At 50.8% G+C, this 62,841-nt stretch overlaps 2 protein-coding genes across 2 annotated transcripts; both read right to left on the bottom strand.

Moving 5' to 3' along the window:
* Positions 1 to 10,614: 10,614 nt before the first annotated feature.
* On the bottom strand, positions 10,615 to 11,807 carry LOC102448469 (olfactory receptor 14A16-like). Its single transcript, XM_006117218.4, has one exon. It carries the CDS (start codon positions 11,650 to 11,652, stop codon positions 10,615 to 10,617), a length of 1,038 nt encoding a protein of 345 aa, XP_006117280.4. The 5' UTR covers positions 11,653 to 11,807.
* Positions 11,808 to 19,880: 8,073 nt separating this feature from the next.
* Positions 19,881 to 41,644, bottom strand: LOC142821299 (cathepsin G-like). The gene is made up of 5 exons (XM_089774398.1): positions 41,513 to 41,644; positions 22,102 to 22,250; positions 21,552 to 21,687; positions 20,859 to 21,131; positions 19,881 to 20,688 (listed from the first exon to the last, which is right to left on the bottom strand). The coding sequence occupies exons 1-5, from the start codon at positions 41,642 to 41,644 to the stop codon at positions 20,539 to 20,541; spliced, it is 840 nt and encodes a 279-aa protein (XP_089630524.1). The 3' UTR covers positions 19,881 to 20,538.
* Positions 41,645 to 62,841: the final 21,197 nt, after the last annotated feature.

Consider the following 62,841-nt stretch of genomic DNA (forward strand, 5'->3'; position numbering starts at 1 on the left):
AAGGTTGTATCTCCATGTGTAACCCCATATGAAATCCTTAGCACCCCTATAAAATCCATGCACACAATTGTCATAAAGAGTGCATAGATCAGATTGCATTTTCCGTATGCATGTCTATGCGTCGTCAGGGCTGCACTGGAACAGTTGCAATGGTACAGTCAGTCCTTCCATCAGCATCCTGTTGTGCAAACTGCCTCCCCAACCCTTGGCAAACTTAAGAACTAGCCACTATGGAACACTGCAAAGTTTACATTCTCATCTAGAGGTAGCCTTTTATATCCCGTGTGTGTCTATGTACAAAACTAACTACAGAAGCTACAGCGACATCCAAAGACACTTGACTGTGCTTTGTTAAAAAAAAGCACCGAAAAGAATGGTAAACATTTATGACACTTCCATTTTAAATATTTTCAACTTGGGCTGAATTACACCCTGAAATGTGTTCCTGAGAAGTTAGGTAAGGCACATTCAGCTAGGTCCCATACAGTTTGGCAGCGCGCAGCTTTTCCTGGATTGAAAAACCATTTTCTGAATTGAAAACTGTCATTTGGAAGAAATTTGGACCGAAAATCTCAAATAATCCCGCTTAGCCAAAGCAGCCTCTGCCTACCAGCCTACTTCTGTCTCCTCTCCCCACGACAGGCACTGCCTGCTCTGGATGGGCTGGAGCAGCCCTGCTGGTGATGGGCCAGAGTACCCTGTGGAAACAGCCTGGCTGTGTCTACACTGGCTGCCTGTTGCTGTGCAAGTAAACTGACGTTCTAATGTATGAAATCAGGGCTTCTTGCGCCAGAACTCTGACGCTTCTGCTCAGCAATATCCCTTTTGCACAATTGTTCTTGCCCAAAAGGCCAGTGTAGACAGGAACATGAATTTCTTGTGCAAGGAAGCCCGATGGGTAAAATGGCTTGGATGCTGTTGCGCGTATCTCTTGCGGAAAAGCACATGCCGGTGTAGACGCTCTCGTCTGGAAGAGTTTGTGCATGAGGACACGCCAGTGGAGACATGGCCCCTCTCTTCATGGGTTTCCCAGCCCAAGGAAACAGCCTCTGTCTGTAGTTCCCCCATGCCAAAGCAGCCTCTGCCTACCAACCTACTTCTTTCTCCCCTCCCCACTACAGGCACTGGATGGGCCGGAGGAGATCCTGCTGGTGGTGGGCCAGAGTACCCAGTGGGAGCAGCCCGGGTGTGTCTACACTGATGCGATCTTGCGCAAAAGCGGCTGCTCTTGCGCGAAAACTTGCCGTCTGTGTACACTGGCTGCGTGTTCTTGTGCAAGTAAACTTATCTTCTCATGTAAGAAATCGGGGCTCCTTGCAGCCGAGCTCTGACGCTTTCCCGCTCAGGAATAAGCCCTTTTGTGCGACTCTTAGAGTGGCCTTCTTTTGTTGTGCTTCTCACTCGTGTACAGCCCCTGACCGACTTTTCTGTGGGTCTGCTGCCCCTGAGCCAGCAAAGGTTCCTGATCCCTGAGTTTGGATCTTTAACAACACTTGCAAAACTATATCCCATGAAATGAGTAAACGTTTGTACTAGTGCGTTTCCTAAATAAAAGGGAAGTTGTAAAATGGCACATGGCTATTTGAAGATCACAATGCAGTTGATTTTGAGAGATAACAGGAAGATAGCAGGAACACGATCCACATCCTGTGCCACAGCACTGCTGGATATCAGCAAGAACAGTTTGAATACTGTAACTATTAGCCAACATGGTCAGAGATCTAACCGCACGCTGCAGGTGTCCCTAAAGCTTTGGCTATTATTAGCTGTGCCTGGCAAACAGGAAATGGATTCTGTTCTCTTCAGTCTCTCTGACTTATCTGGTACCAGGCACTGTCAGAAGACAAAGATTCTGGGCGGGATGCATGGGCATGTACAAGCATGTGAGGGCTCTGCAGAGGCACGTTAAATCCACGACTTGGGAGAAATATGGTGTAGACCCTCACTCTGACAAAGCTGTGCTAATCAAAACTACTTGGTTGTCATAGCTAGGGATTCATTGTAGCACAAAGCGATCAGTTAGGGGCCTGATACCTTCTCTGGCTGCACAGGGAGCGAGAGCCAGAGGAGTTTCCTTTTTCTCTAGGTTTGCCAACCCTCCTGGATTCGCTGGAAATCTCCCAGAATTAATTTTGGTCTCCCACAGAAACTACTGAAAACCGTCTGGAAGATTTTCGGCTACTAAAAGTCTGGTGGCGCAGCAGAGCAGGCAAGGCCTGTGTGGCATCCACAATCAAGCAGCAGCATGTCCGGTGCCTAGGCTCAGGTACGGCTCGGGAGCTTTCGGTGCGCACCCTGTCACGAGGGCTCAGACCGCAGTCCCCTTTGCCTTGTAATCACAGCCCCTGGGAGGGAGCTTTGAAGGCAGTGCCTGTGCGCAGCGGCAGCATGCAGAGCTGCCTGGCCACCCTTGAGCCTAGGACGTGGCATGGTGGCTTTTCCGGGAGCTACCTGAGGTAAGTGCTGCCTGGCTGGCACTCCCTTCTTGCTCCCCTTCCTGCACCCTAATCCTCCGCCTCGGTGCTTAGAAACGCCCCCATCTAAACTCCCTCCCAGAGCCCATACCCCACATTCCCTCGTGCACCCTAGCCCGTTACCCCAACCCTCAACTCCCTCCCAGAGCCCATACCCCACATTCCTTCGTGCACCCTAGCCCGTTACCCCAACCCTCAACTCCCTCCCAGAGCCCATACCCCACATTCCCTCGTGCACCCTAACCCGTTACCCCAACCCTCAGCGCTTTTTTCCGGAAAAGGCTTTATTTTCCGGAGAATAACGTCTAGACTTTCCCCAAGCCGGAAAAAAGCGGCAGCCATGTTAATGCAAATGCCGCGGGGGATATTTAAATCCCCCGCGGATTTGCCTATTCCAACGTGCTACATTAGCATCCCTTTTCCGAAAGGGGTGCCAACGTAGACACAGCCAAGTATATTAAACAGGAGACGAATATAACGGAGACAAATATAACAGGACAGGGTAAAACACTATTTTGAGGGTCTTCAGGCAGGAATCAGGCTGCTTCAGTCCCGGAATTTCCCCTCACCGCGAAGGGGTGCAGGCCACACAGCTGCACCAAAATTCAAACTATACCCTCCCAGCCCAGCATTCAGACCCACACAGCAGGCCTGAACTAGCAGATAGAGCCGACTGACCATGCGGTGACTGGTCTCACCCAGGGAGCGGGAGCCAACTCAGCCTGGCTGGGGAAGCCTCCCAGCAAACTCCACAAACTGGGAATCAACAGTGGAGACATAAAACCCAGCTGAGGGATCCTGCCATCAGGTCCCTAGAGGCCAGTTCTCAGGGGAACCCTGCATGCAGGCCTGGGGCTCACTAGCTCCCACCCAGCCAGCCTTCCCCTGGCCCTGCTGGCTCCAGACTCCCCTCAACAATGGCCTCTCCTTCCCCTCCTGAACGCCCTGGCAGGGGCATCTCACTCCCTATGGGTTGCCAGGCAGACTCTGGCCCTGGTAGGGAGGGGGAGCCAAGGCAAACTCAGAGCCTGTCCCTGAGCTGCTGGCAGACAAAGCCCCGGGAATCTAAGTCATCTCCTTGGGGGTTACACTCTCCCTGGGCGAAAGTTCTTGCCGTCCTCGGCAAGGGTCATTTAACCACAGCGCAAACATGCAGGGTCCTTTTCATCAGGCAATAGTATACATTGTTTAGTTGACAATAAATATTATTAGCCAATAAGTAGGTATTGCTGTGTCCACATACAATATTAATTGAAAACATTAAATTGTTATTCAATTTACATGAATAACATTCTTACTGTATTGAAATAAATGACTCTGAGACTCTGAATGTACTGGAGATAAGTTGTTTCGCTAGCTTCATCAGAGGATATCCCAAAACATAAGTCAATTGGTAGCCTTGCTTCTCTACCACACATTAAATAATAAGGCGAAAATCCAGTGGACTCGTTTTTAGTGCAGTTATAAGCATGCACAAGGTAACTGACATGCTCACTCCATCTGGGCTTTTGGGATGGATGTAGTGTTCCCAACATGTTTAGCAAAGTCCGGTTGAATCTCTCCGGTTGTGGATCTCCCCGGGGATGGTAAGGAGTGGTTCTGGACTTCCTTATTCCCAGGGTTTTGTAAGTTCATGAATTAGTCTGCTCTCAAAATCTCTTCCCTGGTCAGAATGGATTCGGGCAGGGAAACCATAATGTACAAAGAATTTGCCCCATCAAATTTTGGCCACTGTACTGGCTTTTTGGTCTTTTGTGGGATATGCTTGGGAATACCTTGTAAAATGGTCAGGAACTACAAGTATACTGGAGTGGTTCTTTCTATCAGGCTCCAAATTACAAAAAGTCAATTGCATGGGTGCATCTGTAGTGATGTTCACCATAGCCGCTGCCTTTTTTGTCAGGGTCTTCCGCTTAACACACCGAGAGCACCCTTTGCAGTGGTCTTCCACAGATGCTGTCATTTTGAGCCAATAAAACCAGTCTCTGACCAGTTCCAAAGTCTTATCTACGCCCAAGTGACCATGATCATCGTGCAGAGACTTCAACACCATCTCCTGGTATTCCTGGGGTAAGACCAGTTGTTTCCGCACATGGCTCCTTACAGTCTGGATGCTCCGGAATAACAAACCTTTGTTAATCACTAAACGATCCCACTCTTTTAAGAGAAGAATTGTGCCGGGGGAAAAGTTAGCCTTAGAGATGGGTTTTTCATCCTTTTCTACAGCTTCCAGCACAGGTCCAATATTTGAATCTTTCTGCTGAGCTCTTCTCAATTCAGTCGGAGTTAACTGGAGCAATTCAAAAGTCTTTAGCCCAACGAGGTTTGCATAAATGGTAAGTATAGCCTTCTCAGACAAGCCCAGTGTGTCAGCATATCTCTCCTCATTTACATAAGGGGACTGCACTTTTCCTATTACGGCCTTGCAGGTGGCACGAACAGCAGGCGACGGTATCTCCATCCACTCAGACTCTTCCTCGAGCGGGTTATGAGGACGATGGGACAATGCATCTGCGTCTGCATTGGTTTGACCCGAATGGTGCTGCAGCTTAAAATCATAAGCAGCCAAGGCTGCCATCCATCGCTGACCAGTAGCATCTAGTTTAGCCGTGGTCCGCACATAAGTAAGTGGGTTATTATCTGTTTTTACTACAAAGGTCGCTCCGTATAGTTAATCATGAAGTTAGCCCACAACAGCCCCTTTGAGAGCTAAAAACTCAAGTTTGTGCACGGGATCGTGTCTTTCAGAGGCAGTCAGCCCTCGACTGACAAACGCCACAGGTTTCCATTGATTCTCATAATTCTGATAGAGAACTGCTCCTAATCCATCAAGACTGGCATCTACGTGCAGCTCACAGGGCTTGGTAGGGTCTGCAAAGGTTAACACTGGTGCAGTGGTTTGTTTCTCAATAAGGGCATGGAAAGCATTGTTGCATTCCTCAGTCCAATGGTCTCCAAATGGTTCATTCACCTTGAAATGCCTCTCATTAGGACTTGCAAGCTTATCTTGGGGCGATCTCTTCCACGTTGGGGGGTATCCCCTTGTCAAATTGGTGAGAGGTCTCACAATGGCGGTAACATCCACAGAAGCCTAGGAAAGACTGTAAAGCTTTCAGGTCTTTGGGTATAGGCCAGGTGGTTAATGCCTCAATTTTCTCGGGATCAGTCGCCACAGCTTTGGATACTCTTATAACTTTCCCTAGTGATTCATCGACAGAGCTATCATGGTCAGAGGGCATCGTGGATGAGCCCAGGGTCGGTTCTCTCCATGGAGGGCAAACCACATCTGGGGTCTTCTGGCCCAAACGACCACAAAGTGTGGCCAAAGACTGGAACGTATTGCTATTGGTTCCAATCAAGATGGGAATGCCATCAGAATTTTGTGTCTCAGGACAAATCAAAGCCAGAGTATCACAATCCTGGAGACAGCCAGCCAGTTCTGCAGGAAAACGTAGAGTCACTAGTACATATCCATCGTATGGGTAATTAGCATTGCTACGGCCCCATATTGCCAATCCTTCTAGAGCAGTGGTCTCCAACCTTTTTACATCCAAGATCACTTTTTAAATCTCAGAACAGGCGAAGATCTATCGCCCCGCCCCTTCCTTGAAGCCCCGCCCTCTCTATTCTCCTCCTGTCCATCACTTGCTATCCCCAGCCCTTACTTACACACTCTGATAAACAGTTTATTTTTAAATTATGCAATACATACAATTAAAATCACGTGTTTATAGTTATGAAATAAATGGTCTGTTTCTTATTCATGCTATTTAAATCTAAAATGAAGCGTTTATAATTATACATTTTGTGGGGACAGAGTTCTGCGGCCGGGGGCAGAGGAGAGGGAACAGGGTGCTGGGAGGGCAGACGACAGAGTGCCAGTGGGGACAGAGTTCAAGGAGAGGGGACGGAAATAGGGACCGAGTTCTGTAGCTGGGGACAGGAGAGTGGGGACAGCGTTCGAGGAGAGGGGACAGGAATGGGGACCGAGTTCTGTGGCTGGGGACAGCGTTCTGTGACTCGGTAGTGGGGGCTGGGGAGTGGGGTGCCAGTGGAGGCAGGGAGTCCCCTGCATCTCCCTCCTCCCAGCATTCTCCCCCCCCCGGGAAACCAGTGCACGCCTGCCCCAGGGCTGACCCCCCCCCCCCCATGCAGGGAAGCCCTGTGCACACGCACCTGCCCAGGAAGCCGACCCTCCTACCAGCGCAGGGAAGCCACGCGCGCGCCTGCCCCGGACCCAACTCTCCCCCCTCGGCCCCCATGCAGGAAAGCCCCACGCACGTGCCTGCCCATGGGGCCGACCCCCCCAGCTCACGCAGGGAAGCCCCGCACGCGCCTGTCCCCGCGCCAACCCTCCTGTGCCGGGAAGCCCCGCACAAACACCTGCCCCGGGGCCAACCCCCAGTGTGCGCCGGAAGCCCCCTGCACGCCTCCCGCGGGGCTGACTCATCCCTGCTGTGCGGTGCAGGGGGCCAGCAGAGCAGCTAAGCACACTTCTGGCATTGCCAGAAGTGGCGCTAAGCTGCGGGACTTCTGAAGCCGACACTACTTCTTGAGGTAAGTAGTGGGGCTTCTGGGAGGTGGGAGGGAAATGGGGGCGGGGCGGACAGGACGCCTCACGAGCTACTGGTTGAGGCCTCGAGATCGACCAGTAGCTCGCGATCGACCTGTTGGTGACCACGGTTCTAGAGGATAGATCTTCACTTGAGGGAGGAATTGTCGATGGAATTCTCTAGTAATGATGGTGACCTGAGATCCACTGTCCAGCAGGGCCCTACAGGGAATCCCTTCTACCATCACATTAACTACCGCTGCTGGGCCTATCAATCCTTCTGGGAACGGGCTCCAGGAAGGCTGTTCATAACACAGCTTAGAGGAGCTCTGACTGGAATGGCTCCCAGTATGCTCCATTACTGGGATCCTTGGGAGTTTCCCTGTAGCTCCCTTTTTCGTTGCGCTACCTTCTCTTCGTTCCTAGGGTTGTCACGCTGGGTGGAAATGTGCCCATCCTCGCCACATCGGTAGCAGAATCTCTTGTTCCCTGGGAGGGTCACCAAGGTTTTCTTTACAGGGTCTCTGTTGGGGTCCCTTCTCCCTGGGTGAAAAGGAGGGTACTTCCTTTCTGTCAACGTTGGTGGAAGAATATCGCTAGGTGACCTCTGAGGCGTCTTACTTGTCATAAATTCAGTGAGCAGGGCGGTCAGGGTTTTGAGCTGTTGATGGAGGTCCTCAGTGGTAGGTAGACAAAGGTCGTCCTTCAGTTTGTTAGGACAAACGGTCCTGCTCACTGAGATCTTATTCCTCTAACTGTTCTCTTTTCATTTGCATAAAGCCGGGGGCCGCCATTTTTAAATGGACGCTAGTACGGACTAGATAGTAAGGGTTGGGGAAGGATGCAGGTTTCAGGTTGGTTTGGAGGAATCAGGGAAGACTTTGGGGAGGGCACAGCAGGGGTATGGGGCAGGTCTGGAGGAGTGAGGGCAGGAGCTGGGAGGTGTGTGTGGGGGGGTCTACAGCAGGGGTGAAGGGTGTGAGTGAGGGCAGGGGTATCAAGAGGGGATTGGAGGTTCGGGGGGCTTAGCAGGGCTGAGCATGGTGGAAGCTCCTTCTAGGGGCCACAGCTGCATGGCCTTGGTGCTGTCTCCCACCCGAGAAGTGCCGTCCCTTCCACTGTGGCCCCACAGGGGACACCTGCAGCAGGGCAGTGCAGCCCCAGCCCCAGCCCGAGAGAAGACAGAGGCAGAGGCAGAGGCAGAGGCAGAGGCTGGTCTGCACAGCCCTGCCCCTCCGCGAGGAACAGCTGCCAGAGCCACGCCAGCGTCATTGCCACAGGTGACCTTAGTAAGACCCCCAACTTCCCAGCCTGCCAGCCCCTGCCCTCAGCCCCGGCACACCTCCAGGACCCCTGCCCTTAACCCCCCCACACTCCTGTCCTGAGTTCCCCCACTCCCAGCCCACTGCCCTGAGCCTCCCGTTCCCTGCCCCCTGTGGTCATTCTCCAGTGTAACTGTCCCAGCTATCAACCCCCTCCCTTTCCCTGTTGTGGAACACACTCGGATTCCAGGCACATCCCATCCTCCTGGCACAACCAAACCATATTTGGGGTGCAGCTTCCTCTTACCCTCACTCAAAGCAAGGTCAGGGAAGGTGAGCCATGATTCCCAGCCCCTCCTTCGGCGGGGAGTGTCCCTCATGGGGACCTGGCTGGAGGGTCTCCTGGGGACAGAGGTTTTGGTGGCAGGACCAGTATGCAGGGCTTCTAGCATGACCAATGGGTGGGGTGCTTCCCAAGCCCCACCCCTTCCTGCACAGTTTGGAGCAGTGGGGCTCCAGGGGCTGGCAACGTGGAAAGCTTGATGCCCAGTTGGCCACTCTCTTGCTGGTGTGGCCAGTCCCTGTGCTCTCTCTGCAGTATCGCTGTTCCTCTGGTCACCCCCCTGCCTTTCCATGTGATGGAAAACAATCCCATTCCAGGCACTTCTCATTGCTCTTGCACAACCGCACCCCGACCTTGCTTTCAGCTAAGAGAAGAGGAAGCTGCCTACCAAATTTGATTTGTTTGTGCGAGGACAGTGGGACAGGCCTGGACTCAGATTGAAAAAACTCACAAAACAATTAATAGTCCTGCAGCACCGTAGAGACTAAAAAAAATGTCCAGGAGGCCCCCGAGATGCACCCACGCGAGTTCCGACCCCCTGCACTTACAACTATTTTTGTAAATGCGGAAGGGGCCAGACACCCCCGACTTATGTCCTCGGCCCACATTGACGGTGGCGTATGGCATCTACCATCAATGCGGGTTCAAGTTATGACACCCCCAACTTGCAACACTTCCTCAAAAACCAATCGCGTTGCAAGTTGAGACCCTCCTGCATGTGGCATCATGAGCTTTCGTGGGCACAACCCACTTCTTCAGATAATGGAGTTTAAGGCGTCCAGGTTCCAAATCAATAGCAGAGAAAGAGAGGGGATGGGGACGGAAAGGAAAGGCGAAAACATGGGAAAAGACTACTCAGTTAGATTGTCCAAGCAAAATGAAGCTGATAGAGAGGGTTCTAAGTACTCTTAAGTACCTGGTGTTTGGCTGTTTATGTCATTAGGGTGTGGTATGTAGCGGGTAATCCACTTAAGGTCTTTGTTTAAACCTCAGTTATAGGAATAAAACTTGGAAATGAAATTAAGTTCTGCAGCTTCTCTTTCATGGTGGTTTGAGATGCATTAGCGAGCACCCGGGCAAGTTAAAATGGTTCCCAACGGGTTTCTGTGTTCACGTTGATGGCACGTGTCACATTCGTGTCTGTGCCGTTGTATGAGCCTCTGATCTGGTGGTTTTTGTGATTAGGCCCTGGGATGATGTGGCTTGTGCAGATGTGTGGACAGAGCTGGCACCGAAGTTGATTACAAGGCTGCGTACCAGGATGAATAGGACAGAGGTGCTCTGTGTGGTTGCTGGAAAAAAATTTAGTTTTAAGAATGCTTGATTTTATTTTAGATTAAAGAATGCTTGGTCTAGATCCTGTAGGTGTTTGTCTCTGTCTGTACAATTGGAGCAAACCCGGTTGCATCTTAGGGCCAAGTTTCTATGTCACCTAAGAGTAACCTGTGAACCAGGCACCTCTGTACAGGACAAAATACTAACCATGCTGCCTGAGTGAACACTGACCGTCTCCCATACAACCCCACCTCGAAAACAAACGGATGGAAGCAACAAACTCACCCTCCAACCTACTCGTTCAAAAAATTTCCCACTGAAATATGAAGGAGAAGCAAAAAAACAAAATAGCTACTGCACAGATACTGCATTTATTTACTTCAAGATCCAGGCGGTCCACTAAGACCTTGTTACAGATACTGATTTTCTATCCAAGGTCCTCAGATAGCATTGGGATGCATTATAGTATCCTGAAGTAGATAGATAGATTAGATAGATGATAGATTAGATAGATGATATTAGATAGATGATAGATGATATTATTTACAGTGGTATACATTTACGGTTGCTCCTTTGACTTGACTGGTGTTTCCATTTTGCAACTGCAAATACAATTTTATGCATAGCAAGATGGCAAACCCTGCTCTCCTGCAGACATTACTCTCATCATTTCATTTATTCAAAAAGAAACACAGGATGAAATTAAAATCAGAGGCGTAAGAGGGACATTTTCTGTGCCAGGGATAATCTCCACCCAGTCAATTTCCACAGGGCAGCTTTGATCTCCTTGTTCCTCATGCTGTAGATGACGGGGTTCAGCACGGGAGGCACCACGGAATAGAAAACGTCCACCGCGAGGTCCAGGCGGGATGTGGTGCTGGAGGTGGGTTTCAGGTGAGCAAAGGCACCAGTTAAAATAAACAAGGAGACCACAGTGAGGTGGGGGAGGCAGGTGGAGAAGGCTTTGTGCCGGCCCTGCTCTGAGGGGATTCTCAGCACCGCTCTGAAGATCTGAACATACGACACAATGATGAAGACCAAGCAGCTGAAGACTAAGCAGGCACTAAAGACTATAACCCCGTTTTCACCACGGTCAGAGTCCGGGCAGGCCAGCTTGAGCAGCTGGGGGATGTCACAAAAGAATAGATTCACCACATATCCGCCACAGAAGGAGATGGCAAACGTGCTCCCAGTGTTCAGGGCAGAGTACAACAAACTAGTGATCCAGGCGCTGGCAGCCATGTGGACACAGGCTCTCCGGTTCATTGTTCGTTCATAGTGCAGTGGGTGGCAGATGGCCACGTACCGGTCGTAGGCCATGACGGTCAAGATGCCGATATCAGCTGTACCAAAGAACATGAATAGAAACACTTGGGAGACACAGGCAGGGTAGGAAATCAACCTAGTGTCCAGGAGGGAGTTGGCCATGGATTTGGGGACGGTGACGGAGATGAAGCCGAGGTCTAGGATGGACAGGTTCCCCAGGAAGAAGTACATGGGGGTGTGCAGACGGTGGTCGAGGGCTACGACTGTGATGATGAGAAGGTTCCCCACCAAGCCTATCAGATATATCACTAGAAACAGCACAAAGTGCAAAATCTGCAGCTCCCGGACGTCAGAGAAGCCCAGGAGCAGGAACTCGGTCACGGTGCTTCCGTTGGACATTTTCTTCTTGAGATCGTCCTGTGAGGGCTGCGGAGGGAAGGAGATGGGCAGAGTCAGGGTTTGAATGTCAAAGGGATCCATCCTGATTCCCGGCTCACTAAAATCTCACGTCCCAATGTGCACAAGAAGGCGTCAGCGCCACAAGCGCAGACTATCAGACTTTGGAGAGTCAAGGCGGGAGAAGTAACACCTGTTACGTAGGTGAGAGACACAAACGTTGGTGACACCAGCCAACCTCTCCTTCTGCCAGGACTTCCACCACTGCTTACATGGGGACTTCTCGGATGCATTACCACACTGGTGTGAACGGTATCACTCCCTTACACTCAGTGGGACTGTGGATAGGAAAAGAAACAATGAGCCTAAATTGCAGCAAGGGAGGTTGAGGTTGGACATTACAAAAAACTTCCCAACTATCAGAGAATATATTGCCTAGGACGGTTGAGGAATCTCCATCTCTGGAGATATTTAAAAGCAATTTAGACAGACACTTGTCGGGGATGGTCTAGATGGTCCTGCCGTGAGTGCAGGGGACTGGACTCAATGACCTTTCGAGGTCCTTTCCAATTCGAGTGTTCTGTGATGCTATCAGAGGCTCAGACACCTGCCCATCTTCTAATGATCTAGGCCATCAAGTGCCGGCAATCTCTTTCTGCCATATTGGCCGAACTGGCCCGTCTTTCCGACAAAGGAGAAATGGACAGAAATCAGATGTCAGGAACGGGAACATTTTAACTTGCCTGGTCACTCATGGATTTAAAATGAGCCAGTCTTCTACAAAGGCATGTCACCAGCCAGTTACAGAGAGGGTCTGCTGAACTGGAATTCATCTACCGATGTGACACCGTTACCCCGGGCTTGAACAAAGACATTAATTGATGAGCGCATTCCAAAGCCAGTATCCCCTGCCTGTAACAACCGCATTTCCACATCAAAAGCCATGTATGGGACACATCCAGCCACTGAATTGACCTATTTAACATGGGTCCTACAATGGACAACGACTCTTGGGTATTGTTATTTCCACTCCCAGTAACTTGAGGAAGTGGGTTTTGCCCACGAAAGCTCATGATCCCCTTTCTGTATTTTGGTTAATCTCTGAAGTGCCACGGAACTGCTGGTTGCCTGTTAGTACGTGTCTGTTCGGTGTCCCATTCACAGCATGTGTGTGTGTAGCCAGCAGCAGAGTGGAACAAAGGAGAAGAGGCTAAAGTAAGAGATGTCGATTCTAAACCCACCGATTTCCACGGTGTCTGTGGGCCGGGCTAAAAGAGATCCCATTCACTCTTCTCCTATCTATCTATCTATCTATCTGCCTTAGTCTCTCTGGTGCCACAGAAATACTCGTTGTTTTAAAACACAAAATGTGCCTTGGAAAATTCGGAACATTTTTTTCCTCAATTGAAACAACGTTCTTCAGGTTTCCACAATTAATCTGCTGTGGGATGGTTCTCCCTGAACTAAAACTGGGGAGAAGGGGGACATGGAGATGTTCCCAAATCACACAATTGCTGTAAAAAGGCCCCTTGTTCTCTGCTGGGGGCAAAAAAATGTAAAGTCCCCTGCGAAACTCTACATGGTCGAGTGAGTGCTGTGAACAGTCCCACAGCGTTCCCTTCGTAACTCGCGTCTAGTATGAAATCGACCCCAGCTAGCCGCCCCTAAGTACATTGAATTGGAGTAACACACTCACCGTGCTGGGCTTCCTAGCCTGGGATCTATTTCACCGCCAGGATTCTCAGTCACTGCCTAGCCATGGACTGGCCAGCGATGCCCCATTGTGGTCACTTTGCCCTCCAGCATGTCTTGTGAGCTGCTGCGTCCACTCCCGGCTCCTCCTCAGGCCCAGCGTTGATGGAGTAAAGAGGAGAAATCCCCTCCCTGCTCTGAAACTGCTCCCGGCCGGCTGCAAACATGGCCCCAACTTCCAGGGCTAAATAGCCGACTCGGGTTTCCAGGGTGGGGAGATCTCACCCCCGCAGCAAACCGCCCTGCCAGGCTGCTCCTGCCGCCTCTCAACCCCCGAGGGGAGCAGCCCCACGTCCTCCGCAATGGCAGCAGCCCTGGAAGGACCCTGGCTCCAAACAGAGAATCCCAAAGGGGAGGGAAGGAGATTGCCGAATGAACTCTGGGTGGGGTTCAAAAGCAACGCCCCAGGGATGCTCCAGAGGGGAATCGTTTGGCCTCTCTCCAGGCTAGAGCTGGACGGGAGAGGGAAGGAGCTGTGGGCACAGGTGGGGCTGTCGTCCATAATCCCAGTCAGGGGTAGGGTCCAGGCAGAGACTGACACAATCCGGAGGGGAATGCCTGGCTCTGTGCCCAGGAGGGATTCCTTTCCTCAGCCTGGGATGCTGCTCGAAGAAAATAAGAGCAGCCATAATGGGTCAGACCAAAGGTCCATCAGCCCAGTGTCCTGTCTGCCCACCGTGGCCAATGCCAGGTGCCCCAGAGGAAGGGAACACAACAGGGAATTCTCACGTGATCCCTCCCCTGTCATTCACCTTCAGAGAAACAGAGGCCAGGGACACCATTCCTACCCATCCTGGCTACTAGCCATTGATGGACCCAACCTCCATGACTCTATCTAGCCCTTTTTTGAGCCCTGTTAGAATCCTGGTCTTCACCACATCCTCTGGCGAGGAGTTCCACAGGTTGACTGTGCGCTACATGAAGAAAAACTTCCTTTTGTTTGTTTTAAACTTCCCTATTAATTTCATTTGGTGACCCCCTAGTTCTTATGTTATGGGAACAAGTAAATAACTTTTCCGTATTCATTTTTTCCCCACCAGTCATGATTTTACAGACCTCTCTCATATCGCCCCTTAGCGTCCTCTTTTCAAAGCTGAAATACCCAGTCTTTTTCATCTCTTTGGGACCCAAATACCCACACAAGCTGAAACGTCCCAGTCTTTTTCATCTCTTTCCATATGGGATCTGTTCCAGACCTCCAGTCATTTCTGTTGCTCTTTTCTGAATCTTTTGGTGACCTCTAGTTCTTGTACTGTGGGAATAAGTAAATCACTTTACCGTATTCACGTTTTCCACACCAGAAGAAGAAGGGCTGCTGAGCAGAAATAGGGTCCAACTATCCAGGCAGGGGACAGTATCTTTGGTACAGACTAGCTAAGCTAATGAGGCTGCCTTCAATGGAGGCCGGGAGATATTCCCACCATTTGTCTAGAACACAGAGACCTGGGTGCAGGGCCAGAATGTGGGGAGGTTTCCACATGGACAAAGAGGAGAGAAGAGGGAGCACAGAAGGGAAAAAGAAGGTTTGCTCTGAGCACTGGGTGCTGAGTGGATGTTGTCAGGTGCACCCGTCCTTCTCTTGTGGTGGTACCATGTGATTCTCCCCCTCAGACTGGATCCTGGACCACAACACTTCCCCTTCCAACCATGATGTCTCCTGCCCTGGTTTTCACCTGTGGGTCTTTCCGCGAGAGCTGTGACCAGTAGTAAGTTGAGTGATTAGCCACCATGGGCCTCCCCCAAACGGCCATTGGCAGGTGCCGTTGCCCCCTGATGCCAGGCTGAAACCGGCATTTATCACCCCTGTGGGACTCTATGAGTTCCTGGTCCTGCCTTTTAGCCTGAGCCGGCCAAGGAGGAGGCCATCAGAGACTGGCTGGTTCCCCAGACCAAGAAGACTCATAGAATCATAGAGCTGGAATAGACCTAAGGAGGTCCAGAAGAAGACCTCATGAGATCAAAAGAAGGCCCAGGTCTGCATTGGGATGGAGGGTTTTACCCCTTTACTGAGGGAGGCCCTGCTCAGAGCCCCATTGCTGGTCCACCCCGGCTTTGAGAAGCCTTTTCTGGTGTTCATGGACACTGCAGACATGGGGCTGCGAAGGGAGGCGCGACACCCCGTCGTGTACTTGAGCCAGAAATTGCTTCCTCAGGAGCAGAACTAGGCAGCCCTAGAGAAGGACGCCTGGCGCTCGTGTGGGCCCTTAGAAAGCTGACCCTAGTGGTCACTGTGAGTATCATGTCCTTCCTGTCTCTGCCCCTCCCTTTCCACATTCTGGAAACCAATCTCATTCCTGGCACTTCCCATTGGAGCGATTACAGTGCATGTCTTAGTGAGTTATTGCTGAGTAGCAGCAGTTGGAAAAGGAATTTCCTATTTTGTGAAACTTTTCATGATATTGAAATATTTTCCCATCCAGGCTCAGGGAAAATATTCAAGCAAGCAAATTTTATTTATTTATTTTTTTAACAGAGTCAATTGTGGTTGGCCACTGAGTTTGACCAAAGGAGACTCAGTCCCACCAGGGTCCAAGACCGCAAATGAGAGGAGATTGACCAGCCAGGACATGTCCAGCTGATCCTAGCAGGCCACCTGAGTTCCCCGCCGCAGAGCTAAGATGCCTTTTGATTTTGCTGTGTTCCTACGTTTTCTTTAATGGCAATTAACTGACATTTCAAAGGCACAGACAGTATTGTTTTTCAAATGAGCAATGTCAAGTGGGTATCTGTTAAGGAATTTGATCCTGCTAAAAATATCCAATCGTGATCAAAACCGACCCTGTCCCGCACACGCTCCAGGCTTCCATGGATCTGCAATTTCTGAGGGATAAAACAAAATTATGAGAAGATGTCAAGATCTGAAATGTCCTTCAGTGCTGTGATTGCAGCCTCAGCTTCTTTACAAAATGTGGACTAGCGCCGCTGAACTTAAATGGGTTAATCTAGCATTATACGTGTGTAAATAAGAGCAGAATTTACTCCTCACTCCCCTCATTCTCGATACACACCTGTCCCTCTCTCGCAAGGATTTAATAGCACAGTGGCACAACATTTTGCACAGATCACCAGCCAAAGTGAAGTCACTAGTGGTCTTTGTGAAGTCTCCGACTCTCCTTTTTTGGCATGCTAGGGGGTGGTGCCCCTGTGCTATCATTGGGGGCAAACAAGCCCAGCTCTCCTGCCAGTAACTGGGGGCTACACCAGACCCAGCATCTCAGCCCCTTGAAACCACTGGGGAGTGGAGGGCCATAGGTAACACCAGCCCCTGGGGATGCCAGCCCCGGCCTCTTGCCTTCCCCCCACAGCCACAGCCTGGACCTCTCAGTCCTCCCCCATTCTCCTCCCCAGCCTCTTGGGCGTTCCCTCTTCTTTGGCTGCAACCAGCCCTAGCTGCCCCTGGCCTCTTGGCCTCCCTCCAGTTGCTGGAGGAGGGCCAGGGATGAGGTAGAGGGTGGCAGGGGTTGCAGCAGCAGCTCCTCACGGTGCTGGGGGCCTTGACACTCCGTCCTGAACCGGGACCTGGGCTCACTGCCTGGCATTTGTGAATTGCTTGTTTGTCGGCCCACCCTGAGCGAGGGCTCCTCCCATAGCTCCTGTTAACTATTTGTGCCTTGAGCATGGCCCAGCACCCAGTGACCATTGGCCCAGCCTGATCATCGGCCTGTTAATTGTGACCCAGAAGGGGCGGAGTCTCTTTTAGATCCCTTCTGGGCTACATCTATACATTGATTCGGGCACTCAGGTGCTTATATCATTTTGTGTTCTTCTGTTTAAACGAATGAAGGAACAAACAAAGGTAGAAACACTCTGTTGGTCTGACGGTTTTGTGGATGATAAAGCTGTTGCAATATTTCCTAAGGACAAAGCGAGTTTTCTTTTTTGCAGCAAAACTCCTGCAGTCGTTTCATTGCCGGTGTTTTCTCTTCTGCGATGCCCTGGTCCCACGCTGGTCAGTAAATTGTTCCCCATTTTTTTTTTCATGGCTGGCTAGTCACTCAACTTACTACTGGTCACAGCTCCTATGGAAGGACCCATAGGTGGAAACCAGGGCAGGAGACATCACGATTGGAAGGCGAAGTGGTGTGACCCCGGACCCAGTTTGAGGGGGAGAGGTCCCACCCCAAGAGAGGGATGGGAGCACAAGACAACGTCCACTCAGAGCCCAGAGTGCTCCCTCTTCTCTCTTCTTTGTCCACGTGGCAACTTCCACCCATTCCGCCCCTTCACCTGGGTCTCTGTGTTTGGAAGAGATGGTGGGATGTTGGACCAGCCCCCCTCGAAGCCAGCTTCACAAGCTTATGAAATGAAATGAATAGGGAGCAGGTTTAAAACAAACACAAGGAAGTTTGTCTTCACTCAGTGCCCAGTCAACCTGTGGAACTCCTTGCCAGGGGATGTGGTGAAGACCAGGACTTTAAGAGGGTTCAAAAAAGAACCAGACCTTTGGTCTGACCCAGTCTGGCCGCTCTGATGTTCTTATGTTCTTGGAGCAGCATCCCCGGCTGAGGAAAGGAATCCCTCCTGGCCACAGAGCCAGGCATTCCCCTCCGGATTGTGTCAGTCTCTGCCTGGGACCCTACCCTTGACTGGGATTATGGACGACAGCCCCACCTGACCCACAGCTCCTTCCCCCTCCCGTGCAGAGCCCCCAGGCCCAAGTCCATCTCCAGCCTGGAGAGAGACCAAACGACTCCCCTCTGGAGCATCCCTGGGGCGTTGCTTTTGAACCCCACCCAGAGTTCATTCAGCAATCTCCTTCCCTCCCCTTTGGGCTTCAGCCCGGCTCTGTTTGGAGCCAGGGTCCTTCCAAGGCTGCTGCCATAGCGGGGCACATGCGTCTGTTCCCCCGGAGGTTGAGGGGCAACAGGAGCAGCCTGGCAGGTGGTTTGCTACTCATAGAATCATAGAATCATAGAATAATAGGACTGGAAGGGACCTCGAGAGGTCATCGAGTCCAGCCCCCCGCCCTCAAGGCAGGATCAAGCTCCGTCTACACCATCCCTGACAGATGTCTATCTAACCTGTTCTTAAATATCTCCAGAGAGGGAGATTCCACCACCTCCCTTGGCAATTTATTCCAATATTTGACCACCCTGACAGTTAGGAATTTTTTCCTAATGTCCAATCTAAACCTCCCCTGCTGCACTTTAAGCCCATTACTCCTTGTCCTGTCCTCAGAAACCAAGAGGAACAAATTTTCGCCTTCCTCCTTGTGACACCCTTTTAGATATTTGAAAACCGCTATCATGTCCCCCCTTAATCTTCTTTTTTCCAAACTAAACAAGCCCAGTTCATGAAGCCTGGCTTCATAGGTCATGTTCTCTAAACCTTTAATCATTCTTGTCGCTCTTCTCTGTACCCTTTCCAATTTCTCCACATCTTTCTTGAAATGTGGTGCCCAGAACTGGACACAGTACTCCAGCTGAGGCCTAACTAGTGCAGAGTAGAGCGGCAGAATGACTTCACGAGTTTTGCTTACAACACACCTGTTGATACAACCTAGAATCATATTTGCTTTTTTTGCAACAGCATCACACTGTTGACTCATATTCAACTTGTGGTCCACTATGACCCCTAGATCCCTTTCCGCCATGCTCCTTCCTAGACAGTCGCTTCCCATCTTGTATGTATGGAACTGATTGTTCCTTCCTAAGTGGAGCACTTTGCATTTCTCTTTATTAAACCTCATCCTGTTTATTAAACCTCATCCTCAACCTCAACCTCAGCCCTGGAGACCAGAGTCGGCTATTTAGCCCCAGGACAAGCTGGGCCCCTGTTTGCAGCGAGCGCCGGCCGGGAGCAGTTTCAGAGCATGGGGGGGGGATTTCTCTTCTTTACTCCCTTGCTGCTGGGCCTAAGGAGGAGCCGGGAGCAGCCCTCTGTGGGGCAGGTCCCTGCCTGCCAGGAACTGGAGAAATCCAGCAGCTCTAAGATATGCTGGAGGGGCAAGGCAAAAGCAACACACATAGGGCACCGCTGGCTGGTCCATGGCTGGGCAGTGACTGAGAATCCTGGTCCCAGGCTAGGAAGCCCAGCACGGTGAGTGTGTTACTCCAATTCAATGTACTTGGGGCGGCTAGCTGGGGGCCATTTCATACTAGATTCGAGTTACGAAGGGAACGCTGCAGGACTGGTCACATCACTCACTCCACCTTTTAGAGCTTCATGGGGGGGGGGGATTTTTCTTCCCCCAGCAGAGAACAAGGGGCCTTGAAAGAAGAATTGTGTCAAAACCAAACTTTTTATTTGGGAACATCCCCATGTCACCCTTCCACCAGTCCAGAGATACCAGCCAGTTTTAGTTCAGTGAGAACCAGCCCAGGGCAGATACATTGGAGAAATCTGAAAAATATTAATTGAACTGAGTAAAAAAATGTTTTGAGTTTTTCGAGGCACATAACGTGTTTCAAAACAATGAGTAGTCCTGTGGCACCTTAGAGAGAAACAGACAGAGGGGGTGTGTGGGGATAGAGAGACAGACAGAGGGGGTGTGTGGGGATAGAGAGACAGACAGAGGGGGTGTGTGGGGATAGAGAGACAGACAGGGGGTGTGTGTGGGGATAGAGAGACAGACAGAGGGGGTGTGTGGGGATAGACAGACAGACAGATATTATCGTGACGGAGCTAGCTTTCTAGACAGATGGAATGGACTCAGGACTGGTAATTTCGCACTTTGCTTTTCACATTTGAGCTCCCTTCATCTATTTGCGCCCCCCGACACAGAGGGAGTTAAGGCCGGGGCACCTCGGGGGGCAAAGATTCCTTGTGCCCCCACATCTGCATTGGGCTTGGAACCCCTGAGCCCAGCTGGGTCCAGCCATGACCCACCAGCCCAGCCTGACCTCGTCCGAGCGGAGCCCGTCCATCCCCGGCGGGTACCGACGCTGCTCTGGGTTTCGCCGCTCGGGTCTCTCACTCAGGACCCTCATCACCTTTGGTAACATTTTAATTCACGGCTGGGTGTGGGCCCTGCATCAGGGCAGAGGAGGTGAGACGTGGGGTGTCAGCACTGGGGGTTGACCCACAAGCAGTTGAGCGCGGTTTTCCTTGAGTTCCCTTCTTGTGGCTTTGCCGGAGCCGGGCTCCCTGCCTGGAGGCTCAGGGGTTCGCCGCTACCTGAGCACAGAGACACGGCTGGGGTGGGGGAGCCTCAGTCGCCCCATGTCTGGGCCAAGACAAAACACCGAAGTGGTGCAATCCGGCAACGTCTGGCGGGGCTCAGAGCTCCACTTTGTCTATCGTCTCCGGAATCCAGGGCCTGAAAGGGGAGACTCTCGTGTACACGGCAGGGGGGGTGCCATCCTTGGATCCCCAGGAGACGATGCCCTGGGCTTCTTTGCCGCACACCAGAGACCCCCCAGAGTCACCCTGCGACAGGGGAAAAAAGACAAATTACAGGAGTGAGCCCAGCTCCTCCTTTGCACAGCCCCAAGCGCCGAGTGACCCCACCTCTGCCCTCTCTCTGAGGCCCAACAGAAGCCTAACACCAACCACCACTTTCTCAGGGGGGTTTGAAGGCAGGGGGAGGGGGGATTTACCTGGAAAGGGGATTTGCCTTCCTCTGGGTCCCCCACACACATCATGGTGGTGGCGTTATAGTAGCGCCATGGCCCCCCACGCTTCCTCCGACAGTCAGCATCCAGCATCACCACCACGTCGGCCTCCTGCAGCGTCTCCGAGATCTGCTCCTTGGTTGCACTCGTCTGACCCCAGCCGGCCACGCTGCACCTGCTCTTTGGATCCACACGCTGCTGGGCCGGGGGCAGGGCGATCAGGCTGACATACTTGGTACGACGGCCCTTGTCCTGAAGCTGCACACAGGCAAGGACATAAGGACAAGGGAGAAGATGAGGGTCAGAGATGGAAGAGGCCAATTAGAAAGAACCGACAGAACATGTACAGACATGACCTCACTGGGGGTGGGAGGGGGGTGGTACCTGCAGCAGTGTGAGGTCACTGGGGGTGGGGGATGGGATGGGGGCGGTACCTGCAGCAGTGTGAGGTCACTGGGGGTGGGGGATGGGATGGGGGCGGTACCTGCAGCAGTGTGAGGTCACTGGGGGTGGGGGATGGGATGGGGGTGGTACCTGCAGCAGTGTGAGGTCACTGGGGGTGGGGGATGGGATGGGGGTGGTACCTGCAGCAGTGTGAGGTCACTGGGGGTGGGGGATGGGATGGGGGTGGTACCTGCAGCAGTGTGAGGTCACTGGGGGTGGGGGATGGGGTGGTACCTGCAGCAGCATGATGTCATTGTTTAAAGTCTCCCTGTTGTACTGGGGGTGGGGGATCTGCCGGCAGACTTGGATCCGTTGTCGGTGCCGTTCCCGAAGCTTGACGTTATGGGCTCCCAGAAGCACAGTGATGTTGCTGCGAAAGGCAAGAGCAACCTGTTAACGTTGGTCTGGCTCACTAATTCTTCTCTTGCTGGGACGGGGCAGCCTGGGACTCTCTGGATGTGTCTCAAGTTCCTTCCCCTTGAGTGTCTGCTCCTCCCCAGCTCCCCATCCCAGCACCCTGCAGAGCTGCCCTGGGGCTACGACCCCTCTCTGTCCTGTGCTTTAGCCTCATTGATTTGCCAAGTGCTGGGTTTCGTCCGTGGGTCACAGAGGCCCCTAGAGACTTTCCGACGCCCCCTGAGCAGGTCAGACCCTTGGGCTCTGCTCCCCCAGCCTGGCCTCCCTCTGCTCCTTCCCTGCCCCCCTCATGCTGACACCAGAGCTCCCGGATCCCCATCCTCCACTGACCCCACCCACCCCCACATCCCAGCCCAGAGGCACTTACTCTCCCTGGCAACGAGCAGCCGTCAGCACAAAGTTCTCCGCCACCAGGAACCCACCACATCTAATCCTCTCATCTCTGCGTTGTATTTCCAGATACGCCACGTAGGGCCTGGAGTGGGGCCAGGCTTCCTTTCCCCCCGATGATCTCACCTGGGGGGAGGCCAGGTCCATACAGAGAGCCCCCTCAACTCGCTGGGCTGGGATCCAACTCCCCATCCACACTGATAGCCTCAAAGGGTCTTCCCTCCCTCTCTGATCCTCCCTCAGAGCATCCGTGTCTCTGGATCTCTGCCCCCTGCCCAGCTCTGCCCCACACCGGGCCCGCATTGGCTGGAAGGGAAATCTGCAACTCTAACCTCACTGAGTGGGCAAATCGGGAGTGGGGCACTATTCACCCTGCTTCGCCTTGTGCTCACCGCACTGTGGGCCAAAGTCACCCCAGGCTGGTCCAGCCACTCCCCAGCAGGGCACGGACGGAGCTTCTCTGCATGTTTCTCCACCCAACCACAGAGATGAGGCCGACTCCACGCCCGACTCACCGAAATACCGGTGCCAGGGGAAGTGGCTTTTATTGAATGAACCCTACGCCAGGGAACTCTCTCTCCCCTCCATCCTGGGTATTTTTTTTTCTTCTGCTCCTAGTTCTTTCCTTCCAGTCCTGAGATATTTCTAAGGACAATTTTCAGGCTTTGGTGGCTGAAAAATGTTAGTGTTGGGATTGAAAAATGCCAAGTGAGAATGTCTCTGGGGAAAACAAGGATCTGCTCGGGAGATCTACTAGGAGAAGGCGCCAGGCCGGAGTGTTGGAAAATCTCCTCTATAAGAAATCACACCGATTGGCTTTATGGTGGGACCTAGACCCAGGTCAGGGACCTCTTACTGGGATAGTCACTGGGCCGACCCACAACCCCTTCCCTGAACAGCGTCGAGTTCAGAAACAGAATCATTTTCATCTTTCAATGGGGAACTGTATTCCCCGGGAGTGTATTCCTAAGGGGTTTAGGTGCCAAATCTCCACCAGCAACCCATGGTAACAAAAGCCCCAGAGACAGGTTTAATTTCCCCCCCCGAGATCTTGGGCTGAGCTGGGAAAGGATCCCAAGTTTCTCGGGTCCGAGCCCTTCCCCTTAGCTCCCTGCTCTTCCTGCCCCTCTCCACCATCTGCTCCTTGTAACTCCCCAGCTGCCCTGCCGGTGGCTCATTCAAGATGTGCACCCTACTTAGAGATGGAAAGTGGGGTCTCAGAGAAGCCCTCTGGGGGCTGATCCACCCACCCCCACAGGCTGAGATCCCCAGAGGTCCTCAGGGGAGGCTGCAGGGGTACCAATCGGCCCTTGCGCCAAGTAGTTCAGGGGAAGACCCTCACTCACCTCACAGCCCCCTACCCTGCATGGGCCCCTCTCCGCACACACCCAACCCCTTCCCCCACTCACCAGCCCAGCCCCCAGGGGGCAGGAGGAAAGTCCAGGGGAGCAGCCCTACCACCAAGGGACATCCTGGGCCGGGCACGGAGCCGCTCCCTCCGGCCTGATGCTTATATGGACCAGGCAGGAGAGGAGGGGGGGCTGAGTCTGCTAACCACAGGCCACATACACTCCAGGAACATCCATTTGAGATGTGCCATGGGTCAAGGTGACCTCCAGGTCACAGCCGCACCCACCTAGCAGGGGGTTTCCTCTGCCCCAGTCCCTAGCCTGGCACCATGGCCAACAGGGCCCCTGCCCTTCTGTCTGCCGGAGGATGTGGCTAACACGGCCACCCACTGCCTGGCCCTGGTGGAGGATGTGAGTAACAGTGCCCCTCCCCAACCACCAGAGTCAGAAACAGGGCTGTAAACATCCGCATGGAGCAATTATCTGCTGGATGAGCAATCACACCCTGTCCTCTGTGTGCCGGGGGTTCTGATCCCCTTGAGACCAGCCTCGCACCTCGGGTCTGGTGTACCTGACACCCAAAGGATCTCTTCGCCCCTCTGACACACACAGATGTCCAGTGACAGACACGTCTGCCCCATTCAGTTTAAGAGCCACATCCCCTGTCGAGGTGGTCCCTGGCTAGTGGGGGAGGTGTCATTTCCCAACAGAGCCGGGAGCATCCCTAGTCCAGCCATGTCTGTGTGGATGGTCCCAGCCCATCCCCCTGTGACCCCTACTGGAGCAAGGAGCCGTGTCCAAGTGGTGGGTGGTCCAATACTGGAAGGGTGGGAAGATGGGTCTCGAATAAAAGTATGGAGCTCTAGGTCTGTGTAGAATGGACTCTCTGATGCCCAGGGATTTGCACTGATCTCAAAACCATCTACAGGTCAATGGAGTAATCAGGAATGGAACAGCCTCCACTGGAATGAATCGAGTAAGAACTGAGATGCAGATGGTTGGGTGTTCATTGACCTCAAAAGGCTACAGAGCTCTTCCAGAGTGTCTCTTGATGGTGACAGATCTACTCCCATTGGTGTACAGAGATATACACCTATCTCACAGAGCTGGAAGGGACCTTGAGAGGTCATCAAGTCCAGTCCCCTGCCCTCATGGCAGGGCCAAGAACCATTCCTGACGGATTTGCCCCCGATACCAAAATGACCCCCTCAAGGTTTGAGCTCACAACCCTTGGTTTAGCAGGTTACTGCTCAAACCACCGAGCTCTCTCTCCTCTGTTAGACCATCACAGTCTAACAGAGGAATCCAGAAATGAAAGCCAGAGATGCCAAGACTGGGTGCACAAAGAGATGGCCACTAAAGGATGGACACCGCGTTTCTACCAGGTAGCATAGGGTCATGGAAAACCGGCCAAGTTTACCGATGTTTCTGTGCAACGTTAACCGTCATAATGGTGTCAGGGATAAGGTGAGCTATGCACGGATTCTCAGAGGGAATTTCCTTAAGTAGCATATGACATTTGAATAAAGGAATTAGCGCACTCTTTAGAAAAAAAAATGAGGATGCCCCCTCCCCCCGCTACAGACTTGGATACGGTAGAGACTAACAAATATAGATTTTTTTTCATGTATCTATGATCATGAAGTTTTGTGGGTGAAACCCACTTCATTGGTGTGTTGGAGCGGAAACAACAGACTGTATGGTAAATAGTACAGCAAAAGTTGTTTCCTGTCAATTGTAGGACCTGTGTTCATGAAGTGCCGTAACGAGTCTGAATGTGTCCCTTTCATTGCTTTTGATGTGAAAATGCAAATATCAAAGGCAGGGGAAATGAGCTTTGTAGTGCGTTAACCAGTTAATGTTTTTGTTCAAGCCCAGGGTAACGGTATCAAATCTGTCAATTTGAGATTCTACAGACTGTCTCTGCAATTGGCTAGTGAAATCCTTTTGTAGAAGAATGGCTACCTTTAAACCTATGATCGAGGGGCCAGAAAGGCTAAAATGCTCTCCTACAGGTTCATGTTCTGATTTCTGATTCATGGGAAAGCACCCAGGAGTCCTGGCTCCCATTAGCTGCCCATTAGCTGGCTCAGGAGTGGTTGTGAGATATTTCCTGGAACTCAGAGGAGGGTGCTCCTGTCTCTGGTTGATGGTGTACTTGTCTTGCCTGTCATAGAATTATAGAACCATAGAGCTGGAAGAGACCTCAGCAGGTCATCAAGTCCAGCCCCCTGCCCAAGGCAGGACCAATCCCAACTAAATCAGCCCAGCCAGGGCTTTGTTAAGCTGGGACTTAAAAATCTCTAGGGATGGAGGTTCCACCACCTCCCTAGGGAACCCATCCCAGCAGCGGCAGATTTAAGGCAGGGCAAGCGGGGTGGCTGTCCTGGGTCCCATGCTACCAAAGGCCCCACGCATGCGCCATGTCAAAGGGGGGGGGGAACCGCAAAATTGTGCTGCCCTGGGCCTCTGCATCCCAGTGCTTCACAACCCTCCTAGAAAATAGAGTTTTTCCTTATACCCAATCTAGACACCCCCCTCCACTATAACTTGAGACCATTGCTCCTTGTTCTGCCATCTGTCACTACTGAGAACAGCCTCTCTCCAGCCTCTTTGGAACCTCCCTTCAGGGAGTTGAAGGTGTGACGTAGTGGGAGGGAACTTGCTGGTTTCTATGGGTCTGTGGTAACCCCACTGGCTGCCCAGAAGGACAGGGATGGGTACCACAGCCCAGAAGGACAGGGATGCGTCATTATGCCAAGGGAGCCCTCAACCGGTCTGACCAGCTAACCCCCATGGAGAGGAATTAAGGAAGGTGAATGCTGCCCTGGCTGGGGGGGAAGGCCGGAGGAGATTGAGTTAGTTCTTGTCTGGAAAGCAAGGGAGAAGGAGCTGGGGAGGGGGGCTGGGACTCCCCCATCTCAAGGGGGGGCACTGAGGCCTCCTAGCCCCAGTTCCTGTAACCAGATTACATCTGTGCTGTGCTATATCCTGGAGAAGCAATAACCTATCTCCATTCTACTGGCTGGTGGAGTCTGTTCGTGCCATTTCGGGGTGCAGGAGACAGGGGACCCCAACGCGTCGTCACAGAAGGCTGCTACCAAATCCCCCCTCACTCTTCTCTTCTGCAGACTACACAAACCCACATCCCTCAGCCTCTCCTCGTAGGTCCTGTGCCCCAGCCCCGGAATCATTTTCGTCTCCCTCTCCAATGCGTCCACATCCTTTCTGTAGTGGGGGGCCCAGAACTGGACACAATCCTCCAGATGTGGCCTCCCCAGAGCTGAATAAAGGAGAATAATCACTGCTCTGGATCTGCTGGCCACGCTCCTCCTAATGCACCTTAATAACCATTGACCTAAATAAACAACTAAAAGGTCTAATTTCCGCTGCTCTGCAGTACAAAGGCTGAAGCAGCACAGAGGAAATGTAATTGCTGTAGAAGAATTGCTGGTTTTTGCAATTGTATTGTGCTTTTATGAAATTTACGGCCACCTACATATTTTATGGACTTTATGGACATGTCCAATTGAGGCTAATTTTGTATGGACTGTTCATACATGTACTGATGGTTGGTAAGCCCACTGAGACGGCTTCTGTTTGGTGGAGCAGTAGAGTTAAGGCAGCTTGTGCAGTGGAAGCTGCAAGAGGTGTGTTCCAGCAAAGATTGCATGGGAGCACTCCCTTCTCTGCCTTTTTCAGGGACATGTCAGCCCCGTCCAGGAGCACCACTTACCATGGGGATCACAACCCCAACCTTGGCAGGTTCCCCAAGTAGTACAAGGGCCCTACCATCAATCAAATGTTAGCTCCGCCCCCTACCCCAGCAGTCCCGTCTCCCCTGTCACCGGAAGTCTCGCCCTTGGTGGTAATACATCTGGGGACAAGAGGGACAGGTGACTGGAAATAAGGGGTGTCATGTGACCCCTCTGAGGACTCGCCCTGCCTCCCTCTACCAATCAGGAAGGGTTTCCCCCCCCCCCCCATGTGGGACCACCCCATGAGCCGCTTTGACCAATCGGGGGGCAGTTCCAGGATTGGATGACCCGCCCAGAAGTGGGTCATGTGACCCTGCTAAGAGCTTCCCATGACACCCTCATGGGCAAGAAGTTTAACGAGTCTATAAAACAAATGCCCATGGCCTTAACTTTCACACACATTAGTTTACTACCCTGAGTGATCAGTTCTAGGCACATCTTTTCCTTCAGTAGCTGTCTCACGACTAAGTACGCATCGTAACCTTTGGAATTGTGTGCTATGAATGTGTTGTCAAGGAACTCTTTGCCAATAAATGTCTTAACGAACATAGAGAGACACTCCCTACCCTTAAATTCCCAGGATTTTTCTGGTTTTACGGCCATAGCAAAAGTGTAATTGGGGGTGTGCAACCCCGTCTCCTGCGTGCATTCGAAATCATAAAAAATATACTTTCTGAGGATTCGGGCTAAGGCTGTCCAGAAAACATAAATGACTGTCAATGTTGCCAACAAGAAAGCCCTTACACTGCTTACAGCACCGTCACTTGTCCACATAAGACTGACACACATCACACAAAGTTTTAGACAGGCATTCGACTTGTTTTTTCGATGCGCACTCTGTGTGTCGGACTAAGAACTCTTTGGATCAACAAAATGGTCTACAGCTAGGACACCCACGCTGTCTGAGCACGTTCTGCTCAAGCAGAGGAAGCAAGAATACCTGCAAGAGTGGTCGTGACTGTACACTGTGTGGTAGAACTCAATTTTTCGCTCCGAACAACTTTTTCACATCCAGAACCCCATAATCATGCTCATCGTGCAACAGGATAAAATCATCTTGGGGTACACCAGGCCCCTCATTTTAAAAAAGCCCCAGCCGCCTTTCGCCGTATACAGCACCACCTGTATGTTAACTCCTAAATGCTGTTCAAACTTTGCTACGCCGCTGAGCATAACCTTTTTTGGATCTGACCACCCCAGTTTCCCAGGAAGCTCTCTCACCCCCTCTAACAATTTGGCGTCCGTAGGTTTACGATCGGACATGACGGCCAAGAGCCCGCACGCAAAACACAGACTGGTACCGGTGTAAGCCAGGTCTACTAAACATGGTCTCTTTTATGAATAATTTAAATACCAAGGATAGAGTTTTAAATTCTACGAGCACCGCCACCCGTTTTTTACAACTGTCACAAGGAGGCGCATTGTTCCATTGAGGTGCAACTCTCTATTACTCTGGAACAGCTTTGAGGTCTGGTTTAAAAAAAACCCTCAGCCGTCAGCTCGTTCCTAGACCTTCGGACCGAAAACAAAGGGTTAGTTAAATTACGGCTCTCTAAACGTAACTGAACATAATCATCAGGGCCTAACATACCATTAACGTCATCTAGAACTAACTGTATTCCCCTACGCATGGCTTCAATAACCTGTTCAGCTGAATTCATTTGCTCAAGATTGATCAAATGAAATGCCTCACAAAACACTTACCTCACAAATCTAGGTACTTCACGTTGCCAACTTCTCGCTCTCTCCATATACAACTCTGGATTTTCAGGGGCACTTGAGGGTTCCTCTACGGGCCCATCAGGGGCATCTTCTACCTCAGATGCTATTTCAGAGTCAGAGCCGTCTCTGTGAAATTCATCAGGACTAGCCAGGGACCAGTCTACAGACTCACCACCCCGCAGGTCAGATAAGCCATTTTGTGAGCCTCCAGCAGGGGGCATTTCTTTTTGGTATTTTTTCCTCATCACCTCTTTAGCCTTTTTTAAAAAATTTGCAGTGATCTTGGCCTGGCACTTATTGGAGGCCACCAGTTTATCTGCCAAATCATGTCCCCCTCTCTTTCTTTTAGGCCCCCTGAGGATACAGAGTTCACCAGTTTTCTGAATGAAGCATCAAACTCTTCCCCCATACTAGAATATGGGGGAGCTATGATGAGCTTATAGTTTTGGGAGAATGGTTTGTCAGTCCTTGGTTTTTTATTCACAACCCCTAGAGCGCGTGCTCCGGGTTTGTGAATGTGTGTGGTTTTGCGCACGTTCAGAACCCCTAGAGCGCGTGCTCCGGGTTTGTGAATGTGTGTGGTTTTGCGCACGTTCAGAACCCCTAGAGCGCCTGCTCCGGGTTTGTGAATGTGGGCAATTTTGCTCACAGTTCTCAGGACTTGGTGTGGCAGTGGCCGCTGAGGAACTGGAGTTGTGTTTGTGTGGCTGCAATACCTCGGCATTGCAGGAGTTTTCACTCCTTGGTTTTTTATTCACAACCCCTAGAGCGCGTGCTCCGGGTTTGTGAATGTGTGTGGTTTTGCGCACGTTCAGAACCCCTAGAGCGCGTGCTCCGGGTTTGTGAATGTGGGCAATTTTGCTCACAGTTCTCAAGGCTTGGTGTGGCAGTAGCCGCTGAGGAACTGGAGTTGTGTTTGTGTGGCTGCAATACCTCGGCATTATAGGAGTTTTCAGTCCTTGGTTTTTTATTCACAACCCCTAGAGCGCGTGCTCCGGGTTTGTGAATGTGTGTGGTTTTGCGCACTTTCAGAACCCCTAGAGCGCCTGCTCCGGGTTTGTGAATGTGGGCGTTTTTGCTCACAGTTTCCTCAGGGCATGGTGTGGTGGTGACCGCTGAGGAACTGGAGTTGTGGTTGCATGGTTGTTTCTTACCAGAGTCTTTCGTTTTGTCCTTGGGTTTGACGCATGTGAGGTTCGGACCGCCCGGATGCTTCATCTGCATTTGTGCTGGTTTGCGTTGTTAAGGGTCTCAAAGCAGATTCCTGGTTCTTTGGCAGTTCTGGAGGAGGTGTCCTTGTAGCTCTGACTACAGCGTTGCTCACAATTCTCAGGGCTTGGTGTGGCAGTAGGCGCTGAGGAACTGGAATTGTGTTTGTGTGGCTGCAACACCTCGGCATTGCAGGAGTTTTCAGTCCTTGGTTTTTTATTCACAACCCCTAGAGCGCGTGCTCCGGGTTTGTGAGTGTGTGTGGTTTTGCGCACGTTCAGAACCCCTAGAGCGCCTGCTCCGGGTTTGTGAATGTGGGCGGTTTTGCTCACAGTTTCTTCAGGGCTTGGTGTGGTGGTGGCCACTGAGGAACTGGAGTTGTGTTTGTTTGGCTGCAACACCTCGGCATTGCAGGAGTTTTCAGTCCTTGGTTTTTTATTCACAACCCCTAGAGCGCGTGCTCCGGGTTTGTGAATGTGTGTGGTTTTGTGCACGTTCAGAACCCCTAGAGCGCGTGCTCCGGGTTTGTGAATGTGGGCGGTTTTGCTCACAGTTTCCTCAGGGCATGGTGTGGCGGTGACCGCTGAGGAACTGGAGTTGTGGTTGCATGGTTGTTTCTTACCAGAGTCTTTTGTTTTGTCCTTGGGTTTGACGTATGAGGTTCGGACCGCCCGGATGCTTCATCTGCATTCTTGTGGTGTTTTGCGTTGTTAAGGGTCTCAAAGCAGATTCCTGGTTTTTTGGCGGTTCTGGAGAAGGTGTCTTTGTAGCTCTGACTACAGCATTGTCAGAAAAGTTGTCCATGCCTGTGAGGTGGGGGAAAAAACATTTTTTTTGTAAAAACACAACACCACCACACCTAAACTTAACATCTCTCTCACCCACACCTGTGTATTTACTTAAAACCTCATAGAGCCACCAAACCGACAAGCAAAATATATTTACTGGGCTTCATCGATCCATCGGTCACTGATGCTGGGGAATTTTCCTTTTCAGCTGTCTCTTTCCTTTTTCTTTTGAGCTCCTTTTCCCTCTGGTCGAATGACCTCTCATGTTTTGACCGTACTGTGGATCAAACATTATTATAAAACACATGAAACCCTCTTGTAAACTTTAAAATCATTAGGGGTTTTTCTATTTAAAAAGTTATAGCTTTAAAAACAAAATAATCCATTTCAGGCTGTACAACAAACACCAATTTTGAGTTTATTTCCACCACTTAAAAAAACAAACAACAAAAACCCACACAATTTTTTTAAATACATCTCATTTTGCAGAATAAAAGCCAAAACTGCTTTTAAAACCCCTTGTTAGTTTCAACAATCCAAGTACTTAAAAAAACCCTACACCTATGCCTTGCACAGCCCCTTCCCCCTCCCTCTACACACATACACTAAACAGCCGCTTTATAACACACACTAAATCAAGTTGGCAACCATATACTTTTCAAAACCCACATGCATTGAACACATCACATTTTGCACAGAAAAAGCAACCCACCAAACACACCTTACCAGCAGTTTGCCAACATCTATTTTAAAAACACACCTTTGTCTGTCACAAACTCCATCACACACACCCCTTCAAAAACTCCCCACAATGGTTTTAAAACCATTTGCAACTATATTTTTTTAAAAGCAGCGGTATGCAACAAACTGTTTGTTAAAAACCACTTATCTGTAGCATAAGCCCCTTTATCACCCACAACTTAACCCCTACTGCCAGCTTTTTAAAAATAAAATCGCCAGGTAAAAACACTCCACCTTTTTGTAACCATCCCAGATACTTTTAGCCTAATCCCACCACTTCCTCCCCCAACTCAGAATTGAACATTTATTTTGAAAACATATTTGGCACAGAAAGAACAACCCACCAACCAAGAGTTTGCCAACATATAGTTTAAAAACACCAATAAGCTCCCCCACAATTAAGTTTTGAAAAAAAACCAAATCACAATTTAAACGTTACAATTACTTAAAAGAAAAAAAATAACCCACACGCTTTAAAAATGATTATGGATAGTTACCTTCTACCACAGGGTAAAGGCATGCTGGCACAGGGCTATTCTATTTTCCCCTATGTATATTTGGGACTATGGAATAAAGAACAAGCAAAAAATGTGAGTTAAGATTACCCCCAAATGCTTCAAACCCCATTTTAAAAACACACCTAGGTCTTGCACAGACCTCATCTCTCTCTCTCACAAATCACACACACACACAAACCCTGCATAAATTTAAAAGCCAACTGCAAAAAAGTTACCTTTCACTATGGGCACATGCTTGTTCTATCAATCCCCCCCCCAATGTGTGCTTGGGCCTTAAGGTTAAAGAATAAGCACAAATATTAGTTAGTATTACCCAGGGTTTTTTTAACAGTATTAAGCACAACTACAGTTAAAAATGGTTTTTACCTTGGCCTGGTGGGGAACTGCAGATTAAAATGACTGGTTCCATGTTAAACAGATCACACTGCAATAAAGATAGCCACCATTATTTTACTGAGAGAGCATGGCCAAAGAGTGGCATTATAGAATATATATTTTCAAAGTTAAAAACAAAGAACATACCTTCTCCTGTTGCACTCCAGCAGCCATTCAAGAAAGTTTCTGTTGAAAAGGACAATCTCCAAACTACCTAGGTTTTTGATACCTTCCTAACCCATTGTTTCAAACAATTTCAATGTAGTAACTAGCAGGTGAACTTGATCACTGCAACTCTGAAATAATAGATCCTTAAAGACATAGGCACCCCTCCCTAGCATTGCCCTTTGTGATCTGAGGCTGGAAGAATTAAGCTGTCTTCACAACTGAGTTGCTTTCGGCTATATTTTTTTCCTTTTAGTTAAAATATATTTTTGTAGGGCTTTCTTACAGTATTCACAGTAAAAGCACCAATCCTTAATGTAGCTGTACCCATTTCCACGTGGACACCATTTGCAGATATCAATACATGTCTTGGGGTTTGTTTTTTTTAAACATGCTTCTTTCATGCTGAAGGCTTGGGGTTTAAATGAAATGCTTTTAAATGTTTGATTGTCTTTAGAGCAAATGCTTGTTCTAAAGTTTGGGTAAAAGTTTGAAACATTTCAGTTTGGGGTTAGACCCTTAATTTTTTGTAACTTTTAATGGCTAGAAAAAGTAGCCCCTAGCATTTAACCAGCTCTTGGGTCATATTTAAACTGTCCAATAGCATTTCTACCAATTCCTGTGTCCTTTAAACTGTCCAATAGCGCTCTACCAACCCCAGGGCTTATATTTAAACTGTCCAATAGCATCTGCAAACTCCTGATGTGTTATTTAATTAGATATTCATCAGAGCCCCCCCATCCAACCCATCAAATTTAATTACTAAACATTAACCTCAACAAGGGTAAGTGGTCACACCTAAACCTAACCACTGACTAGAGCCCCTGGCTATTCAGTGAGGTGCGGTGAAACCATTGAGTTCATGTCTAATCAATCCTAACGGGGGGGATACTTTTTTCCTTTTATTTAAAAAAAAAAACATTTTGAGGGGTTTTTCCTTCCCCCGACTTTCTACCATACATCTTTCAGGGTTTTTCAGTAAATGGGCCTCTTTATACAAAATGGATTCTCACAAACTTTATTTTTTTAAATGATTTTATTTAAAAACCATACAGGTCATGTGTTCCACTAAAACTTTTACTCATGTAAGAATCACACAAAACTTCTGAGAGAAGATAGTCACAAAAGCCCCTTTTCAATAGATATTTACAGCTACCATGTTTTATATCTCATGTGTGTCCCCTCACCATTTTCTAACTTCATCCTTTTAGACATCTTACAAATAGTCTTTTTCTTAAGCAGGGTTTTGGCATTTCACGAGGAGTAACGGTAGTTCGGACTAGGAAGCCTAGTCCGAGCTACCTAGTTCTGGCCGTGTGTAGCTGTGCGGCACAGAGTCCGCACTAGTGGACATTTAAAAATGGCGGCGCCCGGCTTTATACAAATGAAGCCCGGGAAATTCAAATCCCGGGCTTCATTTGCAACTCCGGTTGCCTACATTACCACCCTAGTTTGAACTAGGGTGGTAGTGTAGACATACCCTTGGGGAAAAGTTTTTTGAGGACTGTGAGGGTTGTGTCATAGATGCACCAGCCCAGTGGTACCATGACTGTGTGACTTGGACTCCAGAGGATATAAACTGCAAAGTCCGGGGCCTATGTGCTGAACTGTGTTTGGAAAGCTTATTAAATACTAATAGAAATGTAGCCGTGTTAGTCTGGTGTAGCTGAAGCAAAAAACAGGACTATGCAGCACTTTAAAGACTAACAAGATGGTTTATTAGGTGATGAGCTTTCGTGGGCCAGACCCACTTCCTCAGATCAAATAGTGGAAGAAAATAGTCACAACCATATATACCAAAGGATACAATTTAAAAAAATGAACACATATGAAAAGGACAAATCACATTTCAGAACAGGAGGGGAATGCAGGGGAGGGGAAGGAAGGAAGGTAAGTGTCTGTGAATTAATTATATTAGAGGTGGGGAGAATGAGATGTCTGTGAACTAATGGTATTAGAGGTGATAATTGGGGAAGCTATCTTGGTAATGGGTAAGATAGTTTGAGCCTTTGTTCATTCCTTCCCGGAGAGTGTCGAATTTTAACATGAATGACAGTTCAGAGGATTCCCTTGAAACTATTTTCTTCCACTATTTGATCTGAGGAAGTGGGTCTGGCCCACGAAAGCTCATCACCTAATAAACCATCTTGTTAGTCTTTAAAGTGCTCCATAGTCCATTATTAAATACTGTTATCGCCGTAGGTTATGCTATGCAATGTCTGTGCTTAACTCAAGAACACTTAGCACAAGGGGTGACTTTGGTAAATGCAGTGCAATTCAGTCAAGATCCTCACAGTGTTTTAAAGACCATGACCAAGCCAAAAGACGCCTGCTTAGAGGGTTATATTGAATGTCTGGTGCGTACAAAAAGTCACAGAACCCTGCTTAAGAAAAAGACTATGAAAGATGTATGGTAGAAACTCAGGGGAAGGAAAAACCCCTCAAAATGTTTTGTTTTTTTAAATAAAAGAAAAAATCCCTCCCTCCCCCCAGTTAGGATTGATTAGACAAAAACTCAATGGTTTAACCGCACCTCACTGAATAGCCAGGGGCTCTAGTCAATGGTTCGGATTAGGTGTGACCACTTACCCTTAAGTGAGGGTAATGTTCAGTAATTAAATTTGATGGGTTGGATAGGTGGGCTCTAATGAATATCTAATTAAATAACACCTCAGGAGTTTGCAAATGCTATTGGACAGTTTAAAGGACACAGGAGTTGGTAGAAAGGCTCTTGGACAGTTTAAATATGACCCAGGAGTTGGTTAAATGCTAGGGGCTACTTTTTTTTAGCCATTAAAAATTAAAAAAAATTAAGGGTTAACCCCAAACTGAAATGTTTCCAACTTTTACCCAAACTTTAAAACAAGCATTTGCTCTAAAGACAATCAAACATTTAAAAGCATTTCATTTAAACCCCAAGCCTTCAGCATGAAAGAAGCATGTTTTTAAAAAAAACAAACCCCAAGACATGTATTGATATCTGCAAAAGGTGTCCACGTGGAAATGGATACAGCTACATTAAGGATTGGTGCTTTTACTGTTAATACTGTAAGAAAGCCCTACAAAAAATATATTTTAACTAAAAGGAAAAAAATGTAGCCAAAAGCAACTCAGTTGTGGAGACAGCTTAATTCTTCCACCCTCAGATAAGAAAAGGCCATGCTAGGGAGGGGTCCCTATGTCTTTAAGGATCTATTATTTCAGAGTTGCAGTGATCAAATTCACCTGCTAGCTACTACGTTGAAGTTGTTTGAAACAATGGGTTAGGAGAGTATCAAAAACCTAGGTAGTTTGGAGACTGTCCTTTTCAACAGAAACTTTCTTGAATGGCTGCTGGAGTGCAACAGGAGAAGGTATGTTTCCTGTTTTTAACTTTGAAAGTATATATATTCTATAATGCCACTCTTTGGCCATGCTCTCTCAGTAAAATAATGGTGGCTATCTTTATTCTAGTGTGATCTGTTTAACATGGAACCAGTAATTTTAAGCTGCAGTTCACCACCAGGCCAAGGTAAAAACCATTTTTAACTGTAGTTGTGGTTAATACTGTTGAAAAAAAAACAACCCTGGGTAATACTAACTAACATTTGTGCTTATTCTTTAACCTTAAGGCCCAAGCACACATTGGGTGGGGGGGGGGGACAGAACAAGCATGTGCCTGCACCACTTTATCCCATAGTGAAAGGTAACTTGTTCGCAATTGGCTTTTAAAGTTATGTGGGGTTTGTGTGTCTGTGTGTGTGTGTGTGATTTGTGAGAGAGAGAGATGAGGTCTGTGCAAGACCTAGGTGTGTTTTTAAAATGGGGTTTGAAGCATTTGGGGGTAATCCTAACTCACATTTTTTGCTTGTTCTTTATTCCATAGCCCCAAATATACATAGGGGAAAATAGAATAGCCCTGTGCCAGCATGCCTTTACCCTGTGGTAGAAGGTAACTATCCATAATCATTTTTAAAGTGTGCGGGTTATTTTTTTTTCTTTTAAGTAATTGTAATGTTTAAATTGTGAGTTGGGTTTTTTTTTCAAAACTTAATTGTGAGGGAGCTTATTGGTGTTTTTAAACTATAGGTTGGCAAACTGCTGGTTGGTGGGTTGTTCTTTCTGTGCCAAATGTGTTTTCAAAATAAATGTTCAATTCTGAGTTGGGGGTGGAAGTGGTGGGGTTAGGCTAAAAGTATCTGGGATGGTTACAAAAAGGTGGAGTGTTTTTACCTGGGGTTTTTATTTGAAAAAAAGCTGTCTGTAGGGGTTAAGTTGTGGGTGATTCAGGGGCTTATGATACAGATAAGTGGTTTTTAAAAAACAGTTTGTTGCATCCTGCTGCTTTTAAAAATAGAGTTGCAAATGGTTTTAAAACCGTTGTGGGGAGTTTTTGAAGGTGTGTGTGTGATGGAGTTTGACACACACACAGGTGTGTTTTTAAAATAGATGTTGGTGTTAGGCCCTAGAGAATTGGGCCCAGTGCAGTTATGTTAAGACAGATCAAGGAAAGAGGTTAACAAAAGTTTCTAAGTAGTCCCTGAGCAGAACTAGAGACATAGTTCAAGCAAGGGGGCGTTCACTACATACTTGCTTGAGTTGCAGAAGTAAAGTAAGTGAAAGGCTGTGCCTGTGATGGGAACAGCTAGTTTGAGAACTGAGAAGGTAACTCCCTGTTTCTGTTCTCACCCTGATCTTAACGAACTGTCTCTGCCCTCTGTTGTTTTAACTCCCTGTCTCTTTGTTGTTTGGTACTTGCCTTCTGGGCTGATGGGAAAGCTGTTGACGTATTATGGATTGCTTAAGGCCATGAAGTATACGCATTAACACTAGAAGCTTCTAACTAATTAAGGGGAGGCTGAGATGCTTGGGCAAATGTTTTATGACGCGATGGAACTGTCTATATAATCTTACTTGTTACTGAAATCAGAGCTGGTTCACTTAGGAGACGGGCTGCTCTCTATTGTAGTGCGCACTATTCAATAAAGAGCTTGTGATTGGATCTTGCTGGTGTTGCCTGTCTCTTTGCGGTCAGACAACGAACGGAGGCCGTCCGGGTTAAAGTCCCTGACATTGGCAAACTGCTGGTATAGAGTGTTTGGTGGGTTGCTTTTTCTGTACAAAATGTGATGTGTTAAATGCATGTGGGTTTTGAAAAGTATATGGCTGCAAACTTGGTTTGGTGTGTGTTATAAAGCTGCTGTTTAGTGTATGTGTGCGGAGGGAGGGGGAAGGGGCTGTGCAAGGCATAGGTGTAGGGTTTTTTACAGTACTTGGTTTGTTGAAACTAACAAGGGGTTTTAAAAGCAGTTTTGGCTTTTATCCTGCAAAGTGAGATGTATTTAAAAAAATTTGTGGGTTTTTGTTTGTTTGCTTTTTTAAGTGGTAGAAATAAACTCAAAACTGGTGTTTGTTGTACAGCCTGAAGTGGATTATTTTGTTCTTGAAGCTATAACTTTTTAAATAGAAAAACACGCTAATGATTTTAAAGTTTACAAGAGGGTTTCATGTGTTTTATAATAATGTTGTTTGCTCCACAGTAAAGTCAAAACGTGAGAGGTCCTTAGACCAGAGGGAAAAGGAGCTCTCAAGAAAAAGGAGAGAGACAGCTGAAAAGGAAAAGTCACCGGCATCAGTGACCGATGGATCGATGAAGCCCAGTAAATATATTTTGCTTGTCGGTTTGGTTGTTCTGAGGTTTTAAGTAAATACACAGGTGTGGGTGAGAGAGATGGTAAAGTTTAGATGTGTTGTTGTTGTGTTTTTACAAAAAAAAATGTTCTTCCCCCACCTCACAGGCATGGACAACTTGTCTGACAATGCTGTAGACAGAGCTACAAGGACACCTCCTCCAGAACCGCCAAAGAACCAGGAATCTGCTTTGAGACCCTTAACAACGCAAAACAGCACAAGAATGCAGATGAAGCATCCGGGCGGTCCGAACCTCACATACGTCAAACCCAAGGACAAAGCAAAAGACTCTGGTAAGAAACAACCATGCAACCACAACTCCAGTTCCTCAGCGGTCTCCGCCACACCATGCCCTGAGGAAACTGTGAGCAAAAATGCCCACATTCACAAACCCGGAGCACGCGCTCTAGGGGTTCTGAACGTGCGCAAAACCACACACATTCACAAACCCGGAGCACGCGCTCTAGGGGTTGTGAATAAAAAACCAAGGACTGAAAACTCCTGTAATGCCGAGGCATTGCAGCCACACAAACACAACTCCAGTTCCTCAGCGGCCACTGCCACACCAAGCCCTGAGAACTGTGAGCGAAAATGCCCACATTCACAAACCCGGAGCACGTGCTCTAGGGGTTCTGAACGTGCGCAAAACCACACACATTCACAAACCCGGAGCACGCGCTCTAGGGGTTGTGAATAAAAAACCAAGGACTGAAAACTCTGTAATGCCGAGGTGTTGCAGCCACACAAACACAACTCCAGTTCCTCAGCGGCCACTGCCACACCAAGCCCTGAGAACTGTGAGCGAAAATGCCCACATTCACAAACCCGGAGCACGCGCTCTAGGGGTTCTGAACGTGCGCAAAACCACACACATTCACAAACCCGGAGCACGCGCTGTAGGGGTTGTGAATAAAAAACCAAGGACTGAAAACTCTGTAATGCCGAGGTGTTGCAGCCACACAAACACAACTCCAGTTCCTCAGCGGCCACTGCCACACCAAGCCCTGAGAACTGTGAGCAAAATTGCCCACATTCACAAACCCGGAGCAGGCGCTCTAGGGGTTCTGAACGTGCGCAAAACCACACACATTCACAAACCCGGAGCACGCGCTCTAGGGGTTCTGAACGTGCGCAAAACCACACACATTCACAAACCCGGAGCACGCGCTCTAGGGGTTGTGAATAAAAAACCAAGGACTGAAAACTCCTGTAAGGCCGAGGCATTGCAGCCACACAAACACAACTCCAGTTCCTCAGCGACTACTGCCACACCAAGCCCTGAGATCTGTGAGCAATGCTGTAGTCAGAGCTACAAGGACACCTCCTCCAGAACCGCCAAAGATCCAGGAATCTGCTTTGAGACCCTTAACAACGCAAAACAGCACAAGATGCAGATGAAGCATCCGGGCGGTCCGAACCTCACATACGTCAAACCCAAGGACAAAGCAGAAGACTCTGGTAAGAAACAACCATGCAACCACAACTCCAGTTCCTCAGCGGTCACCGCCACACCATGCCCGGAGGAAACTGTGAGCGAAAATGCCCACATTCACAAACCCGGAGCAGGCGCTCTAGGGGTTCTGAACGTGCGCAAAACCACACACATTCACAAACCCGGAGCACGCGCTCTAGGGGTTGTGAATAAAAAACCAAGGACTGACAAACCATTCTCCCAAAACCATAAGCTCATCACAGCTCCCCCATATTCTAGTATGGGGGAAGAGTTTGATGCTTCATTCAGAAAACTGAGGAATTCTGTATCCTCAGGGGGCCTAAAAGAAAGAGAGGGGGACATGATTTGGCAGATAAACTGGTGGCCTCCAATAAGTGCCAGGCCAAGATCACTGCAAATTTTTTAAAAAAGGCTAAAGAGGTGATGAGGAAAAAAATACCAAAAAGAGATGCCCCCTGCTGGAGGCTCACAAAATGGCTTATCTGACCTGCGGGGTGGTGAGTCTGTAGACGGGTCCCTGGCTAGTCCTGATGAATTTCACAGAGACCGCTCTGACTCTGAAATAGCGTCTGAGGCAGAAGATGCCCCTGATGGGCCCATAGAGGAACCCTCAAGTGCCTGTGAAAATCCAGAGTTGTATATGGAGAGAGAGAGAAGTTGGCAACGTGAAGTACCTAGATTTGTGAGGTAAGTGTTTTGTGAGGCATTTCATTTGGTCAATCTTGAGCAAATAAATTCAGCTGAACAGGTTATTGAAGCCATGCGTAGGGGAATACAGTTAGTTCTAGATGACGTTAATGGTAGGGTAGGCCCTGATTATGTTCAGTTACGTTTAGAGAGCCGTAATTTAACTAACCCTTTGTTTTCAGTCAGAAGAACTAGGGATGAACTGTCTGCTGAGGATTTTTTAAACCAGACCGCAAAGCTGTTCCAGAGAAATAGTTGCACCTCAATGGAACATTGCGCCTCCTTGTGACAGTTGTAAAAAACAGGGGTGGGGGTGCTTGTAGAGTTTTAATTTCCAACCTCGTGAAAGGAGGAGTACAGGTAGTTCCGAATAGGAAGCCTAGTCCGAACTACCTAGTCCGTGCTGCGTGTAGCCGCGCAGCATTGAGTCCGCACTAACGGACATTTTAAAATGGCAGCGCCCGGCTTTATGCAAATTAAGCCCAGGAAATTCAAATCTCGGGCTTCATTTGCAAGTCCAGTTGCCTATATTACCACCCTAGTTCAAACTAGGGTGGTAGTGTAGATATACCCTAAGACAGTGGCTAAGGACGGTATAAACAGCAACGCGTACAATAGAGCACATAACTTTTTTACGCTTAGGATGTGGCAGTGGCTCAACTAGGTCAATGCCAAGCCACCCCCTGAATTCTTCATGGCCGTCGTCCCTGGCGTTCTCTTCAATGCTTTGTATCGGTGTTGAGCAAAAACAAGGTGGGCCTGATTCGTCTTCCCTGTCCGATGCAATGCTGCCCCGGGTCTGACGGTCAGCTAGAAAGGCATCGTCGAGCTGTTGAGAAATTGCCAGAAAGAAATAATGTAAGACGCTCTGGTCATTTTTTTTTTTTTTTTTTAAGTTTACTAAATCGCGGTTTCCTAACCCCATGATGCCCCAACTTCGATGTTTCATTTACCTGTTTGGCTTCTTTTCCATGCATCTTTTCCAACTTCTGGGAGCCGTGGTCACCTTCCTCCTGCAGGCCATCTAGCTCGTCGGGCTGCCTCGTGAGCGGTTGGGTTTCGGCGTCAGATTCCGGTGTATCCATCAGTGGCTGGGCCAAAGGGCTCCCTTCAACTTCTCCTTCCTCCTCGGAACTGTCGCTGATGTAGCGCTTTCTTCTCGGCACCAAAACAGTTGGTGAAAGAAGCCATGTTTCCGCTCAGCGTTTGCATGCTCTCTGAAACATGCACTCTTGGAACAAGATGGCCTCCTTTTGTGTGGCGCTAGAACTTATGGGGAAGTGCTATGCTCTGATTGGCAGAGGGTGTCATGGGAAGCTCTTAGAGGGGTCACACGACCCGCTTCTGGTCTGGTCAATGGGTCCTGGAACTGCCCCCCCGATTGGTCAAAGCAGCTTGCAGGGTGGTCCCACAGGGAAAAAAAAACCCTTCCTGATTGGTAGAGGGAGGTGGGGCGAGTCCTTAGAGGGTCACATGACACCCCTTACTTCCGGTCACCTGTCCCTCTTGACCCTGGATGTGTTACCCCCCAAGGGCGGGACTTCTGGTGACAGGGGGCGGGACTAATGTTTGATTGATGGTAGGGCCCTTGTACTACTTCTCCATTTTAGAACTCACTCCTCAAAATTCAATTCAGGCATAAGAGAGGAAATGAAACTGAGACAATGCCCAGACCAGTCATGAACCCAAACTAGCCCATGTTGTGAGCAGTACCAGGAGTAACCACAGTCCCCCACGTGTGTGTTGGTGTGTGGGAGATGCAAGGGGAGGGCAGTGTGTATTTGTGAGACTTTCAGAGACACACACAATGTGAGAGAATGGTAGAGATTTGAATTGCCAAGATCCCTCCATCCCCCTCTCTCTGTGTGGAGATGGGATACAGGCGTGGAAGGGGAGGGACACCCTGACATCAGCACCCCCTCTTCTCCCTCCCACAACCTGTCCGGAAAGGAGGAGTTTCCCAGGGGGGCCGCTCCAAGTCAGGAGCATCAGGACAGTGGGTGGAAGGGCAACTGAAGTATCGGTGCTTGATAGCTTGGCATCCAAACCAGTCAGGATCCCCCTGATGGACCAGGAGGGACTAGTTGCAACTTGGGAGGTGAAAGGTGATGGAGGTGAAAGAGATCCCGAAATGGTCACATCCTTGATCCTAAGGAGAGGCAGGAGCAGCAGAATACGGCCCTGTGACATAGTGAATACCAGAATACGGCCCTTGCTGGTTGCTATGCTGGGCAGTGGGCTGTGGGCGACCTCTGCTGCCTGTAGCATGGCCCAGCAGGGCAGGGGGTGAGTCATTATACAAAGGGGGCTCCAAACCTGTCTGACCAGCTACCCCCCAGGGAGAGAAAGAAAGGAAGGTGAAATGCCGCCCCTGGCTAGGGGGCAGGGCTGGAAGGTTAGTTTGTCTGGGAAGCAGGGGAGAAGGAGCTAGGGAGGGGGCTGGGATTGTAGGGCCCAGCCACCCCCCCATCTCAAGGGGGGGTACTGAGGCCTCCTAGCCCCAGTTCTTGTAACCAGATTACCTCTCTGCAGTACTGTATCCTGGAGAAGCAATAAACTCCTTCTATTCTACTGGCCGGTGGAGTCTGTTCGTGCCATTACGGGGGTGCAGGAGATGGGAAAAACCCAACGCGCCGTCACAGGCCCGAAGATGTCAACACAGCAGGGACGTCCCCATGCAGAGAAATTGGGAGGGCTGACGGAGTGCTGAAGATCGGGCTGCTTCTCATGAAGCCAATACGGAAGTCTCAACTGATGTGGGGGGTGGGGCTTATCGGCCAGGGTTACCCTCTGTCAGGGCCCATCCCATCTTATTTTCTCTGCACATACAGCATATCACACCTCCCATTGGCCAAGGATCAACCTTCCTAACCCATGAGAGCTGCGATTGCCTGTTCCTTCAGAGGCACATAAGTGATCCATGGGGAGGGAATGGAGGTGAACCCTGGTGCATTGCCACAGATTAATTGCCCACCCCTGGCTTAGCTCTTACAGTGTAGGAGGAGTCCTTGAACAGACTCACAGACAGACAGACGCATGAACCTCTACAATATAGAGCTCCGTGATTGGGGGAGAGATTTATACAAGACGGGCCATGTGAGGTGTCATTGGAAGCGTGAGGATCGGCCCAATAGGATATGTCCTATTTCTGAGCGTGTGTCATCTTTGTGTCTGAGGAGAGGAGTACGGACAATGAATCTGTATTTCAAATACAGGACATGGATCTAACCCACGACCAGCGGCGGAGCGAGAGAGAGCCGATGGGCCGTCAACCAAGACAATGGACCATGCCAGAGCTCAGCCTTCTTAGGAATCATTCAGACAACCTGTGAGTAATGGCAGCTGTCACTCGGCAAATCACACGAGAACATGTGACCAGACCACATGACACTGAATTTCCTTTAGATCCCCACACATCCATTTTAGATCCATTCCTACCCATAGAGATCTCTTTTAGTTTTCTCTAGAGACTCATATCTATTGTAGATCTATCCACGTCAATAGAGATCTATTCTAGTTTCCTCTACATCACCACACATCCATTCTAGATCCATCCCTATCCATAGAGATCTTTTCTAGTTTCCTGTTGATCTCCACACATCCATTCTAGATCCATCCCTATCCATAGAGATCTATTCTAGTTTACTCTAGATACTCATACCTCCATTGTAGATCTATCCGTCAATAGAGATCTATTCTAGTTTCCTCTACATCACCACACATCCATTCTAGATCCATCACATTCCATCGGGATCTTTTCTACTTTCTTCTAGTTGCCCAAACATCCGTCCTAGCCCCATCCCTGTCCAGAGAGATCTATTCTAGTTACCTCAGGATTCTCATGCATCGTTCTAGACTCTTCTCCCCAATCTGGTCAGTGCTGGACCCACCTGAACAGGGCTCCACAGCCATTTGGAATGTGGGCCAGGAGCATCCGAGACTAGCCCCTCTGGGAGATGGGATGGGGAAATGGCTGGACCTGTGATGCTCACTACTATGTGTGTGCAAATCCGCCCCGCTTCCACCCCCAACAGGGAGAGGATTCTGTTATGTTGGGTCCTGCTTTGGGCATGGGGCTGGACTCGGTGACCTTCTAAGGTCTCTTCCTGCCCTAGAGTTCTATCGCTCTATGGAAGGAAATCACATGCAACCCTTTTCTTGGGGCTCTTTGGCTTGACCTGTTGGCCACTGGGCTGTAGAGTGGACGTTCTGTGTGTGAAAGGCCCAGGCTTGGGGGAGGAGGATGGAGTGGCAGACAGGATTCAGGGAACCAGGGAAGAGCCGTAATCACAATAAGGAATAAGACCATCTAGACCCTGCTCCTCAGAGGGGTTTGGGTGCCTAACTCCCTTTGACATCCCAGCCAAAGGCAGATCGCTGAGACTTGCATCAGGAAAGGGGCACTTTCCCAGGTATATGCCCTGCACCCTAATCCCTGAGCCCCTCCCGCATCCTAACGCCCTCCCCGAGCCTCAACCCCCAACCTGGCCCATCCCTCAGCCACCTCCCAGAACTCAAACCCAGACTCTGCACCGCACCGCACTCCTGCCACCAACCTCCCTGGCACTCCAAATATCTTGGCCACAGCCGCACCCCCGGGCTCCTGCTCTCACTGAAGCCCTTGCCCCCTTCTTCACCCAACTCCTGCCTCAGTCCAGACCCCCACATTTTTGGCACCATCCTGGAGTCCAGAGAAGCCAGGAGCCGGTGCCCCCGTCATGGGGTGATCATGTTGTTTTGCACACAGGGGTCTCCAAAATCTACTAGGCCCAGCTCCAGAGGAGAGTCCCCTCTCCATCTCCAAAACCCTCAGAAGATCCATCTCCTTGCAGCACTGCCGGCTGGACAGGTCTGCAGATCTCCGCACTCTCGATCTGCCCTGGCTTTGCCCACAGTGCGGGGCTGGAGGCTGCTGTCACAGAGTGTCTGGCCTGTAGGTTCAGGCCTTGTGCCTCCTGGCCTGCCCCTGAAATCTAGGGGCCAAGGGATCTTGCTGCAGAACAGCCCTGGAGGGTTTCTGACACTGCTGGCTAGGGTGGGGCAGCGTTAGTCACATCCACAGTCAGGACCAGGCTGTGAGCCGCTGTGTTAGCCGCATCCTCAGGCAGACGGATGGGCAGGGACTCTGTTGGCCATGGCGCCAGGCCAGGGACCGGAACAGAGAGGAAACCTCCCCCTAGGTGGGCATGGCCGAGACCTGAGAATTGCCCCAATGGGCATCTCCCCCCATGGCCGATCTCCAGTGGATGTTCCCAGGCAGGAGAGTATGTGGCCCTGTCTCCACCTGGTCCATAAAAGCCTCAGACCGGAGGGAGAGGCTGCATGACATGCCCAGGATAGATCTGACGATGAAGCGCTTGGTGGTGGGGCTGCTCCCCTGGGCCTTCCTCATGCCCCCGGGGGCTGGGCTGGTGAGTGGGGGAAGGGCGCTGGGTGTGTGTGGAGAGGGCCCCATGCAGGGTAGGGGGCTGTGGGTTGAGCGAGGGTCTTCCCCTGACCTGCCTGGGGCCGAGGGGCTATTGGGACCCCTGCAGCCTCTCCTGAGTACCTCTGAGGCTCTCCGTCTATGCGGATGTGGGGCATCAGCCCCCAGGGCTTCTGTGGGACCCCACTGCCAAGCCGTGTGTCCTACTTGGAGACGCCACGAGCTGCTGGTAGGGCGGCTGGGGAGAGATGGAAGGAGCAGATACTGGAGAGGGGCAAGAGCAGGGAGCTAAGAAACTTGGGATCCTTTCCCAACTCAGCCCAGGATCTCTGGGGGGAACTTCAACTTGTCCATGGGGCTCCTATTTCCATGGGTTGCTGATGGAAATCGGGCACCTAAACCCGCTAGGAACACACCCCTGGGGCCTCAGAATCCCCTTTTTAAGAATGAAAATGATTCTGTGTCTGTTTGAACTGGACACTGCTCGGGGAAAGGGTTGTGATCCATGCTGGGACTAGCACAGGAAGAAGTCCCTGACCTGGGTCTAGGTCCCACAATAAAGCCAATCACTGCCATTCCTTAAAGGGGAGATTTTCCAACACTCCCGCCCACCCGCCTGGCGCCTTCTCCCGAGCAGATGCGAGAAGGTTGGTTGTTTTCCGGAGGGACATTCCTACTTTGCATTTGAGCCAGGGAAACACGTATTCAGCTCCCTCCCAAATGCCCCACGTGGGCTGCTCTCGGCTTTTACAGCAGCGTCGCTGTCGTCCTGCAGGGCCCACATCAAGCAATGGGAACGGAGTCGGCAACGCATCCGTGTGCAGCAACAGTCCCTCCCCGTGCAATACAACAGGGAGACGTCAAACAATGACATCATGCTGCTGCAGGTACCGCCCCCATCCCATCCCCCACCCCCAGTGACCTCACACTGCTGCAGGTACTGCCCCCATCCCATCCCCCACCCCCAGTGACCTCACACTGCTGCAGGTACCGCCCCCATCCCATCCCCCGCTCCCAGTGACCTCACACTGCTGCAGGTACCACCCCATCCCTCTGCCCTGGGCCTGGCTGGATTCTCCATCCCCCGACGGATGGAGCTCAAGCAGGGTATTTCTCTCACAACTGCCCTCAAGTTGGAGTCGGGGCTAATTCAGGGCTGGGCCAGGGGTCAGATGGGACAAGCACCGAGTCTCTCAAAGCAATGTGGCTCTGTCATCACAGTGGGGAAGAGTGGGGGGATTCAGGGCATCTGGGGGCAGCTCTGGGAATCTCCCCCCTTTTCCCTGGCCCACACACATCTGGCCTCTACCCACACAAGGATCAGCCACATGGCTGGCCAGCCCTGCCCCAGTTACCAGAGGGGACGTGTACGAGGAGACACCCCAACCAGTTCTGCCAGTACCTGCCCCACAGCCGCTGGATGTGGGGGTGGGTGTATTTCAGCCCTGCGGAGGTTTCGTCCCCACACTCTCCACCAGAACCCGGCCCCAGAAGTCTTGGGTCAGTGCTGGAGACGTTTGGGTCCGATAGCAGCAGATACAGGACAGGAAATGAAATTAACAAGCAGTGGGGTGGAGGGGTTGAGGAGAGCACAGCATCTGGGACTGCCTGCCTGAGCTGCTGCGAGGGGTGGGGCAGCAGTGTGGCCTAGTGGCCACTGCACAGGCCTGACGTTTAAGCCACTTGGATTCTGTTCCTGGATCTCCTGGTGGATGAGCTTTGGCAAGGCATTGTGCCTCAGTTTCCCCATCTGGACCTAATGGTGCTTAAAATGATTTGAGATCTGCTGAAGGGAACAGTGTGGGGCTCTTGGCTGTTTCAGTGGGACTGAGGTGTCTAAACAGCTCTCAGGATCAGGGCCTGAACTATCTCATTTAGCTCAAATTTTTTCCGGCCATCCTTCCCACTGCCCCATGGTCTCCCCACAAGCCTGGCTCATTGACACCATCAGCATCCAGGCTGCAGGCCAATGACGGACAAGACAGTTGAAAGAAGTTTTTATTCAGAAAAAAATGACTTTCATTCTCCCTTTCAAGCACCGTTTGTTTTTTCAAACAAGCATCTATTTTGGACATGTTCCACCCAAGTCTTTCTCTTGTCCCCATCTCTTCCAGCGACACTTTCTGGGTTCCTGTCCTTTGTGGGGTTTGCACCCTCCCATCAGAATCACAATAATAAACAATTAAATAGACATGGGGGTTAGGAGAGGAATACAGAAAAAATAGCCCTTAAAACAAGCCAACGTTGGGTCCGTCTCAAAACGTCTGAAACAAAGTCTTTGAAATTTCACCTTTTTTTTTTTTTTTTTTTTTTAACGCGGCCATTTGAGTACCCAATGTGGATGTGCTGTGAAATCTGACTGTCCATGCTTTGTGATGGCACGTTGGCCTTCTAAGCCACACGGCTGCTTTGCTCGTCTCTGGCTGAGTGAAAGAAAGTTTTTAAGCCAGGTAGGGAGTTTGATGGTGGAAAACCCTTGTAGATGAGATCCCACTTCTTCAGATGACTGGAGTATTAAAAGCCAGATCCAAGAATAAATAAGGGAAGGAGGGGAGGAAAGAATAAGAAAAAAAATTAGTGAATTAGATTGTTCAAGTTACAACAAGCTGAAAAGTTTTTTTTTTTTTTAAGGTTTTCCAGTTACAGACTAACACGGCTCCCCCTCTGAAGCCTCAATACATCTGAAGAAGTGGGCTGTGCCCACAAATCCGCATGATCCCATTGACATGTTTTGTTCATGTCTAAGATGCGACGAGAATATTTGTTACTTTTTAAAAGTGTCTCCAGTTACAGACCAATGTGGCTCCCTCTCTGAACCTTTTATAGAAGTGTGGGAATTCTATCAACTCGGGAGAAAAAAAATCACCGATTATTGGTCTTGGGCCATGGGCATTTGCATTGGACAGTCACAGCACAGACAGAGAGGACGGAAGGAAGGGAAATGCAGAGTCAAACAGCCAGGCAAACACAATTGTGGCATCAGAGGTAGCTTTTGGGGCACAAAGTCGCGGCTGGGCTTGGGACAGCTAACGGGGGACGACTCAGTTGCTGTTTGAGTCCCGCTGTGTTCAGGGAATTCTTCCGATATTCCTCACCAATAAACCAGATTGCATCAAAGTAAATACCAAAAATGATTGACAGTTTCTGCTCCCAGCCGGGCCATCGGTAGGACCCAAATATTGACCAGCCGTTTGGGGTGACAATACAACAGAACAAATTTTCTAATATCAAAAGGCGTTTCTAGTCCCAAAAGTGTTTCATGACGACCCATTCGTGACATTTCTCTAACGCTATTATAAATATTCTAACGTAAACTCCCTCAGGGTTCCCCACAGGTATGGAAGCCCATCTGGGCAATTGGGCCCTTGAACGGGGACTGTCTCCTTCAAGTCAACTTCTCCAAAGTTGCATTGATCCAAGGGATGAATTTGGAGATCCTTGTGTAGATGCTGGGGGGGTGCCCGTCCGGATCTCCATTGGAGACGATGCCCTGCACCACGCCGTCACACACTAGGGGCCCGCCGGAATCGCCCTGCCAAGAAGAATAACATCGGTGATCAGCAAGGTAGGTTGACGTTGGACATGAGGAAAAACTTCCTACCTGCCCGGGTGGTTAAACACTGGAACAAATTGCCTAGTGGGGTTGTGGAATCTCTACCCCTGAAGATATTTAAGACCAAGTTGAATAGACACTTGTCAGGGATAATCTAATGGTGCTTGGTCCTGGGGAGTTGTGGCTCCTCCTCTCTCCTTCCAGAACAGACGGGCAGTTTGCAGACACACACAACCTTGGATCTGAAAGCAAGCCAAAGGTGCTATCAACTTAGCCTTGAACAAAGACGCAGTGAAGTTTCTGGGCTTGGATTTTTTCCTTGGAAGGCAAATTTAACTCTTGGGGTGCAGCTTTTACAAATGTGCAATGTATCCATTTTATTCTTTTATGCAGTTAACCACTTAAGTTTCAGTAGAAGTTCTTATTTCTCTTTAGTAGGTTTAACAGTCTGTAGCCAAATGTTTAAATTACATTGTGTGTGTGTGTGTGTGTGTGTGTGTGTGTGTGTGTGTGTGTGTGTGTGTGTGTGCGCGCGTGCGCGCGGGGTTTGCCTAGATGATTAAAAGAGGCTGCAAGAAACAAGGAGTCATTTGAAATCATGTTTTCCTCCTTACACATTACAATATTGCATAATTGCTTTTCTTTAGAATTTGGAGGAACACTTCCCGTAAACTGGTAAACTTATTCTAAACTTGGTGTTTTGCTTTGGGTTGGGCAAGTGTGTTACAGGAGCCCGTGTTTTCCAAGGGAAGAGCTAATTCCTTTCAGTTACTTTCCGTGTTTCCTCTCTCTCTGTGTACGCGTCATAAAGAGGGGAAGAGGAGTGATGTTGTCGAATTCCCTCCCCTAAGCTTGGTTGATACGGGTGTGCCAACTGAGAAATCCTTTTTTTTTTTTTTCTTTTTCTTCGCCCACTTCTTGTGCTTTGTTTTGGCACAGAGGTGCTGTAGCTGCTTGTAAGTTACATTTCTCGCGGCAGGGCGGATTTTTGAGTCTGCCGGGTTTAGAGTGTCAGACCTTAGCAGCTCGTGAAATAAGGGGAGTCGTCACTCCCTCACATATCCGCTGAGTTGCGAGGTTCAGCTGACCCCCCCCCCATTTGCATTCAGAACTCCCTCGTGGGAGAGCCCTGGTGCAGCTGGGATCAGCTCAAGTCTCAGAGCTATGCAGCAGCATTCATACGTCACTCATTACATTCATACTCCTTTTCCACACACACTTTTTTTCTACAGTTTCCACATTTAGGCTATGACTGCAGGCTTCTTTCGAAAGAGCGCGTCTAGACTACAATGCGCGGATCGAAAGATCGATCCGCTATTTCGAAAGAGCGTCCAGACTGCTGGACGCTCTTTCGAAATTGAAAGCCACCCGGAACTGCTTCTGCCAGGGCATGGGGGCAGCATTTCCTTCCGGGTGCTGCCTGCCTGCCCTTTGCAGAGACGCGTGGTTCAAGGGACGCCCCTGAACACCCGTTGCTCTGCTCCTGCAGCTGCCTTTGCTGTCCCTCGAGGAATTTTGCAAGGCATTGCAGTGCTGCTTTGGAGTGCTCAGCTTCCTGGGGCACCCCAGCAGCTTTTTTCTTTTGAGGTTTTTCTGCTTGCAGACCCTTTTTTTTGGCATGGAGCCAGAGCTGCCCCTGGGCAGGCGATGGCCCCACACCACCATACTGCAGCTGTTGCTGCATCTGCATGACACTGTCATGAGGCTCCTTCCCGAGCTGCTCCCAGACCAGAGGGACGAGGGGTTCCTCCGTCAGGCAGCCGCACTGCCCTTGCCTCCGAACTTTTTTGTGGACAGGCGTGTTTGGAGGTTTGACACCAGCTCTGACTGGTGGGACCGGCTCGTGATGGAGATCTGGGATGACCAAGACTGGCTACGGAACTTCTGGATGAGAGAGACCACTTTCCAGGAGCTGTGTACCTGGCTCGCCCCTGCTCTGCAACGGCAAGACACCCACCTGCGGCCCGCCATCCCCCTGGAAAAGAGGGTCGCCATTGCCCTCTGGAAGCTGGCAACCCCCAACAGCTACCGCTCCGTGGGACACCAATTTGGCGTGGGGAGATCTACTGTCGGGGCCGTCTTGATGGAGGTAAGTCATTGTCTGGGGACAGTCACAGTTTGGGGTGGGGGGAAGGGAGACTGTCAGGAAGGGCCAAGTGGAGTGGGAGTGGGAGGGAGCTCCTCCACTCACCCTGAATTGTGGGGGGGGGGTTCTGAGGAGGGGATTCCCGGGGTGGTTGAGAGGGAAGGTGGGCGGTGGGTTCTCCTCCTAAGAGATAAGGCACCCCTTCTAACATTTTGTTGTCTGTCTCGTTCTGCAGGTGGTGAGGGCCATCAATTCGGAGCTGCTCAACAGGCTCATCTGTCTACCGGATCTGGACAGCGTCATGGCCGGCTTTGCTGCCCTCGGCTTCCCCAATTGCGGAGGAGCGCTCAATGGGACACACATTGCCATCCGTGCACCGCCCCATCGAGCAGCCCAATTCATCAATCGAAAGGGTTACTTTTCTATGGTCCTCCAGGCTCTGGTCGACCATCGTGGACAGTTTTCTGACATTTGTGTTGGGTGGTCAGGGCGGGCACACGATGCCCGCATCTTCAAAAACTCGTACCTCTACCGGAGGCTTCAGGCAGGAACATTTTTTCCCCCGTCGCCAGTTTGCGGTTGGGGATGTGCGCATGCCGGTGTGCATAGTGGCTGATGCCGCCTATCCCCTGATGCCGTGGCTGATGAAGCCCTACACCGGCCAGCTGGATGCGAGCAAGGAGCAGTTTAATGCTCACCTGTCACGTTGCTGAATTGGAGGGAAGCAGCCAGATCGCTGCTGCACCCCTAGGTGGGGGTGTTGGCCCCAGAAATTGGTATGAAAGGGAGCCATGTGGGGTATTGAATGGGAGATTATTGTTTGTTAATCTTATGTACACTATTTATGTGAGTATATAATGTCTGTGTGTGTAGGTAGGAATCTGTAATCTGTGTGGAAGCTGAATATTTCTCTGAATGTGGTTAAGCATGGCTATGGACAGGCTGAGTAGCAAAGCCCTGTGGAACAATGACTCTCAATAGGCTATGGACACACCCAAAGAATGGGATTTGTCACCTGAGGGCAGCCAGCAGGAAACATAGAGTTTGGCCTCTGACCAGGTGACTTGCTGCATACAAGAAGAGGCCAGGAAGGGAATAAAAGGGGCCATGTGGTCGAGGCCATTTTGTTCTCAGCTCAGCACTTCATCCCAGAGGCAGCACTGCAGGGACTGAAGAGCCCGGAAGACCTGTGAACCCATCCTGATCGTAGGATGTGCAATAAGAACTTTTAAACCAGCAGCTGCAACATCTCTGCTAGAGCCTGCATCGAGGACTGGGAGATTCGGTGCATGTAATGTACTGTACTTTAATAACCTTACTCTCAGGCTTTTCTTTCTTGTAATAATAAACCTTTAGATATAGATTCTAAAGGATTGGCCCAGCGTGATTTGTGGTAAGGTCCAGAGGGTAAATTGACCAGGGATCTGTGGCTGGTTTCTTGGAACCGGACAGGACTTGTTCGGGGTAGGTGGGATTGGGTGCTAGGACCCCCCACCGGTGTATGAGGCCCGGGGCCATCTGGGGCACGGATATTGCTGGGGCGTCGGAGGGGTTTTGCTCGGGAGGCTTCAGGCAGGCAGCTGAAGCGCTCTGTGAGACTGGTTTGTGGCCTGTGTGGAGAGGTCGCCAGTCGGGGGCTGTAAGGAACCCCGGATTTGAGCAATTCGCCCTGAGCGGATGCCCGCAGCTGTGCCCAGACACGGCCCGGTCCGTCACATCACCTTAACTGGGCTCGCAACCAGGTGGAATGTGCGTTGGGCTATTTAAAGGGCAGATTCCGGTGCTTGCTCACACGCCTGGACATGGGGGAGACCAACATCCCCGAGGTGGTGGCCGCGTGTTGCGTCCTCCATAACCTCGTGGAGAGGAAAGGAGAGGCCTTCCTACCAGGGTGGGGGAGAGCTGCTGATGCCCAGGAGAGGCTCTTTGCCCAGCCCCGGACAGCTGCCATCCGCCAGGCTCACCGGTCTGCTGTTGGCATCCGGGAGGCCCTCCGGGAGCAATTCTCCAGTGGAGGCCACTGAGACTGAGTGCACTGAGGGGCTTCTGCCTGGGGACTGGGCCCTGGCCCAATAGAAGCTTCCCTCCACAACCCATCTCCTGACCCAGTTTGGACACATCAGTTACACGAGGGTGTGTTTCAAAATAAAATGTTCTGTTTACTTATTTATAATTTTGTACATATTATCAAACAATGTTGCAAACAACAAAAAAAATTTCATTTTTGTTGTTGCCAAACTATATACAATAAAGAAACATTTCATTGAACCCTTTGTTTGTGCTTTAACTGGGGTGATGGGGGTGCTTGAAACCTGGAGGGGGGAAGGGGACTGGAAACCTGGAGGGGGGAAGGGGATCAGGTTGAACGAGGCTTGGCAGATTTCCCTTTCCTGCCTGGGCCTCGTGTTTGGGGTGCTCCCCGGGTGCGGGATCGGGTGGTGCACCTGTCGGTTGGCTGGCTGCTGGGGTGCTCTTGGGACGTGGAAGCCTGGGGGAGAGGAGGGCCAGGGGGAGAGAGGGGCTGGGGAGCTGGGGGGGCTGGGGGAGAGGGAGGTCCAAGGGGGGAAAGGGCTGCTGTTGTGGAAGGGGGGTTTGGTGGGGTGGGGTCATGGGGTGCTGGAGGAGCAGGACCAGGCACAGCAGCAGGCAAGCCGCTGACCTCCCTGAGAGTGCTGTACAGGACCGTGCGCTGCAGGACCATGAGCCGGTCACGCCAGCGCTCCTCTGCCTCCGCCCTCTGTCGCAGGATGGAGTTCTGCTCCTGCACGGCCTCGACGTGCTGTCTGAGGATGTCGGCATAGACACGCCTGTGTCTGCGGCTCCCATGTCCCCGAGATGGAGATGGAGATGGAGATGGAGGTGGGGCTGGGGTGCTGCGGCCCTCTTCCACGGCTGGTCCGGCTGTGGAGGAAAAGAAGAAGACACAATCAGTCCTACAAAGTGGACTCTGTAGCACTTACAATACTAACAGGATAGTTTATTAGGGGATGAGCTTTCCAGGGCCAGACCCACTTCCTCAGATCAGAGTAACACGGCTACATTTCTATCACAATCAGTCATGTGTGCAACAGCTGTCCAAAAGGGCATGCCCTCTCCCTTGAGACAAGGGAAGCAGACATTCTGAGGGTCACTGTGTGTGTGTGTGTGTGTGTGTGTGTGTGTGTGTGTGTGTGTGTGTGTGTGTGTGTGTGTGTGTGTGTGTGTGTGTGTGTGTGTGTGTGTGAGAGAGAGAGAGAGAGACACACACACACACACACACACACACACCTGGGCATCAGCCTGAGCATGACAGGTTTCCCTTGTGCATCACCCACTGTGAACCACCTACCTCCCCCCGCCCCCCCCCCGGGTGTGACACAAACTCACTGTACTCACCTGCTGCTTCCTCTCCTGCGCCAGATGACGCCTGGGAGGCCTCAGAGGTCTGGGTGACTGGCTCCAGGGTGAGGGTCGCCGTCTCCTCGCAGTCCTCCTCCTCCTCCTCCTCTGGGCCCATGTCCCCGTCTCCAGACTGCTGTAGCTCCCGCTCTGGAGCGTCCACCACCGGGTCTGCCAATCCAGACTGGACGAACCGCCGTGGTGTGCGTGCTTCTGCACTGCCACCCAGGATCTGGTCCAGCTCTGGGTAGTAGGGGCAGTAGTGGGGGGCTGCCCCAGACTGGGAGCTCTCCTCCCTGGCTTTGGCGTAGCCCTGCCGCAGCTCCTTCACTTTGGAGCGCACCTGGTCCTGGGTGCGGGGGTAGTGGCCCTTCTGGGCCAGGGCTTCAGCCATGCGGCCATAAATTTCGGCATTTCGCCGCCTGTAAGGCCTCCTCCTCTCCCCACAGCTCCAGCAGGCTCTTGATCTCTGCGCCGGACCAGGATGGTGCTCGGCGCTTGGAGCCCTTGGCTGGGTCCCCAGAAGGCTCGGAGGAAGGGCCAGGACGCTCTTGGGGCTGGGACATGCTGCAGCAAGGTCGCCGTGTGCTCTGGCTCCTTGTCTGCAACAAGTGGCTGTGAGGGTGCCTGTCCCTTTAAGGAATGGCTGCAGCCAGGAACCACAGACGTGCAACCCATGCCCCAGATTGTCCACCAGGGCTTGTTCCTGGAGGCCAATAATTTCGAAAGAAAGGGCTCCCCCCGTCCAGACTCACGTTCTTTCGACGGATCTCCCTCGAAAAAGGCGTTCTTCCTCGTAAAATGAGGTGTACAGCCGTCGAAAGAAAAGCCGCGTTCTTTCGATTTACTTTCGAAAGAACGCAGCTTGAGTCTGGACGCAGGGGAAGTTCTTTCGAAAAAAGGCTACTTTTTTCGAAAGAACCCCTGAGTCTGGACACGGCCCTAGGGGGGTTAGGCTCACCTGGACCAGCTTCGCTCACGGTTTCCTGCTGGGGTGAGCTCTCCCCGCCATGGAGACCGAAGTTGGATATTTAGCCCCAGAACAAGAGGGGCTCCTGTTTGCAGCGAGCACCAGTCGGGAGCAGTTTCAGAGCAGGGTGGGGATTTCAGTTCCCGTCCTCTGTGCTCCTTCGCCTCTCGGCCCAGCCTGCCCCAGGTGGGAGCTGAGAGCAGCTGTCTGTGTTGTAGGAACTGCAGAGACACCCAGCAACTCCAGAGAGAGGCTGGAGAGGCAGGGGAAGAGCAGCAGAACAAGCCAGAGATGGGGTGTTACTTGCAGGTCCATAGGTAGGCAGTGACTGAAGCCTCCGGGCATGAAATGCATCCCAGGCCGGGAACCACCCTGCCAGGTCCAGCACAGTGAGTGTGTCACTTCCCTTACAGCTGAGGGGTTCAGGGAGTGGGGAAATTTAACCCTCGAGTTGCCATGGGAACCCTTCAAGACTTTTCTCTTCATTTGATAGAATCCTAGAATCCCAGGGCTGACAGAGACCTCAGGAGTCACCACGTCCAGCCCCCGGCCCAAGGCAGGACCAACCCAACTCAGTCATCCCAGCCAGGGCTTGGTCAAGCCGGGACTTAAACACCCCCAGGGCTGGAGATTCCACCCCCTCAATATGCAGCCCATCCCAGCGCTTCCCCTCCTGCCTAGGGAAAGAGTTTTTCCTAATCTCCAATCTAGACCTCCCCCACTGCTACTTGAGACCATTGATCCTCGTTCTGCCACCTGCCTCCACTGAGAACAGCCTCTCCCCATCCCGTTTGGAACCCCCCTTCAGGAAGTTGAAGGCTGCTATCAAATCCCCCCTCACTCTGCTCCTCTGCAGACTAAACAAACCCCAATCCCTCAGCCTCTCCTCGTAGGTCATGTGCTCCTGCCCCTAATCACATTTGTTGCCCTCCATTGGACCCTCTCCAATGCGTCCACATCCTTTTTGTAGTGGGGGGCCGAGAACTGGACACAATACTCCAGATGTGGCCTCCTCAGTGCTGAATAAAGGGGAATAGTCACTTCTCTAGATCTGCTGGAAATGCTTCTCCTAATGCAACCTAATATGCCCTTAGCCTGCTTGGCTACAAGAGTGCCCTGTTGACTCATCTCCAGCTTCTCGTCCGCTGTAATCCCCAGGGCTTTCTCTGCCAAACTGCCACTTAGCCAGTTCAAAACCTGAGCTGGTATCCTAAAATAGCTACCCTGCGTCTTCACAAGCCGCCTGTTATTTCAAAATAACGGGTGCACTATTTTGGCATCTCTGCAATCCTTGTTCCATGAAGATTAAGGGATGTCTTGGACTTGGCCATTATTTTGAAACATGTCGCTGGATGGACATGCCAAATTTTGAAATACGCTGTTTCGAAATGCAAATTGTGTATCTTATTGTGAGTGAAGGGCTCTGTCTAGACGCATCCGAAGACGTCACAGGACCACCTGTTGTTTCTGAAGTTTCAGACGGTTCCCCCTCTGAAACTTGTATTTCGAGAATGACATGTGTCCCTGGAGATTTTCTTTCGCTAGAAACCAAGAATTGTTTTGAACTAATTTGTACGCCATTCCCCAGATTGGAAAGTTGCCATGAAGCCAGAGCAGAGACATTAATCATGTCTAATAGGACTAGAGTTGAACCCCATTGCAGCCATGTTCAATGCTGTTTTAAAGGGTCACCCGTTGAATGTTAAATCTGAGTAAGTAGCAAAGTGGGCAGACTGCACCCTCGGTGTTACATGTCCTGGGGCCTTAACTGGAGAAGAGGGAATGGAAGCCCCCGGGCACAAACTTTATCTGTTCACTCTGCCATGGACACAGAGCAGCCTAGGGAAATATGGTCACCCAGTTATCAGCCCCTCGGTGCCCGGAGCTGCATGTGGGATCTTGTCTCCTCACTTCATTCGTAAGCCACATGTCCCTGCGGCGTTACAGAGGGAGCCGCCATGCCAGCTCCTGAGTGAGTCTAGGTCAGATTTCTGCAGAAAGCAGAGACCAGTCACTGCCGGCCTTTTTAAGTTCAGCTGTTGGTAGCCAGAGGGGGTCTGTCTTGGCAAGAGCTGTTGTGTTGGGATTGCATTTTGCTCCATCCTACATACGGCATTTTATTCAGCCCCATTCTGCGTCCGAACTTCAGATGGTGCAAACAGATGCAGCTCCATGGCTTGCACAGGAACCAGGCAAATTAACACCCATGTGGTAACTCACTGAACCTAGTAGGTCTACACTACAAAGTTAATTCAAAATAACAGCCATTATTTCAAATTAAATGTAATAACTTCTACACAGCCAAACTGCTATTTCAAAATAAATTTCGAAATAGTGGAGCCCTTATTTCGAATTTCATAAACCTCATTCTACGAGGAGTAACCCCAATAGCTATTTCGAATGAAGTGCTGTGTAGACACTTAATTCGAAAAAGGGGGCCTCCAGCCCTTCCCAGGGAGCCCTGGTGGCCACTCTGGGCACAACCAGGAAAACTTACTCTCCTCTCCCCCAGCCCTGGAGACATTAAAGGGGTAGACCCTGGGCACAGTGCCTGTGCCAGCTCCAAGCCTGCCAGCCCAGAGCCAGCAGAACCAGTGGCCCTAAAACATGAGCCAGCAAGCCACTGGCAGCCAGCCCTCCACCGCTCCCCAGGAGCAGTCTGCCAGCTCCCAGGAGCCTGACAGGAGCTGGAGAAGGTGGGCACCTTCCTGGTCCCGGGTGGAGATCATGGACCTTATTCAGGTTACGGGGGGATGCCCCCAATGTCCATGATCTCAGCCCTAGATGGAGGAATGCAGCCGTCTATGGCAGGATAGCTGCCAGCCTGGCCACCAAAGGCCACATGCGAACCCAGGAGCAGGTTTGCATGAAATTCAGGTTGGTCCATTGAGACCCCCAAACCTGAGCCTTGAGCTTCCCCTTCTTCCCCTGGCTTCCCCCTTCCAGCTCCCTCCTCCCAAGTTTCCCCCTCCCGTCTCCCACCCTCTCTCTTCCCCTCTCCCACCTCCTTTTCCCAGTCTCCCCAGAGGTCCATCTCCCAGTGTTGTACAATGAACCCAGGGTATGTCTACACTACAAAGTTAGTTCGAACTAACAGACGTTAGTTCGAACTAACTTTCATAGGCGCTACACTAGCGCTCCGTTAGTTCGAACTTAATTCAAACTAGCAGAGCGCTTAGTTCGAACTAGATAATCCTCATTCCACGAGGATTAAGCCTAGTTCGAACTAGCTAGTTCGAATTAAGGGGTGTGTAGCCCCTTAATTCAAACTAGTGGGAGGCTAGCCCTCCCCAGCTTTCCCTGGTGGCCACTCTGACCAACACCAGGGAAACTCTATGCCCTGCTCCCGGCCCCGGACACCTTAAAGGGGCACGGGCTGGCTACGGTGCCCATGCCAGGTGCAAGCCTGCCAGCACCCAGCCAGCAGACCCTGCACCTGGCATGGATTGAGCCACCCACCCGATGCCCCCAGCCCTCCCCCTATTCCCGGGACCAGGCTGGCGGCTCCCGGAAGCTTGCCCAGGACCGCAAGAGGCGGGCACCCGCCTGGGCTAGTGCGGACATCGTGGACCTCGTCTACGACCTCCGCACTAGGCACAGGAAAGTGGCCGGCTAGGGCAGGAGAGCTGCCAGCCTGGCCACCCAGGAGCAGGTGTGCAAGAGAATCAAAGGGGTCCAGTGAGACCCCCGACACTGAGCCCTGAGCTTACAATAGCCATCCTGGGTTAAACCAAAGGTCCATCTAGCCCAGTAGCCTGTCTGCAGACAGTGGCCAACACTAGGGACCCTGGAGGGGATGGACCGAAGACAGTGACCAAGCCATTTGTCTCGTGCCATCCCTCTCCAGCCTTCCACAAACCTTGGGCAGGGACACCACTCCTACCCCCTGGCTAATACCACTCCAGGGACCCAGCCTGCATGACTTGATTTCACTTCCCTTTAAACTCTGTTCTAGTTCTAGCCTTCACAGCCTCCTGCAGCAAGGAGTTCCACAGGTTGACTCTTTGCTTTGTGAAGAAGAACTTTCTGTTACTAGTTTGAAGCCTGCTACCCATTCCTTTCCTTTGGTGTCCTCTAGTCCTTCTTTATGGGAACTAATGAAGAACTTTTCTTGATGCACCCTCTCCACCCAACTCCTGCTTTTAGAGACCTCTATCCTGTCCCCCCTCCGTCTCCTCTTTTCTAAGCTGAGAAGTCCCAGTCTCTTTAGCCTCTCTTCATATGGGACCTGTTCCCAACCCCTGATCATTTTAGTTGCCCTCCCGTCTCCCACCCTCTCTCTTCCCCTCTCCCACCTCCTTTTCCCAGTCTCCCCCAGTTTTGTTCAATAAAGACAGATTCCATTTTGTAAGACACGTTATCTTTATTTTGTACATCAAGTGCCCTAGACGGCCACTTTCCTGTGTCTAGTGTGGAGGTCATGGATGAGGTCCACGATGTCTGCACTAGACCAGGCGGGCGCCCGTCTCTTGTCTTCTACATTTCCCAGTAGAGTGATTTCACTGATCACATAGAAGACAATTGTACAATACAGACCTCCTGTAGATTCACCCTGTATTTCAGGGCAGGGGGGTGGAGGAGACAGGGCTGAGTGAAGGGGTGTGGGGTTCCCAGGGCAGTCGGTGGTAGGTGTAGGAATCAGGGCAGGGGGTTGGCAGGTGGAGAAGAAAGAAAGAAAAAGAAAGAAAGAAAGACGTATCTTTCACTCAGCAGAAGTTGAAAATCAGACCCCAAATCTCTCAGCACCCGGCTCTCCTCAAAGCTCTGTCTGCAGGGGAGTGGATCCGTGTTTAGCCATTGAAAGTTTCACTCTGGTATGAACCCCCTGGGGAAGTTGCTCAGAGGGCGCAGGCGGGGGAGGAACGTTTCTCTCTGGCGCCGACTCCCAGGCACAGACCACAAGCTGGAAACTCCTTCCCAGGCCCTTTCCCGTCTGAGGGGGATCAATGTCGCCCACGAGCTCCAAAGACCACCGGCCCCTTGCGGGCACAGGCTCCGTGGAGCTGTCTGTGTCGACCCTGCTTGGGGCATGCCCCTGACCTGCCAACCTGTCGCCTCCAGCCCCTACGTCACACAGACCAGCCCCGAGCCTGCCCCATGGTGGTGCCCCTGGTGGCTGCTCCCCAGAGCTGCTGATGCAACGCGGGAGGGCAGAGGGGGCGGCTGCTCACTCAGGGTATGTCTACACTACAGTGCTAATTCGAACTAACGCGTCTAGAACTAAAAACTAGTTCGCATTAGCGTTTTGCTAATTCGAACTAGCATGTCCACATTAAGTGGACCCTGAACCGGGCTTAAGGATGGCTGGAAGCAGTGCCGGCAGAGCATCAGAGGAGGACTTAGAGCGTGGAGATGCTGTCTCAGGCTAGCCGAGGGCTGTGCTTAAAGGGTCCCGACCCCCACCCCGGACAGACAGTTCTCAGGGGTGCCCCGCTTGCAAAGCAGTCCTGGCTTGGATTGCCTGGAGTACCCACACTGGGCACATCACACCACTCGGCCATCAGCCCGGCTGCACTTGCCGCAGGCTGCCATCTGGGGAGAGGAGGCAATTGGGGGGCTGCAGGAGAGCTTCCATCTCCGCTGTCGGCAGACAGGCTGCTGGGCTACATGGACCTTTGGTCTGACCCAGGACGGCCATTGTAAGCTCAGGGCTCAGGGTCGGGGGTCTCAGTGGACCCCCTTGATTTTCATGCACACCTGCTCCTGGGTGGCCAGGCTGGCAGCTCTCCTACCCTAGACGGCCACTTTCCTGTGCCTAGTGTGGAGATCGTGGACGAGGGCCATGATGTCCGCTCTAGACCAGGTGGGTGCCCACCTCTTGCGGTCCAGGGCAAGCTCCCAGGAGCCGCCAGCCTCGTCCCGGGCAGCGGGGGAGGGCTGGGGGGCATCGGGTGAGTGACTCGAGCCGTGCCAGGTGCAGGGTCTGCTGGCTGGGTGCTGGCAGGCTTGCACCTGGCACGGGCACCGTAGCCAGCCCGTGCCCCTTTAAGGGCTCCGGGGCCGGGAGGGGGGCAATAGAGTTTCCCTGGTGTTGGCCAGAGTGGCCACCAGGGAAAGCTGGGGAGGGCTAGCCTCCCACTAGTTCGAATTAAGGGGCTACACACCCCTTAATTCGAACTAGCTAGTTCGAACTAGGCTTCATCCTCGTGGAATGAGGATTACCTAGTTCGAACTAAGCGCTCCGTTAGTTCGAACTAACTTTGTAGTGTAGACATACCCCATATGATGTAGGCATATTGGGTACGTCTAGACTACAGGCTTTTGTTGACAGAGGCTTTGTCAACAGATACTGTCGACAAAGTCTCTGTTGACAAAGAGCGTCTAGACTACAACCAGTTCTGTCAACAAAGCAAGCCGCTTTGTCAACATGACAGTGTAGACACAAAGGAGAGTGTAGATGCAGTAACACCTTTTGTCAACAGAACTCTGTTGACAAAAGGTGTTAGTCCTCGTAAAATGAGGTTTACTGCCGTCAACAAAACTGGTTGTAGTCTAGTCCCATTTTCACAACGTTGGAGGAAATTTCTGAGGAACCCAACCAAAATTGTGAGAAGACGTCAAAGCAGAGTTGGGGATCAGCTTGTGATGGCAATTTCTTCCTCCCCTTTTAGGCCCCAATCTTGAAACATGCCCCTTTCTGCCCTCTGTAGTTTTCTGCCTTTCGAGGGCAGGCTCTCAAACATTTGGCAGATCACGGACTATATCAGCAGAGATATACCTGGTGGACATGTCGTCTCTCCATGGAGATCTCATCAACTTCATCTCCTCCCTGACACAAATGTAGACCATCCACATGGCCCAGCCAAGTTGACCCAACATCCCAACATCAACCGGCAGCCTCCTCTTTAACAGGCAGAGAAAATGGATTGG

The sequence above is a fragment of the Pelodiscus sinensis genome, chromosome 30 (assembly GCF_052426305.1).
Source record: "Pelodiscus sinensis isolate ZL-2025 chromosome 30, ASM5242630v1, whole genome shotgun sequence".
NCBI lineage: Eukaryota > Metazoa > Chordata > Testudines > Trionychidae > Pelodiscus > Pelodiscus sinensis.

What these genes read in the sequence shown, in the direction of transcription:
- LOC102448469 (XM_006117218.4), bottom strand. Translation starts at nt 11,652, where the DNA reads ATGGATCCCTTTGACATTCAAACCCTGACTCTGCCCATCTCCTTCCCT.
- LOC142821299 (XM_089774398.1), bottom strand. Translation starts at nt 41,644, where the DNA reads ATGGATACACCGGAATCTGACGCCGAAACCCAACCGCTCACGAGGCAG. An exon ending in ATGGAAAAGAAGCCAAACAG is followed by an intron (nt 22,251 to 41,512) that starts GTAAATGAAACA and finishes GCCTCCCCCCAG; the next exon opens with GTGAGATCATCGGGGGGAAA. An exon ending in ATGACATCATGCTGCTGCAG is followed by an intron (nt 21,132 to 21,551) that starts GTACCACCCCAT and finishes GCCTGTGTGCAG; the next exon opens with CTTCAGGACAAGGGCCGTCG.